General features: G+C 46.2%; 1 protein-coding gene across 2 annotated transcripts; it reads left to right on the plus strand.

Annotated features, from left to right (window-relative positions):
- The first annotated feature begins 512 nt into the window (after positions 1–512).
- On the plus strand, positions 513–40,331 carry LOC143958866 (Fc receptor-like protein 5). 2 transcript variants are annotated; one of them, XM_077467846.1, is made up of 6 exons: positions 513–679; positions 11,282–11,302; positions 17,765–18,019; positions 21,118–21,378; positions 29,016–29,285; positions 39,804–40,331. In XM_077467846.1, exons 1-6 carry the CDS (start codon positions 649–651, stop codon positions 39,893–39,895), a joined length of 930 nt encoding a protein of 309 aa, XP_077323972.1. In that variant the 5' UTR covers positions 513–648; the 3' UTR covers positions 39,896–40,331. The 2 variants fall into 2 exon arrangements, with proteins under 2 accessions (XP_077323972.1, XP_077323973.1); XM_077467847.1 differs by lacking the exon at positions 21,118–21,378.
- The last annotated feature ends 10,577 nt before the right edge of the window (positions 40,332–50,908 follow it).

Here is a 50,908-nt window from a genome sequence, read left to right on the forward strand (position 1 = left end):
GCCCCAAAGTTGGTTTCAAGGGGGAATGGTGCCCCATTTTTAAAGTCAGTGGGAGGAATAGTGTCCCATTGTTGGTGTCAAGAGCAGGAATTATGCCCTGCCGCTGGTGTCCAGTGAGATAAATGCCTTGTATCAGTGGGGAAAATAGTGCCCCAAGGGCCAGATAACGGCAAGCAGGGGTCCACACCTGGCCCATGGGCTGCAATTTGGAGACCACTTTATGAAAATATAAAGGGCTTTTAGGTAGCTAGGTAGCAGAAGGTCATCTCTGAACACACACACCATGAACCTTAAAAAGGATGGGCTAAAGAAGCAGGTGGAGAAGGACCAAGTTGGATATTTGAAGGCTGGAAATATGTTTCCTATTCTGACAAACCTGGACCCCTGCCCCAGCATGATGATGACAATTTTGGAATTTGACGTACATGTCAGGAATCCTTTGGGATTAGGTGGAATAGGAAACCGAAGTACTAGAACATGTATATGTGATTGCATATGAGTACAATCCCAAACCTTTCTTCACACATCGGAAGGCATTGTGATACAAGCTTGCCAGAGACAACCTCCTGCTTCCTTCATTACAAAGCAAAGGAAAATACAAGAATCTGTTATGGTTAGCTTCATTTCTGTCTACGTTTTTCAGGCAACATGAGTCCCAATTTATTTGTGCTCTTGCTCTGTAAGTATGGAATTTTCATTTATTTCTGCTTTATGAGATTTCCATCTTGTAGTATTACATATAATACATATTGACTTATATGATTATTAAGGGATGTCAACCATTGAACCATAACAGGTGTGCAGATCAAAATACTTTTCTCGGATTTTATTAACTGCATGCTTGTTAGCCAGTGGCTTAAAAAAATATTGAGGTCAGACATTTTTAGAAGTAGATCACCAATGGCAGGCTTCATATTTCTTTTAGTATCATTTTTTATTTTTTTATTTTTTTAATAGTAAGTACAGTAGACCTGTAAAACTGACATTATAAATGACACTAAATGTGATTTTAGCACCTTAATATTCAATGTTAAAGCATATGTCTAGCCAAATCTTTTTATTTTTGGAAGGAATGGTAAGGGATTATATAGTTGCATAGTTAGTGAGGTTGAATAAGGACACCAGTCCATCCAGTTCAACCTGAGTGAGTGCAATTGTCCCTATCCCTGTGAGTTGTGCGCTTGCATCGGTCCCTGCCCTCGGGGAGCCCACGGTCCAGGGTCCCCATTCATATACTGGGGCCAATTTTGGACAGGGGCCAATTCGCCTGCCTGTGTGTCTTTGGGGTGTGGGGGGGGGGGGGGGCGGGGTGCCTGGGGGGGCCCGCGTTGGTGTGGGGGGGGCGTGCGGGCTTCGGGCGGGTGGTGTCATGGTTGGGATTTGAACCAGTGACCCTTCTTGCTGCTAGGTGGGGGTGCTAACCACTACACCACTGTGCCACCCACCCCCATTATGACTTAACATGAGACCCTGAGTTTTTGTCTCTTTTTTGGGTTCAGTTTGGTTCAGAGACGTTTGTCATCCACGTCATATATAGAGGGAAAATTATATAGAGCCATCTATAGATATGAAACTGGAAACCTGAGCCACATCCCAAATTTACAGAGAAAAAAACACAAAAGGGGGTTGCCCCTGGAATTGTATGGGCTGAGGGAAAAGACCAGATAGAGGAGTAACAGGCGTATGTAAAAAAAAATATACAAAATGTATTAGGTGCAAAAAACATAGAAGAAGTATAGGTTCATACTAGACATGTGCGATTAGTTTCGTACGAATCTTAAATTCGTACGAATTTCCCTAAATTTGTACGTTCGGGAGGATCCGAAATACGAATTGCCGTGCGTCCGAATTTTGTACGAAATCCGAACTTTTGTTTACGAATTTCGGATCAGCCGTCGTCGACGACTCATTATGCTTATTATGAGGGGCTCCCACCATCCCTGTGCTATGCTGACTTCCTCCTGGGGCTGTACCCCTGCTGTGCTCATTATGAGGTGGCTTCCACCATTCCTGTGCTGTGCTAACATATACCGAGCACAGCAGGGGATAAAAATCAAACTTCCATGAGCAGCGACTGTCATATTGAGGTATACATACTCTATATTTTTGCCTTTAAATTCATCGTAAAGAACGTTCGTACAAGTTAACGAACCTAACGACAATTCGTATTTCGTACGAATTGAAATTGCATTTCGGACACGAATAACGAAGTACGAATTAATTCTAATACGAACCGTAACAGAACGAAACGAAACAAATTTATTGGCGGCGCCTATGTCTAGTTCCTACCCAACATTAGAGTATCGTAAAAAACAAATTACCGGTAGATAGTCATACTGTATACACAACATTAGAGTAGCCTAAATACAAAATTACCGGTAGATAGTCATACTGCATACACACATTATAGCTAGAATTCAGAAAACAAGGCTGGGAGGTAACAAACCTCTGGACTTTTAACAGTGTCAAGTATAGAGGTCAAAACACCAACGGTAGTATAAAAATACAAGAATTTTATTACAAAATCGTAAAAAATGTGAGAGGGAAAGAACAATAATACATCCGTAACAGAGGATAAATAGATTATTCAAACATGTGTATACAAAGCACTACCGTTCTCGACATGTTTCACTCGTTTGAGTTTCTTCAGGAGATTAATGGTATGACTCTTTTATATGCTGAAATAACAAAATAAAGTAAGAAACATCTCATGACTGCATATAAGATCATGTGTAGCCTACTCCGAGGGACAAAGTGCCACGCATGCTCAGATCAAATTCCTACATCAAAGCTATTGGCTACTAGCCTGAACGTAGTCCCGTCGTAACGAAATAACGTCATCACGTTCTGAAAGATCGGATTTTCCGACAACTTTGTCCGACCGTGTGTATGCAACCGTTTCAGACAAAATTTGGTTGTCAGAATGTCCGACCGTGTGTACAAGGGCTTACTCCTTCTTCCTGTATTATAGAGTGACTATCTTTGGTAAATCACAGTACAAATCAGCATTCACAAATTGGCAGGATTTGCATCCCAAAAATGTCCCATCGTACACTAGAGTACTTTAAAACATGACTGGGGAGCATGTACACAACCCCAGAGCACCGGTAATCGAAGAGTTTACTGCACTGGATGAAGTTTGGTATTTAGTGTAAAATAATAAAAACATAAGGCGCCTTTGCCGCAAAGACACCGGAACCCACGAGGATTGGCATAGATGGGGACGGGCCTGGCACGAAAAAGTATATTGCCTGCCAGTACAATAAGATATCCCTTTTCCCAGAGGAGTTGTGTACTCCTGGCTGTGTAGCACTTCATATATATATATATATATATATATATATATATATATAGACATTTCTTCAGTTTAAATTATTATTTTTGTCTGTGTATTTATTTATCATCAGTTCAGTATGTTACTTCAGCCATAGGATTCTCTATAGTCTGGATGCTTACCTTCTTTTGGAACAAGGGGTCTCCAAACTGACCCACATTGAGATTTTATCCGGCCCGCAGCTAGGGCCAGTGGCGCATCCTCAATGTCAGGAGAGCTCTAATGGGGACCCTGATGTAAGGGGGACTCTAATATGTAAGGGGGGCTCTGATGTGAAGGGGGCTTCTGATGTGATGGGGGGCTTCTGATGTGATGGGGGGCTTCTGATGTGATGGGTGGCTTCTGATGTGAAGGGAGGATTTCTAATGCAATGGGGGCCTTCTGATATGATAGGGGGCTTCTGATGTGACGGGAGGACTTCTGATGTGATGGGCGGCTTCTGATCTTATGGGGGGCTTCTGATGTAAAGGTAGGACTTCCAATGTGAAGGGAGAATGTCTGATGTTCTTTGGGGCTTCTGATGTGACGGGAGGACTTCTGATGTGATGGGCGGCTTCTGATCTTTTGGGGGGCTTCTGATGTAAAGGCAGGACTTCCAATGTGAAGGGAGAATGTCTAATGTTCTTTGGGGCTTCTGATGTGAAGAAAGAATATCTTATATGTTGGAGGGCTTCTGATGTGATGGCGGGTTCTGATATGAACTTAGGACTTTTGATGTGATGGGGGCTTCTGATATGAACTTAGGACTTCTGATGTGAAGGGAGAATATCTTATATATTGGGGGGCTTCTGATGCGATGGGGGGCTGCCGATGTGTAGGTAGGACATCTGATGTGAAGGGTGAATGTCTGATGTTTTGTGGGGCTTCTGACGTTAAGGGAGAATATTTTATATGTTGTGTGACTTCAGATGTGAAGGGGGCTTCTGATAGTAAGTTATTCCTTGGAGTGTGTTGATTTATTCATGTATAAAAACGGATTCATTTTTGGTACTGAAAAGTTTAGATCAGGGTTTCTCAACCAGGGTTCCGTGGAACCCTAGGGTTCCTCCAATGGTTGCTAGGGGTTCCTTGATCAATGACCAATTTACCGCTCTATTCAAAATCCACTGGACAAAGCGGATTTCCGCTCCCAGTAACCAGCCTCTTTGAGCAGCCAGGAGATCATGTGATTGCTGTGCGATCACATGATCACAATTTCAACAAAGCTGTTATGAATGAATTTCATTCATAACAGCTTTGTTTCCTGTAGTGATGATGTGATTGGCCCACAGCTATCACATGGTAACTGAGATAATCACAGCATCCTGTACCATGTGATAGCTGTGGGCCAATCACAGCACCCAATAGTAAATCACAGCTGTTATAAATGTAACCCATTCATGACAGTTCACATGATCATCACTGTAACAGCAAAGTGTAAAAATATAATAAGTTAATAAAAAATCCCTGATCACATTCCCCACAGTAGTACAGTGTCACTATGGTAATATATCAAAAACAATATATTTCCTCAGTTTAAGCAGATATATATTCTTCTACATATTTTTGTTTAAAAAAATCATAATAAGAGTATATTGATTGGTTTGTGCAAAAGTTATAGCGTCTACAAAATAGGGGATAGTTTTATGGCATTTTTATTTTTAATTTTGTTTTATTAGTAATGGTGGCGATCTGCAATTTATCGGAACTGTGACATTTTAATAGACACACTTTTGACATTATTTTGGGACCATTGTCATTTATACAGCAATCAGTGCTTTAAAAATGCACTGCTTACTGTGTAAATGACATTGGCAGTGAAGGGGTTAACCACTAGGGGGCGATGAAGGGGTTACGTTTGTCCTAGGGAGTGATTATAACTGGGGGGGTGGGCTACTAGTCACATGACAGTGATCACTGCTCCCGATGACAGGGAGCAGTGATCTCTTTCATATCACAAGACAGAACGGGGAAATGCCTTGTTTACATAGGCACTTCCCTGTTCTGAGGCTCCGTGACATGATTGCCGGGAGACCGGTGGACATCAAGTCCGCTGGTTCTGTGGGCACGGTCACGCTGTACGTGTCAACGCTTGCTATCCCCAGCCCTTAAAGGGGACATACGGGTAAGCCCATTTGCCCACCGCTGCCATTGTGCTGATGTATATCGGTGTGCGGCAGTTGGTAAGTGGTTAAAGGGAACGGCGCAAATAGCTGAACAATTGTGTGCCTGTTCAACTCTTTTGGGATGATCCATGCACTAGATAGGGGTAGTTGCCCCATTCATGCACTAGGCAGGGGTAGTTGTCCCATTCATGCACTAGGCAGGGGTAGTTGCCCCATTCATGCACTAGGCAGGGGTGGTTGCCCCCACGACCAGTAAAAATAATATATGGTGGGTTGGTAGAATGGAAATATTCGTCTATTCAGAGTGGGACCTACAGTCAGTGACACCTGTTGGGTTTTATATAGCTATCTGCTTCCTGTTCAGACCTGAGATCTCAGCTTCCGAAAGAGGGAAATTCTCCAACATTGACTTTGTTGTTCTGAGTTCTTAGTTTTCATTTGTTAAAGTTTAGGTTTAGGTAGGGACTATTCTACATTTTATACAGTTATAATGGCCAAGCTTGGACCAACGTAAGTATGCATCTCCCATTCCTAGCAGATCTCCATGGAAGCTCGATAACACTGTAGTAAGCACTGCTAATATAATGATTACTACCATTTTTTGGGTACTGTGGCTTCCTTGCTTCTTAGTAAACACATGAGGCCATTTGCTCACTCAACATGGGCACCATCCAGAGAACACTTTGCATTTTCTCAATGAATGTACAGCATTATCTAATTGGATGAGGTGGAGAGGTGGGGTGGTGTTGGTATGGTGGGGTGGGGGGGGGGTGTTGTCACAATCTCCACCTCACTTGATCAGAAAACATTTTGCATTCATTGAGGAAAAACTCTCTGAATGGTTCCCTTGCTGAACCAGTGAACTTGGGTGTTCAATATGCAGCAGGGCAGCCAACCAGCAAGGGACCTGGAAACCAGGGCAATCACTGTAGTAGCGGTGCCTACTACATTGATTTCCATCTTCCACAGGGATTTGCCAGGTATGGGAGATGCATACTTAATTTGGTCCAAGCTGAACCAATTCAACAATGCAAAAATTGTCCATACCCAAACTTCAGCTTTAAAGAGAGCTGTATGATAAGGAATATGTGTGAAGAAAAGAGACAAAGTGAGGACCCACTACAAACATTCAATGCAATTCTTTCTGCAGTTAACTATTGTTTTGGAAGGTAGAGGTGTCATGCTTGATCTGCCACAGCATTTCAATGGAACATACAGTATTTTGAGACTATGGCTTGGTCAGTATTGAATGGGGATTTGTTTTGTTTTTCTTTGAGCAAGCCTGTTGTTAAATAATTCCATGGCAACAAGTTTCGGAGCAAACACACTCCTTTTTCAATTTGGAAGAGCGATGGACAAGAGCCACAATTTATGTGAGAGTCACCGTGAGACCATATCGCCCAGTGGAACCACAAATTATATAAAAATACATCAAATACACACAGAAAGAACTTAGAATCTTAATTATTACTACCTCCCTACAAATTAGATTAAAAATTAATAAAAAACATTAAGTTATATAAATAATTATAGTTAGGATTTTGTGTGAGAGTCACTGTGGGACCACAAATTTTATAAGATCCGCGCTGTGTAATATGGCGACTCACATGGGAATCAACTGTGTCTTCACTTCTGGAACCACCATGGAATGCACTGGAAGTGGAGGCAACCTCACAGTGCAGGGCATGGCAACGAGTTTCTGAGCATTCACACTCCTTTTTTCAAGCCAGCTGAGCGAAGGACAAGGGCTGCAATTTATGTGAGAGTCACTGTGAGACCATAATGCCCAGCAGAATCACAAATTAGATAAAATACATCAAATACACACAGAAAGAGCTTAGAATCCTAACTATTACCGCTACATTAAGAAAAAGTTCAATTTAATGTAAGAAAATTAAGTTATATAAATAGTAATAGTTAGGATTCTAAGTCCTTTTTGTGTGTATTTGATGTAATTTTATATATTTTGTGATTCTGCTGGGCATTATGGTCTCACAGTGACTCTCACATAAATTGCAGCCCTTGTCCTTCGCTCAGCTGGTTTGAAAAAGGAGTGTGAATGCTCAGAAACTCGTTGCCACGCCCTGCACTGTGAGGTTGCCTCCACTTCCAGTGCATTCCACGGTGGTTCCAGAAGTGAAGACAGCGTTGATTCCCGCGTGAGTCGCCATATTACACAGCACCGACCTGGTGGCAGGGAGATGTTATGCATAGATGATCTTAAATGCTTTTATCATATGTGAGTGGCCCCATTGAGGGTTTTAATAGAGCTAGTCTTTGCTGCACTTAGAGGCGCTTTCCTTCTTCTTTCTTTGGCCATACAGAGCCCGCTTCTGGTCCCGGAGACCCTGTCCAAGTGAAAAGACTTAAATGAGTCTGAACGAGGCCAATATATACACCCCCGTGTGCCTACTTGTTTTTATAAAATGTATTTAATTATTGGTGCACTGCAACTTCTAAATGACACAGTTGCAAAGAAACATAAATGGAATAACAAAAAATAATACCTTAACAAAAAAAGTACGAAGGTTGGATGAAACTATTGGATGATACAGAGTATCGGAGATCATGGCTAATGTCAATACAACATACTCAAGTAAATTAGCCAAATATTTTTACAGAAGGGAAAACTTTAGAAGACTATTCTAGTAGCTACCAACCCCTCCTCCATCCTCTTTTCTGGGTCAATCTTCTATTCAAAAGTCCCTATCCTTGTCATATTCATCTAAATACCAAGAAAGAAAGGACTTCCTCTGTAGCAGAGATACATTGGCTAAACAGGAAATTATCATTCCTGGCACCTTATCAACAGTTATGCGCCTGATTACGATATCTTCCTTTCTAGCAAACCTAACTTGGTGTTTCTAGAGAAGTTTTCCTGTTTATTGAAAGCGTTATTTAGGGTTTTTCCACAATATCTGCCACTCTCCAACTCATGCCAAAGTAGTCTTTCCAAGTAGGCCATTTAAATATGTTTACTAATCCAACTGCTTTCCCAGTGGCAAGAGATCCATAAAAATAAATCTGTATTTTATACCCGTGTCTAATGACAAGTACATAGTATATGTAAATAAAGTTTACGTTGTGCTTCTCAATAGGTCCATATTGGACCTCAACAACATTTTGTTGTGAAGATATTTAGGACAGCAAGAAACAGAATCTCCAACCTGAAGGGGCAGGAGCATTTGACTCAAGAATACCTGACGCCAATAAACTTGTTTTGGAAAATGTTACTGCTTAGAGCAGTTATCATTAAATGGTGGACCGCGTTCATGATACGGACTGGACGGTGACCGCTGGAGCTGTAAGAGTTAGCTCTTCCTATTAACAAGTTGGTGATTGGTTGCCCTGCATTCTAGCAACCAATCACCTGCTGGCTAATTTAGTACACTTGGAAGTACACTGTATGTAGCGCACTACTCCCTTGGGAGCTGCAAAGTGAGTTCATTACCTTTGTGTTCCGTTCCTCCCATGCAAAGATCCACAAGCAGCAGACAGTCTTTATCTTTGAAAAGGCTTTATTTCTTGAGCTTGAATGGACGTTACATTAAAGCAGAGGATACGAGTTGCCTCTAATAATCTGGTTCCTGATTCTGTACTTTCCTTTGATGAACCAACCAGCATTACTCTGAATAATGCTGTGGGTTATGGATGTTAAAAGTCCCAGGCCTCACTGCCTACCCTGACTCCTGCGATCCGCCCAGTGTCAGTTCTGGAAAGTGTCCCTCACTAGGTCCTTGGACACAAGCGAGTTTGATGGATAAGCACCCCTGGGTTGCGCTCCCTTTGCTCTGTCCCATCGACGGTCCATGATTGCCACAGAAGGTCGATCCCAGCTTCCTCCATACGTTTTTCACCTACTTCCCCCTCCTCATGGTCTGGTACATCCCAGGCTGGGACGCCCGGTTTTCTCCTACAGATTACATAGCGTCTGTGTGGGTTCTCCAGCACTGAGGTCTCTGAACCCTGAGGCCTTCAAACTCCCTCCTGCTATCCAGCACTGGGGTCTCTGAACCCCCAGGCATTCAAGCCTGCTCCACGCTCTCTACATCGCTCCTGCTTGTCCTCCTCTCGAAAACTTTCAGGAAGCATGTGACCCCCAGCTTATATGCAACTCCTGCCCCTGCCAACACAAATTAATGATTGGTCCAGAGCTCTCCATACAAGCTGCCTGCCACTCCAGTCCCAAGTCCTGCCTCCTTTCCAGAATATTTCCACTGAAAGGTAAAGGGGGTCTCCCTGAGCCAGAGTGTAGGTGGCCACACACCCCTCTATTCTATCCCTCCCACCTCCCAAAATAAACAACCAGGCCTAAAAAGTGTAAGGTCCTGGTCAAATTTACCTATCACTACCTATAAAACCCTATCTAGCACCCACCTAAATGGGGTGGGCGCTACATGTAGATCTTAGGGGATGATCTGAAATGATGGGGAAGCTCTGCTGATTTCTATCATCCAATCATATGCAAGCACGCACCCCTCAGATCTACAGCAACTGCACTTCCAAGTAGTGCACAGTGGATTTGCCTTTAGTAAATAAACCCCTTAGTGTTCTGCATTTAATACATGGTGAGATGTTGTATGCATTGTGGCAATACCAAAGAAGACAGGGGGCATAGGACATAGCTGTGAAGGGGGGAAGGGTAATTTGAAAGGGGGCAGAGAATGTGGGTGGGGGGAGGTAATGTAAAGGGGTAGAGGTCATGGCTGTGGGGGGGGATTTGAATGGGGAGAAAAGGAGGTGACTGTGGGGGGGGGGGGGGGGGGGTTGTGAAGTTGTGAAGGGAGATTAGAAGAGATAGCTGTTGGGATTGTGAAGGGGGGTATAGGAAATGGCTGTGGGGGGATGGTGTAAAGAGGGATAGAGGACATAGCTGTGGAGGGGGGGGTGTAAAGGGGGGTAGAGAACATGACTGGGAGGATGTAAAGGGGAATAGAGGACATAGCTGTGGGGGGGGGGGGTTGTAAAGGGTGGTAGAGAACATGGCTGCTGGGATGTAAAGGGGGATAGAGGACATAGCTGTCGGGGGGGGGGGGTTGTAAAGGGTGGTAGAGTACATGGCTGCGGGGATGTAAAGGGGGATATAGGACATAACTGTGGGGGGGGGTGTGAAGGGGGGTAGAGAACATGACTGGGAGGATGTAAAGAGGGATGGAGAACATAGCTTTGGGGGGGGTTGTAAAGGGGGGTAGAGAACATGGCTGCTGGGATGTAAAGGGGGATAGAGGACATAGCTGTCGGGGGGGGTTGTAAAGGGTGGTAGAGTACATGGCTGTGGGGATGTAAAGGGGGATATAGGACATAACTGTGGGGGGGGGGGGGTGTGAAGGGGGTAGAGGAAATGGCTGTGGGGGGTGTTGAGGGGGGATGTAAAGGGGGGTGGAGGACATGTCTGTGGTGGGGGGGTGTGTGAGTGAAGGGGGGTAGATGACATGGCTGTGGAGGGGGGGTGTAGGGGGGCAGAGAATATGGCTGTGAATGTAGGGGGGGGTGTGATGTGAAGGGGGGTTCAGAACACTCTGGGCTTCGGCAAAATGGCAGGAACAATGCTGGAGGCACAGAATATTTTTGGTAGCATAATTATTGATGTGGAATGTATGTTCCTTGCTAAAGAACATTATTTTTTATTAAGTTGTTATGGGTAAAGTTCCACTTTAAGTATATATACATATTAATAGATTCAAGCCTACTAGCACGTATATATATCACACATATCCTATTTTGAAAACCATTGCTGAAGTTCATCAAATTATCTGTTGGAATGAATTCAGTCTAGTACTCTGAAGATATTATATTATATTCCATAACATTTGTACTAATACCCTGCTTATCTGTTTTCTAGTGGCTGCTGTAGGAAAAAGAGGTAAGTGAACATTATTTTTTAGCCTAAAGAAGAGGGCAGCGTCCCTCAAAAGCTTGCATTACAATATGTTTAAGTAGCCAATAAATCATATCACCCTAAAGCCAAACTTTTACTTTTGTTAAAAAAAAAAAAATACTTTTTTTTATTGAAGGCAGGATTGTCAGTCTTATTTTATAATCATGATTTTCACATAAATCTAGTACAAATCAAATAGTATTTTTATTCTTTATGACCTGCAACTCTTTATTTATGTTAAAGATAAACTGTAAGGGGTTTGGGTCCATTTTAACTTTGTACATTTTTACACTGATGTTATATTTATTTATTTATTTAATTTATTTATTTGCTATTGTTTTTTTTTTTTTTTTTTTAATTTTTTTTTTTTATTATTATTTTTTTGTTTGTTTTTTAAACGACATATGCCTCACAGAGTATTCTAATTATTGTAAATGTAAGTGGTTTACCTCTCTCTAATTAATTAAATTAATTAAATTCACACAGACTATACACACTATATTGTCAAAAGTATTGGGACACCTGCCTTTACACGCACATGAACTTTAATGGCCTCCCAGTCTTAGTCCGTAGGGTTCAATATTGTAGTTGGCCCACCCTTTGGAGCTATACCAGATTCACCTCTTCTGGGAAAGCTGTCCACCAGGTTTAGGAGTGTGTCTATGGGAATGTTTCCATAAGCTCATTTGTGAGGTCAGACGCTGTTGTTGGACAAGAAAGGCCTGGCCCACAGTCTCCGCTCTAATTCATCCCAAAGGTGTTCTATGGGGTTGAGGTCAGGACTCATCGCTTATCCATGACTTTGAGGACCTTGCTTTGTGCACTGGTCCAAATAATTTCGGTGGAGGGGGGATTATGGTGTTGGGGATTGTTTTTCAGGGGTTGGGCTTGGCTCCTTAGTTCCAGTGAAGGGAACTCTTAAGGCATCAATATTACAAGACATTTTGGACAATTTCATGCTCCCACCTTTGTGGGAACAGTTTGGGGATGGCCCCCTCCTATTACAACAAGCAAGGTCCATAAATACATGGATGAGGGAGTTTGGTGTGAAGGAACTTGACTGGCCCGCACAGAGTCCTCATCTCAACCAGATAGAACACCTTTGGGATGAATTAGAGCAGAGACTGCGAGCCAGACCTTTTTCGTCCACATCAATGCCTGACCTCACAAATGCACTTCTGGAAGAATTGGCAAACATTCCCATAGACACACTCCTAAACCTCGTGGACAGCCTTCCCAGAAGAGTTAGAGAAAACGGAGGGCCAACTCAATATTGAACCCTACGGACTAAGACTGGAATGCCATTAAAGTTCATGTGCGTGTAAAAGCAAGTGTCCCAATACATTTGACAATATAGTGTATGTGGACACACATACATGTGGCTGTATTGTAATCTAAAGGGAAGCCAAGTGCCTGGTGGTGGCTGTCCAATACTCTTTAAAAACTGTTGGTGATATATTGGGATTATTTTTACTGGCCTATAGAAACTGGAAGAATTGGCTGGGTAGGAGGAAGGTTGCCATTTACTCCATGGGCTGGTACCAATAAGTCATATTGAGCTGCTGGGATCTACAATTATCAACATCAAATATCCACCTGCTCGCCATTCAGACCGGCAATCGCAATATTTGGCAAAGAAAACTCTTCCAGCAACGACCTCCTTCGTGGCTCTGATATGCCATGTGAACGGGTGGAAAGAGTCGCAAAGGAAGCTGAGGGTAGAAGCTGTCAAGAGGTGTCACAATAAACCATGTATATTAGAAACACCAACCCTTCACCGTGCCCACCAATCAGTGCAATACCATAGCAAACTTTGGTGGTGCGGCTTCTTGAATAGGTTGCTCATGAATGCCCCCTTATGGGCTCTGGCATCTGTTTGAAAGTCTATTTATGTAATAAATTATGGACACACATAGTTTCTTTAGTATTTGTTCTATATGTACTCAAGGTAGTAGTTACTACTACGGTATAACTGTGGCTCAGCCACCTATTTCTTACTACCCTCCCCCCAGTCGTCCGTGCTAATGAGCCCTAAAAACCTTGTGGGCTTGCAGGTTTCTTTGCACTCTTCAGTGTTATCAGCTTTGCCCCGGTTACCTCTGGTGAACTACAAAACACCCCCACTATGTTACCAACAATAGGATGGGGGAAGATAAGTTGTAGTCCTCCCCCAGTTCACTGTCTAATGCCGCGTACACAAGATCGGACTTTCCGACGGGAAATGTTCGATGTGAGCTTGTTGTCAGAAAGTCCGACCGTGTGTACGCTGCATCGAACATTTGCTGTCGGAATTTCCGCACACAAATGTCCGAGAGCAGGTTCTCAAATTTTCCGACAACAAAACTCATTGTCGGAAAAGTCCGATTGTGTGTACACAAGTCCGTCGCACAAAATTTCATGCATGCTCTGAATCAAGTAGAAGGAGCCGCACTGACTATTGAACTTCCTTTTTCTCGGCTCGTCGTACGTCTTGTAGGTCACCACGTTCTTGACGTTCAGAATTTTTGGCCAACATTTGTATGACTGTGTGTATACAAGACAAGTTTGAGCCAACATCCTTCGGAAAAAAATCCACGGTTTTGTTGTAGGAAAATCGCATCGTGTGTAGGGGGCATTAGGGTGGCAACACTACCCCTCCAAAGATACAGAACAAGGAGGTAGAGTTGTCAGCCTAGGACAGTGGGTGGGTTTCCAGCAGGAACCCCTACTGAAAAGAAAGTGAAAAATCAGCCTCTTCTAAGGACTGGTAAGCTTCAATATATTACATGTGTGTTCTTGGGTTTAGATACACTTTAATCCATCCCTAATTTCAAGTTACTTATCTACAGTTTGGACACTGGGGGGGAACAGGAAACACAAAGTTCAGGAGAGGTCAGGAAGAACGCCCCTCACAATTGTTGGCCATTGGGAGGAATGCCCTTTACATTGGTGGTCAGTGGGAAGAATGCTCCTTACATTGGTGGTCAGTGGGAAGAATTATCCTTACGTTGAGGGTCAGAGGGAAGAATGTCCCTTAAATTGGTGGTTAGTAGGAAAAATGGTCCCTACATTGGTGGTAAGTGGGAGGAATGCCCCTTACATTGGTGATCAGTGGAAAGAATGTTCTTTACATTGGTGATTAGTGAGAAGAATGTTCTTTACATTGGTGATTAGTGAGAAGAATGTTCCTTACATTGAGGGTCAGTGGGAAGAATGTCCCTTAAATTGGTGGTCAGTAGGAAAAATGGTCCCTACATTGGTGATCAGTGGGAAGAATGCTCCTTACATTGGTGGTAAGTGGGACGAATGTTCCTTACGTTGGTGGTCAGTGGGAAGAATACTCCTTACATTGGTGGTCAGTGGGAAGAATACTCCTTACATTGGTAGTCAGTGGAAAAAATGCCCCTTACATTGGTCCTATAAATAAAAGCCTATGTGGCTAAAACAGCCGGTCAGGAGAATATTAATGGAACTAAGGAACACAACAGAAAAACATTACAGATAGGCAACAGCAAATACAGTGCCTTGAAAAAGTATTTATACCTGTTAAAATTTTCCACATTTTGTCATGTTACAACCAAAAAAAGTAAATGTATTTTATTGGGATTTTATGTGATAGACCAACACAAAGTGGCACATAATTGTGAAGTGGAAGGAAAATTATAAATGTTTTTTGAATTTTTTTACAAATAAATATCTGAAAATTGTGGCATGCAGATATATTCAGCCCCCCGGAGTCAATACTTTGTAGAACCCCCTTTCACTGCAATTACAGCTCCAAGTCTTTTTTGGCGATGTCTCTACCAGCTTTGCACATCTAGAGAGGGACATTTTTGCCCATTCTTCTTTTCAAAATCTCTCAAGCTCTGTCAGATTGGATGGAGAGCGTCTGTGAACAGCAATTTTCAAGTCTTGCCACAGATTCTCAATTAGATTTAGATCTGGTCTTTGACTGGGCCATTCTAACACATGAATATGCTTTGAGCTAAACCATTCCATTGTAGATCTGGCTGTATGTTGAAGGCCGTTGTCCTGCTGGAAGGTGAACCTCCGCCCCGGTCTCAAGTCTTTCTTCTAAGATTGCCCTGTATTTGGCTCCATACATCTTCCCATCAACTCTGACCAGCTTCCCTGTCCCTGCTGAAGAAACGCATCCCCACCACATGATGCTGCCACCGCCATGTTTCACAGTGGGGATGGTGTGTTCAGGGCGATGTGCAGTGTTGGCTTTCCACCACACATAGCATTTTGCTTTTAAGACAAAAAGTAAAATTTTGGTCACGCCAAAATTCTTGACCAGAGCACCTTCTTCCACATGTTTGCTGTGTCCCCCACATGGCTTCTCGCAAACTGCAAACAGGACTTCTTATGGCTTTCTTTCAACAATGTCTTTCTTCTTGCTACTCTTCCATAAAGGCCAGATTTATGGAGTGCAGGACTAATATGTGGCCATACTCTTTCCATTTTTGGATGATGGATTGAACAGAGCTCCGTGAGATGTTCAAAGCTTGAGATATTTTTTTATAACCTAACCCTGCTTTAAACTTCTCCATAACTTTATCCGTGACCTGTTGTGTTCCTTGGCCTTTACGATTCTGTTTGTTCATTAAGGCCCCTTGGATACGGACGCCTCTCTCTTGCAAATTCTGCTTGCTCAGCGGGGGGGGGGGGAAATCGCTCTGCTGATCCCTGCTGAGCGGGCGGATGACAGGTCCCTGCTGTGCAGAGTGGACATGAACACAGCGCCGCTCTCCTCTATGGAAAACTCGGGTGGAAAGGTTTCATTTGTTTTCATCTGATCTGATCCACCAGACGGATGGAAAACAGGACCACCATTCGTCTGGATTTTGCTAGCATTGTCGGATCGGATGGCAGCGGGTGTCAGTGGACATGTGTCCGCTGATATCCGACGCTCCATAGAGGAGACTGCAAGGTCTGATCCCGTCCGTCTGCAAAAATGACAGGCAGACCTCATCGGAAAGCCTGTGTGAAAGGATCCTAATGCCGTATACACACGACCGAATTGTCCAGCGGACTTAGTCCGCCGGACCGCATTACCCCGGGCAATTCGATCGTGTGTGGGCTCCAGCTGACTTTTTCATCATAAAGTCCGGCGGACTTAGAAAGTAGTTTTGACTCAAAATTTGTCCGCCGGACTTGGCTTTCAGCGGACAATCCATTCGTCAGTGTGCTAGTCCGGCGGACTAAGAATGACGCATGCTCAGAAGCAAGTGCGAGAAGGAAGCTATTGGCTACTGGCTATTGAACTTCCTTTTTCTAGTCCCGTCCTACGTGCTGTACGTCATCACGTTAGAAATCGCCGGACTTTCGGAGTGTCCGTGTGTGGCCAAATCCGTTCATTAGAAAGTTTGGCGGATTGTTTGCCGGATTGTTTGCCGGACTAAGTTCGCCGGACAGCAAAGGTCCGACGGAACGAGTCTGTCGGACAATTCGATCGTGTGTGGGCTCCATCGGACCTTTGCTTGCCAAAAATCCGGCGAACTTTACAAATAGAACATGTTTTACATTTCTCCACCGGAAATCCGCCGGACCAAGAAATCCGTTCGTGTGTATGCTAGTCCGATGGACAAAAACCGACGCTAGGGAAGCTATTGGCTACTGGCTATGAACTTCCTTATTCTAGTCCAGTCGTACGTCATCACGTTCGAATCCGTCTGACTTTGGTGTGATTGTGTGTGGCCAAGTCCGTTCATTCGGAAAGTCCGTCGGAACTCCACCGAAAGTCCGTCGGAAAGACCGTCGGACCTAGTCCCTCGAAAAGTCCGGTCGTGTGTACGCAGCATAACAAACCTCTGAGGGCTTCACAGAACAGTTGTATTTATACTGAAATTAAATTACACACAAGTGGACTTTATTTACTAATCAGGTGACTTCTGAAGGCGATTGGTTCCACTAGATTTTAGTTAGGGGTATCAGAGTGAAGGGGGCTCAATACAAATACATGCCACACTTTACAGATATTTATTTGTAAAAAAAAAAAAAAATTAAGACCATTTATGATTTTCCTTCCACTTCACAATTATGTGCCACTTTGTGTTGGTCTATCACATAAAATCCCAATAAAATAAATTTACATTATTGGTTGTAACATGACATAATGTGGATAATTTCAAGGGGTGTGAATACTTTTGCAAGGCACTGTATATCTAAGGAATGACTAGGCTGGGGGTTAGGTGGGTATTTTGCTTCCAAGACAGTAAAAAGCTGCATGTTGGGCTGGTGATCCTCTCCCATTCAGACATCACTCTGGAACCTGCAGTCAGGGGCAGCCTCATGGGTGGTGTATTGCTTTCTGCTCCCCGTTCAGACCCTGCCATCAAAGGGCCATTTGGTTGTGTTGGCCTCCCTGGTCAAATGTTTCCAGATCTCTATTGTTTATATCTGCTTAAAAACATTTTACTGCAATGTCGTCTTGATAAATGACCCATCTGATGTGCTGTTTTGTAGGATCTGCAGCAAGGCCTGTGTTGAAATTCAACCCAAACTATGGTACGATCTTCAAAGGAGAGAAAATTAAAATGACCTGTGATTCCCAGCCTAAGGAGAAGGAATACGCCTGGTTCTTTAACAATGGGAAGATTGGAGGGAATAAAGGGAATATATACGAAATTCCAAGTGCTAACGTCATGCAGAGCGGAAATTACCACTGTCAGACCCCAGATGGTAGCAAAAGTGAGATGGTCACACTGAATGTGACTGAAGGTGAGCTAATCCAACAAGCCAATGACTTACTGTACTAGTTGTCACTAACATACTGCTATGTCGCAGAGATACATCTTCAGGGGCGGAGGAAACCCTGAGCTCCGCCTGAGCAGAGGGTAACAAGGTTTACCCCCGTTTCTTGTCTCAGGGACAGCTGTGCAAGGCCAACCATAGCCAAAAGCCATAAAAACTGGTGAGTTCAGGCAGTGGCAGAAAGCGAGAGAGCACAGTCTGCACCGCTTCTCTCCTCACTGCTCCGTGCACTGGGCTGACAGGAGTAGTGCTGCTGCTGTCACTACTCTTGTCAGCCTTGAAACAGAAGGAAGGCACCTCCATCCCTACAGTAAACCACTGCACCCAGGACAGCCGCCCCTCCCGTCCACCCCTTGTCCCGGCCCTAAGTTTAGGCCATGCTGGCTACACCACTCATGATGAAAGTCTGGAGCCACCTGAAAAGTCACTATTTCATGTTGTCGGCCAGTACTACAGAAGTGCTACTTGGTGGTTATATATTGTCGCTGATAACTTTAATCTGTTGTTGACCGATAGAATATGCTGCTGTATGATATTACTTTTTTTTTTTTAATCAGGTAATTTTTATTACCCAGATATTTAAAAGACAATAGGCAATCAAACAATAACAAAAAAGTATAAAAGGAAAAATACCTAATAACAAAAAACAAAAAACAAAAAACACTCAAATGAAGTACCGGTACCTCAAGTACATGTATTAAGAACATATTAAAATAAGTGTGTAGAGGATTTGTACATTACTCAGAGATCGTGCAGTACGCTAAAGAAATTCAATATGCAATGAACAACATAGCTTCACCGCTAACAATACCATAGACAATCCTTTTTTATTAGATGAAGTCACCATTGTGACTTTTACCAACCATTCACCCGGCCATAACACATACCCCAGGCTTCCCTCCCTGCTACCGGCTTTCCCTGTGTCTCCTCTCCTCGTGTCTCCACCACCCAGTGGCCAACGTTGCTTTTCCTCTGGCTTTCCTCAGTGCAACCGGCTTCCCCTGCATCTTCTCGCCTTGCATCCCCTCCCTCCTTCTTCCCAGTGGCCAGCGTAGCCTCTCCTCTGGCCGGCTTCCCCTGAGTCTCCTCTCCTCGTGTCTCCTCCCAGCGGCCAGAGTAGTTTCTCCTCTGGCTTCCCTCTGGGCGACCGGCTTCCCCTGCGTCTCCTCCCTCCTTCTCCCAGTGTCCAGCGTAGCGTCTCCTCTGGCTTCCCTCCAGGAGACCTGTTTCCCCTGAGTCTCCTCTCCTCGTGTCTCCTTCCAGCGGCCAGAGTAGCTTCTCCTCTGGCTTCCCTCCGGGCGACCGGCTTCCCCTGCATCTCCTCCCTCCTCCTCCCAGTGTCCAGCGTAGCGTCTCCTCTGGCTTCCCTCCAGGAGACCTGTTTCCCCTGAGTCTCCTCTCCTCGTGTCTCCTCCCAGTGGCCAGAGTAGTTTCTCCTCTGACTTCCCTCTGGGCGACCGGCTTCCCCTGCGTCTCCTTCCTCCTTCTCCCAGTGTCCAGCGTAGCTTCTCCTCTGGCTTCCCTCCAGGAGACCTGTTTCCCCTGAGTCTCCTCTCCTTGTGTCTCCTTCCAGCGGCCAGAGTAGTTTCTCCTCTGGCTTCCCTCTGGGCGACCGGCTTTCCCTGCGTCTCCTCCCTCCTTCTCCCAGTGTCCAGTGTAGCTTCTCCTCTGGCTTCCCTCCAGGAGACCTGTTTCCCCTGAGTCTCCTCTCCTCGTGTCTCCTTCCAGCGGCCAGAGTAGCTTCTCCTCTGGCTTCCCTCCGGGCGACCGGCTTCCCCTGCGTCTCCTCCCTCAGATAGGCCATCAGTACATCAGGAATGATCATTTTTCAGATACAGTATCTATACCAAATATATGCCGTAGTTTGTGGACTCTATAACTTTTCGACAGACTAAGTATTCAATATTCATTCGCTATTGTTGCACAACTGGGTGGACTTCGGGCGGAGTGCTCTGTGCCCCGAGCCCACCCTATTTTGAAGCCTATTAAAGCCTGGCTCTAATCACGTGCTGCTACAAAAAAAAAAACACCCCCCCTATTGGAATCCATGCATCCAACACCCTGCATGTAGATTAGGGGCAGGGATGAGGGGGGCGGCACCTGTTACGCCCCTTATGGACGGGCCACCACTGTTTGAATCCAAACACCAGGATCACATTTTTTAGAAATTTCTCGGGCACCTCCTAAGCTTGTAAGTTAACTCTTCTCTCCATAATGTGATGGATGTGATTGGTTATCATATAAAAGTCGACGTATGCATAACACTACATTGTAGTGTTATACATACATTGACTTTTTAATGATAACATTCAATAAATCATTTTACCATAAAATAGTTTTTTTGTTCCTATATCTAGTTGCCTTCAAAGTCCCAATCCTCTTCGGGGGCCTCTTTTTACTTTCCAAAAAGGGGTCATTTAGGGGGAATTTGTACTGTTATGGCATTTTCGGGCCTCAAGAAATGAGATAGGCCATCGGTACATCAGGAATGACCCATTTTCAGATACAGTATCTATACCAAATATATACCGTAGTTTGTGGACTCTATAACTTTTCGAAAGACTAAGTAATAAACTGATTTGGGTTATTTTCACCAAAGAAATGTAGCAGAATTCAGTTTGGCTTAAACTTATGAAGATTATTTATTCGCAAAATTTTATAATTATATAATTTTTTTATAGTTTATTTATCAAAAAAAATAAAATAAAAAGTGGTGATTAAATACCGCCGAATGAAAGCTCTATTGTGTTAAAAAAACTCATAAGGGTACAGTGTTGGATGACCGCCCAATTGTCATTCAAAGTGTGGCGGCGCTGAAAGCAGAATATTGACCTGGGCAGGAAGGGGGTAAAAGTGCCCGGTATTGAAGCGGTTAAAATAGCAACTTTTTGTAGATTGATCCTAGGTCACCACATCCTATAATGGCCGATGAGAGAGGAGCAGAACAGTATGGTGAAATAGATAACCAGCGCTGGGCTTGGGCCGAGTGGGCCTGTCTATCTGGCACTGGTCACTTTTGAGTTACTCTTGCTCTAATACACATCTGATATGATTCTGTATTTCAGGCCAGTTGATCCTGCAGACAGCACCCTATATTCACGAAGGTGATCGCTTGATTCTGAAATGTCACCACAATCCTGGAATTACTGGATCACAGAGTAAATTTTACAAAAATAAAGCTGAATTAATTAATTTGAATAGTGATCCTCTGTTTATGGTGTCAGACATTACCATGAATGCATCTGGTTTGTACAGCTGTATAAAAGAGTTATCTTGGGGTTCCTGGAGCTCTCAGTCCACAGCGTATGCCACCATAAAAGTCAAAGGTAAGGTCTGAATGCTGAATTTGGGATGAGCGGGTCTTTATCTCTTGCAGTTCTCCTATTTATGTCCAGAGCTCTAACGATTTGGTCTGTATTAAGCTTTGTGGTGGGATAGCGCTGTCACTGGCAGTGGCAGGGATGTGAAAGAAAAAAAAAACTGGGAACAATGGAAATTCCAACATCTACATTGTGAGATATACAAACAGTTAAAAGATAAATAGAAGAAAGAAAAAAGAAAACATCCAATAAACATATACATCAAGTGATCGAATAACAGTAATAATAAACATCCAAGGTAGTCTCCTACGATAGTGTCCTATGGTCCTAAAAATCATGTGCTCCACCGTCTGTGATGCTCTCCATCACCAGGGGAGGGCTGGCAGCCTTAGGCCTGGGGGGGGCAAGTCCAGTCAAGTGGTCCATTGAGCCACCGAATCAGCACACCGTCCATGCCCACCTGTTTTTTCAATGCAGCCTCACTAGTGGCCATTAGCTCAGCCTCATCAGTGCCCATCAATGCAGCCTGATCAATGCTGCCTGATCAGTGCCCATCAATGCAGCCTCACCATTGTCCATAAATGCAGCCTAACTAGTGCCCATTAGCTCAGCCTGATCAGTGCCCATCAATGCAGCCTGATCAATGCTGCCTGATCAGTGCCCATCAATGCAGCCTCACCATTGTCCATAAATGCAGCCTAACTAGTGTCTACCCAATGCAGCCTGATCACTGGGGCAGGGCAAACGCAGCGTATAGGGGGGGAGATGGGATGTGGGAGTCAGCTGGGGGTGTCAGGGTCTCTAACCTGGCATCTCAGCTCAGCAGGTCCTTGCATGCCATGTCCTCCTGGGGGGGTGATTCTCCTGGTCCTGGGGTAAAGTTGCTGCTGAGCCAGCCATGAGTCTCGACTCCCTGGCGCTCCCCACATCCAAGACTACAGTTTTAGTCTCCTCTGTGTTTGGGCGCAGACTACAACTCCCAGAAAGCAAAAGCGGCCGGCCGTGGCAGCCGTACCCCCAGCCCGGCTTCCTAGAGAAGGAAAAAAATGTCAGTGGGCTGCAGCCACCTTCAACATAAGTTAGGGCGGCCTGGAAATTGTCTCCCTGCCTCCCTGCCCAGCCTGCCCCTGTCCATCACTATAAGAAGAACCATCAAATTTAAAGTAATAGTAAAGCCTTGTGTCAATGTTCTGGTTTTCTTGAAGGCACTGATGATGTAGCTCCGACCAAATGAATGCCTCCTGAGAAGGCAACATCACCAGTGCCTTTAGGGAGATCTCCTACGTAATCGGTAAAACCTTGCAGTATTGTTGTATTGAGCGTTACGTGAGCGTATAACCGCATACTGCTCATCTTGTGCCTGTGCCTTATGATGTTACATTCATTTGTTTAAAAAAAAAAAGCCTTCCCCCGTGATCTTGCTTTTTTTTTTTTTAATACGGACAAATGTAGAATCATATGGGACATGTGCAAGATGAGCCGCAGGATGCCATGCGCTCCATACGACCGTATTGCAAGCCGATCCTGGAAAGAACTGTTAACATGGAGGTGTGGAAGCATGGCACGGGCAGTTAGAGAGGCACAATAATAAGGATGAAAGGAGGAGAGGTAGACATTTTGGACAATTTCATGCTCCCAACTTTGTGGGAATAGTTTGGGGATGGCTCCTTCCTGTTCCAACATGACTGCGCACCAATGTACAAAACAAAGTCCATAAAGACCTGGATGAGCGAGTTTGGGGGTGGAGGAACTTCACTGGCCTACACAGAGTCCTGGCTTCAACCCGATAGAACACCTTTAAGATGAATTAGAGCGGAAACTGTGAGCCAGGCTTTCTTGTCTAACATCAGTGCCGGACCTCACAAATGCTCTTCTGGAAGAATGGTCAAACATTCCCATAGACACACTCCTAAACCTTGTGGACGGCCTTCCCAGAAGAGTTGAAGCTGTTATAGCTGCAAGGGGTGGGTCAATATTGATACCCTACAGACTAAAACGGGGATGCCATTAAAGGTCATGTGTGTAAAGGCAGGTGTCCGAATACTTTGACAATATAGCGTAGATAGATAGATGGATAGATAGATAGATAGATAGATAGATAGATAGATAGATAGATAGATAGATAGATAGATAGATAGATAGATAGATAGATAGGATAGACAGGCTGCAGCATTATGAAGAAAGCCTCTGGGTCTATGTTAGCCCTTGTACACACGGTCGGACATTCTGTCAACCAAATCCGTTGGATTTTGTCCGACGGATTTTGTCCGAAACTGTTGCATACACACAGTCGGACAAAGTTGTCGGAAAATCCGATTGTACATACTGTGATGACGTTATTTCGTTACGACGGGACTATGTTCAGGCTAGTAGCCAATAGCTTTGGTCTAGGAATTTGATCTGAGCATGTGTGGCACTTTGTCCGTCGGAGTAGGCTACACATGATCGGAGTACGTCCTATCAGAGCATTTTGTCGGAAAATTTTACGGACAAGTTGGAAAACTTGGTCCGTCAGATACTCCGACGGAAACAGTCCGATGGAGACCATACACAGTCGGAATATCCGACAAAGCGGTCCGATAGGACACATTCCGTCGGAAACTCCGACCGTGTGTACAAGGGCTAACAGTAGAAGGGGTCCCAGAACCCGCCAACACACACATCTAGTGTAAATGGGTCCCTAAGTCCTGAAAGGACCTGGTGAAGCTGCACAGTCTACAAAAAAGGTTCCATCTACCCCTTCCTTTAATCAATTGTAATGTTCAATTCTTTCTCTATTCTTGTCTTTGGACATAGTAGGGTAACATATTGCTTGTTCTTTCAAACCTTGACAAGCCATCTGTTGCTTCCATAAAGCTTGAAATTTGCAGCCCTTTTGGGATTCCAGTCCCGTTCCCTGAAATGAGTAGGAAATTGGCCATTAAGGATGAATGACTCACATGATAGTTCCTGCAATTTGAGAGCTCCTTGTTTGTTTCCATGCAAACTATTTTTCCTTCAGCCGCTCCATGACTGATGCCAAAAGTCTTTCTTATGTTTCTGCAATAGGGTGTTAGCAGCTGGCACACAGTGTGGGACACACTCCGACACTTGGCCAATTGAATAGTGGTCATGGTAATACTTGGGAACAGGATAGAACTAATATACAGTAGATAGGAAACACCGGGAGGGTTTGTACATACAAGCTTCACTATGTGAAAAAAGAAATTTGTAACAGAACATTTGCAAAGTCATCAAGCTTCATGTTGAAGTCTTTAAAGCCAACTTCAGCTCCAGTATTGGGAAGTTGAACACAGCTCTTAATGGTAGAGCTGACTGTCCTTCAAACAAACTGCTAGCAGACTTCATTAGGCTTTTAACAGGCTTTGAGTAATGCTGAAGTTTACTGATGCATACTGAAGCCTGCTAGCAGTTTGTTAAAAGCAGTGGCACCATTCTTACCACTACTCCTCCCACTGACACCAGGGCAGCATGGGCGGCACAGTGGTGTGGTGGGTAGCACTCTCGCCTAGCAGTACAGAAGGGTCGCTGTTTCGAATCCCAACCAAAACTCTACCTCTGGTTTCTTCCCACACTCCAAAGATATGATGGTCACTGAGCAATGACAGGTCACTGGGCACTGATTGGTAGCACTGGTGGGCACTGTTGAGACTGGCTTCAATTGGCTTCTGTCCAAAATTAGCCCTAGTATAGGAATGGAGACCACCTTGGATTGTGGACTCCTTGAGGGTAGGGACCGATGTGAGTGTGCAATGTACAGGGATAGGGACAATTGAGACACTCACTCTGGATGGACTGGTGTCTTTGTTCAAACTTACTAACTATCTATGTACGGTTACTATCTACCAGCAATGGGGCTCCATTTTAATACCAATGATGGGGCACTATTCCTCCAACTAGTACCAATAATGGAACGCTATCCCTACCACTGACACCAATGATGGGGCACTATTCCTCCCACTGATACCAATGATGGGGCACTATTCCTTACACTGATACCAATAATGGGGCACTATTCCTCACACTGATACTAATGATGGGGCGCTATTTATTCCACTGATACCAACGATGGCACACTATTCTTCCCACTGATACCAATGGTGGGGCACTATTCCTACCATTGACACCAATGATGGAATATTATTCCTCCCACTGACATCAGCAATGCGGAATTATTCATCCCACTTACACCAATGATGGGGCACTATTCCCTCCTTTTATGCCAACGATGGGGCATTATTTCCCCCATTGACACCAACAGCGGAACACTATCCTTCCCACTGATGCCAATGATGGGGCATGATTCCTCCCACTGATACTAATGATGTAGCTCTATTCATCCCACTGATGCCAATAATGGGACACTATTCCCACTACCGATACTAATGACAGGTCACTGGGCACTGATTGGTAGCACTGGTGGGCACTGTTGAGACTGCACTGGTAATCCCTGATCACTGATGTCCCTTCAACACAAGCCGGTTGTTGGCTCTTTTTTTCTCTCTCCTCAGCATGAGGAAAGAAAAGCTGACAAACGGCTTGTGTTTACTTCTGTGATCAGCTGTCATTGGACACAGCTGATTGTGTGGTAAAGGGCTGCTGTGATTGGCCCTTTACCCCGATCTGTGATCAGCTAAGTCCAAAGGATTTAGTGATCACAGAGCACACCGCAGGGGGCAGCGCGATTGACCACAATATACACCCTACCGGCAAATTAATCCCACGCTATAGCTTTCTTTCGGCTAAGGGAAGGGGAGGGGTTACAGGCTACGTTCACCTTTTCCACAGAACAACCTTATGCAGATATTAAAAATCATTGCAGCTGTGTAAAATATTCATTATTTTATGGTCACAGCTGTAGGCCATTTTATGCTAGTAAAATGCACATATGTGAAAAACAAAAAAAATATGAAAATAGTCCCAACAAAGTATAAGCAATCTTGAACATCCAGTGACAGAAATTTCTTGCTGTGTGATATTGATAAAGTTTATTCCTTCACCAAGACACGCACCTCCGTGGATGGCGTGCGTTCCACTGGCCGTGTACCAGAGGGACCAGAAGTGGCATGAGATAATGTGACCAGGTACTGCCGCCGACCTACGTTTCGTCGGTTACGCCTTCGGACGTAACCGACGAAACGTACGTCGGCGGCGGTACCTGGTCACGTTACCCCACGGCACTTCCGGTCCCTCTGGTTGCTGTACACGGCCAGTGGAACGCACGCCATCCACTGAGGTGGAAGCAAAGTGATTCAGACAAGCCAGCAGCCCCAGTGCCGATCGTGTGTGGGCCAATCCGATCGTGTGTGGGATAATCCGATCCTTTTTCGTAAAAAAAAAAAAATCAGACGTACCTAGAAATAGAACATGTTTCAAATCTGTCCGACTGACTCAATTCCTATCGGGAAAACTGTTTGTCTGTGTGCTGGTCCGACGGACCAATACGACGCAAGGGCAGCTATTGGCCACTGGCTATTGATCTTTCTATTTTAGTCCCGTCTTACGTCATCACGTTCAAAATGAACGGACTTTCAAATGAACTTAGTCTGTTCGTGTGCAGTCAAGTTTGTTCATTCGCAAAGTCCATCGTTACTCCGCCGAATGTCCGTCGGGGTGACCGTCGAACCTAGTCTGCCGGAAAGTCCGGACCTGTGTATGCGGCATAACAGGTTTTCTTATAAGATTGCCCTGTATTTGGCCCCATCCATCTTTCCATCAACTCTGACCAGCTTCCCTGTCCCTGCTGAAGAAAAGCATCCCCACAACATGATCCTGCCACCACCATGTTTCACAGTGGGGATGATGTGTTCAGGGTGAAGTTCAGTGTTAGTTTTCCGCCACGCATATCGTATTGCTTTTAGGCCAAAAAATGTAATTTTTGTCTCAATTGACCAGGGCACCTTCTTCCACATGTTTGCTGTGTCCCCCACATGGCTTCTCACAAACTGCAAACAGGACTTCTTATGGCTTTCCTCTAACCATGTCTTTTTTTTGTGGAGAGCACGACTAATAGTTGTCCTGTGGACAGATTCTCCCACCTGAGCTGTGGATCTCTGCAGCTCCTCCAGAGTTACCATGGGCCTCTTGGCTGCTTCTCCGATGAATGCTCTCCTTGCCCGGCTGGTCAGTTTAGGTGGACGGCCATGTCTTGGTAGGTTTGTAGTTGTGCCATACTCTTTCCATGATGGATTGAACAGTGCTCCATGAGATATTCAAAGCTTGGGATACTTTGTTATAACCTAACCCTGCTTTAAACTTCTCCACAAATTTTTTCCCTGACATGTCTGGTGTGTTCCTTGGCCTTCATCATGCTGTTTGTTCTCTAACACACCTCTGACAGCTTCACAGAACAGCTGTATTTATACTGAGATTACATTACATACAGGTGGACTCTATTTACTTTTTAGGTGACTTCTGAAGGCAATTAGTTTCACTAGATTGTAGTTAGGGGTATCAGAGTAAAGGGGGGGCTGAATACAAATGAATGCCACACTTTTCAAATATTTATTTGTAATAAAAATTGAAAGCAATTTATAATTTTCCTTCCACTTCACAATTATGTGGCACTTTGTGTTGGTCTATCACATAAAATCCAAAGAAAATACATGAATGTTTTTGATTGTAACATGAAAAAATGTGGGAAATTACAAGGGGTATGAATACTATTTCAAGGCACTGCATATATATTGTACATGTATAATGGAGATGCTAAAAGTGGTTGTAAACCTCAGGCATGTAATAGGAACAAAGCATATCCCTCTACAGTATAGTGTTTACTTGCCTCAGAGCACTAAGTGCCATTTCTATATGCAGCCCCATTCCTCTGCTATCAGCACGAGTCACTTCTGACAAGTTTTCATGACACCAAGAGAAAAAAAGGTGACGGGGAGGGATCTCCAGCACACAGAATACGATTGACAGCCTCAGCACTGCTCCTGTGTGTTGTGTGTAAGGGGGTGTGTCCAGGGGTGGACTGACAACTAATGGGGCCCCCGGGCAATAGGAGATTATGGGGCCCCCAGGCAATCCGAGTTTATGGGGCCACAGAGTATACACATACTTGTACACACAGTATACACAGACATGTTTCTATTGGCTGAGAAGGTACTGGAGAGGTGGGGCAGCTATAATCTTGGGATTTTTAGACCAAAGTATGTTGGTAAGGGACATTTCAGAGACAGATGTAAAAAAAAACACAGATTTTTACATACTGTCCCTGGTTTTACTGAGGCTGGCAACCCTGATGGGGCCCCCTAGTGGCCCGGGGCCCTCGGGCAGTGCCCGAGTGGCCCAATGGTCAGTCCACCCCTGGGTGTGTCCCTTCCCTCCAATCAGCTCCCCTCACTGAGCTCTGCAGAGTGTAACTTCACCTCTCCACACCCTTTTTCCTGACAGCTCAGATAAGCTTTATAAATCCTGCAGCTAAACAGGTACAACTTATGTAGGGGGATTTGTTTCATCTCTGTGTGTCACTTGAGGTCAGTCACTTTACTGGGTATGTGGAAGGTTTTACAACCACTTTAATGTAAATAACTGTATCAGTCTGTGTTTCAAAACCCTGCCCAGCCATTCCTGCTCATGGCTCTGTTTTTTTCCTTCATAGAAGAACGACCATTTACCTTGTGACATTTGTGTTTTTACAGAACTGTTCACAGTCCCTGTAATCAGCGTGACCCCAAATCCAGCAAAAGCAGGTTATAACGTGACTCTAAAATGTCAGGCAACTGCCTCGAAATACAAACTGAAAACAGAACTGTTGTATGGGTTCTACAAAGATGGACAGATCATTCAGAGATTCAGCTTGGCTAATCAAAGCACAATTCCCGCCGGAAAACATTCTGGGAAATATTACTGTGCTGCGACACCTAAAACGAGCACTGTGACAAAGAAAAGCCAAGAAATAAATCTAAAAAGTAAGTATATATCAAGAGCTGGGAGATAGTATAAAGCAGGGGTGTCAAACTCCAATTTTATCGAGTGCTGCATTAGCAGTATAGTTGCCTACAAAGAGCCGTTCATGCAGAATTCGGGATTATGCTACACACAGAGTGCAGGGTTCAGGAGTGCGTTACGCACAGAGTGTAGAGATCAGGACTGCACTACGTACAGAGTGTAAGGTTCAGGGGTGCACTATGTACAGAGCAAAGTTCCAGCAGAGTGTAGGGTTCAGAGGTACGCTATCTAGAGAGTGCAGTTCCAGTGGTGCCCTATACAGATTGCAGGGTTTAGGAGTGCATTACATACACAGTGCAGAGATCAGGATTACACTACATATAGAGTGTAGGGTTCAGGGGTGAGCTATGTACAGAGCACAGTTCCAGCAGTACCTTATATACAGAGTGCAGGGTTCAGGATTACACTATGTACAGAGTTTAGGGTCCAGGGGTGCGTTATGTACAGAGTGTAGGGTTCAGGATTACACTATGTACAGAGTGTAGGGTTGAGGGGTGCGCTATGTACAAAGTGAAGTTCCAGTGGTGCCCTATACAGATTGCAGGGTTTAGGAGTGCATTACATACACAGTGCAGAGATCAGGATTACACTACGTATAGAGTGTAGGGTTCAGGGGTGCGCTATGTACAGAGCACAGTTCCAGCATTGCTTTATACACAGAGTGCAGGGTTCAGGATTACGCTATGTACAGAGTGCAGGGTTCAGGAGTGCGTTACATACAGAGTGCGGGGTTCAGGATTACGCTATGTACAGAGTGTAGGGTTCAGGGGTACGCTTTCTAGGGAGTGCAGTTTCAGTGGTTCCCTATACAGAGTGCAGGGTTCAGGAGTGCATTACGTACACAGTGCAGAGTTCAGGATTACACTATGTACAGAGTGTAGGGTTGAGGGGTGCACTATGCACAGATTGCAGGGTTCAGGATTACGCTATGTACAGAGTGTAGGATTCAGGGGGGCTCTAGGTACAGAGTGCAGTTCCAGTGGTGCCCTATGCACAGAGTGCAGGGTTCAGGAGTGTGTTACGTACACAGTGCAGGGTTCAAGGATGTGCTGTGTACAGGCTTCAAGAGTGTGCTGTGCACAGAGTACAGCGTTTAGGGGTGCCCTATGCACAGTGTGCAACCTTAACCCCTGTGTTTACAAGTGACAGCACGGAGTGAGAGCTGGAGGTCTTGGAATGGAGTTCTTCCATGTTTAGGGGGCAAGACTGTGTGCAAGGACCACAAGACAAGGCCTGGCGGGCCTGTCCTATAACCCAGAGCCAGCTTATTGCAGGCTATAGTCCACTATCATTTGACGTCACAGAGCTGCTCCAGGGTCTGGAAGGATACCGCAGATGTAATCAAATACCCCTCAAAAGAAAGCTCTATTTGTGGGAAAAAAGAATGCCAATTTTGTTTGGGTACACCGTTGCATGACCGCGCAATTGCCAGTTAAAGCGACGCAGTGCCGTATTGCAAAAAAATGGCCTGGTCATTAAGGGGGCAAATCCTTCCCGGGGCTGATGTGGTTAAAGTAAACTAGTCATCCACTCGTTTCCCAATAGAACAGGCTTGTCCATGAACCTGATGCCATTTGGATGTAGGAGGGGGGCTATGATGGCTTCTTCGAGATGTAAGGTGGGACTCTTTAAAAGACAGATTTTTTTGTTGCCCTTAAAATATTTGTAAAATTCACCAAATGGCTCTCATACTTGAAAAGTTTGGAGACCCCTGCTCTAGGGTGAAAAGGTTAGGAACGTGTGGTCCATACACTCAGCACATGTAAAAAAAAATAGTTACTGCATAGTGATACAAGACATTACTCTAGCACAGTAATTCTCAACCAGGGTTCCGTGAAACCCTAGGGTTCCTTCAGAGGTTCCGAGCACCATTCTTTGGTTCCACCTCCTACCCACCTCCGAGCACCATTCTTTGGTTCCATCTCCTACCCACCTCCGAGCACCATTGCTTGGTTCTACTCCTTACCTACCTCCGGGTACCATTCCTTGGTTCCACTCCCTACCCTTCTCCAAGCACCATTTTTTTGGTTCCACCTCCGAGCACCATTCTTTGGTTCCACCTCCTACCCACCTCTGAGCACCATTGCTTGGTTCTAATTCCTACCTATCTCCGAGTACCATTCCTTGGTTCCACCTCCTACCCACCTCCGAGCACCATTCTTTGGTTCCACCTCCTACCCACCTCTGAGCACCATTGCTTGGTTCTAATTCCTACCTATCTCCGAGTACCATTCCTTGGTTCCACTCCCTACCCTCCTCCGAGCACCATTCCTTGGTTCCACTCCCTACCCTCCTCCGAGCACCATTCCTTAGTTCCACCTCCTACCCACCTCTGAGCACCATTCTTTGGTTCTAATTCCTACCTATCTCCGAGTACCATTCCTTGGTTCCACCCCCTACCCACCTCCTAGCACCATTCTTTGGTTCCACCTCCTACCCACCTCTGAGCACCATTTCTTGGTTCTACTCCCTACCTACCTCCGAGTACCATTCCTTGGTTCTACTCTCTACCCACCTCTGAGCACCATTCCTTGGTTCCACCTCCTACTCACCTCTCTGTAATGGATACAGAACTAAGTATCAATTTGTGGTGCTAAGTAATTTGTATGTAATTTGTTAATGAAAGGAAGTAAAATAGATCCCCTGTAGCCAGCAACAATGGAGCATCCCCAGCAACAATAGACTCTGAACAGCTAGCAACAATAGACCTCTCCCTCAACAGTAACAGAAACCATGGTCTCCCAGTAGCATAAGAGCCCTCCAGCAACAATAGACCCCCCCACCAGCGACAACTGACCTCCCCATCAACAAAAGACTCTCCCCTGTAAAAATAGATCCCCTCCAGCAACAATAGATCCCCCAGCAGCCAGCATCAATAGACCCTCCAGTAAACCCCAGCCCCACTTGCCATTACATACATTCAGAGCTGGAGGTGCCGGAACTGGGTTCCCCCCACGTTCCTGCTGAAAAAAAGCCCTGCATACATCCCAGGAGTCTTCAGGAAGTATTTCTCAGTGGAAGGGAAAACTCCGCTTGTTTGGAACCCCCCCACCTCCACTGCCACATTTGCCACTTCTTTTGGGGGGGGGGGGCTGGTTTTGACAGGTACCCGCTCCCACTTACGGCTCAGATCGCCGCAACAAACTGACCCGAAAGTTCAGACCCCCCCTCCTTCACCCTGGAGTCTTCTTGGACACATCACCGGTCCCAGAAGACTATGGGACCATTCAAAAGGCGTGTCGTGACTTGCACGTGAGGGCGCTAGGGGGGAGCGGCAGGAGGGGGGTGGCACCTCTCCCGCCGCCGATAATGCTGATCTTGCGGCGAATCTGCCGCGGAGACCACCATTATCGTAAACAGACCCGCCGGCTCTAAAGATGGATACCACAGTTGTGGCAGCAGCTGCCGCCGTTACCAAGATATTCATCTTCAAACTGCTGACGTATATCTACATGAGTCGGTCGGTAAGTGCTAATTTTAGCAATAAAGGGAGTGTATATAGATAAATATAGTATGTTGACATGTGTGATCCTGTTTTGATGTTACATTTTGAAAAAAAAGCTGGGCGCCAGCAGTAGGAAGGTGGAGGCCATGTTGGTACACCCTGCACTGCTCAGTGCTAAGCCTTTAAGCTTTACAAATGAAACATGCAAACAGCATCATGGCTGTGAGTATCTCCCAACATTTTGAGGCATAGGACACACCCCCTGCCACACCCCCTTAAAGGAGAATTAACAAAAAAAAAAAGGTTAATTAAATCCACAAGGACTTTTCTTTACCACTACTATTCCTTTATATTGGCTTTTAAAATGTACAAATGCAGCAATTTAGAAATCAGATGAAAGGTTTAGCTCTGGGAAACACTTTTAGAAAGAAAAAAAAAGCGTTTTATATAACAACTATATGGATCAGACGAAAATGAGGGACAAATGAGGGGGAAGAGGGACATTGCTCCAAATCAGGGACAGTTGGGAGCTATGAATATACTATATTTATTTATATACACTCACTTCATTGCTAAAATTATTGTTAAAGCGAAGTTCCACCCAAAAGTGGAACTTCCGCTTTAAGCACTCCTCGCCCCCTCACATGCCACATTTGGCAAGTCATTTTTTTTTGGGGGGGTGCCTAGTTTTGAGTGGTACTTCCTGTTCCACTTCCTGCTTTTCTGACTTCAGGCAGCCTAGGCGACTCCTCCTCTGCTCCTAGGCGGCCCAGAAGATTGCCTGTACACTCGGAGAGCGCAGCACGACTCGCGCATGCGCAGCAACGACTCACGCATGCGCAGTGCGCCCCCCCGGCTATGAAGCCGTAAGCTGTCACGGACCGGGTGCCAACAGTTTCTATGGCGGCGGCGCGGAGAGGAGGGGGGGGAAGAAGCGAGGCTTCGGGCGGCAGCATCGATGTGTTTATTAAAAGTCAGCAGCTACACTTTTTGTAGCTGCTGACTTTTAATAAACTAAAAAAAAGCCTGGAACTCCGCTTTAAATTCAAGACGTAGCTGGGTGTAGTAAGATGTCCGCTGACATTTTTTTTTTTATCATTAAGATTTTTTATTAAATTTTATCAACAGTACAGAAAATAAGACAAGGAAGTAAAAAACAAAAAAATATATACAGTAACAGTAAGCACACATGTTCGTACACACCATTTTCATTTGGATTTATCAAAGTACACTTATCAGGTAATTATGAACTCTTATATTTGGCTGTCCATATACTCCAGATTTTATCGAATTTGTCATATTTTAGCCCTTGTACACACGGCCGGACATTCCGACAACAAAATCCATCAGCTTTTGTCCGACGGATTTTGTCCGAAACTGGTGTTGCATACACACAGTTGGACAAAGTTGTTGGAAAATCCGATCGTACGTAACGTGATAACGTTATTTAGCTACGACGGGACTACGTTCAGGCTAGTAGCCAATAGCTTTGGTCTAGGAATTTGATCTGAGCATGCGTGGCACATTGTCCGATCGTAATTCTCTACAAACGATCGGACAAAGTCCGATCGGACCATGTTGTCGGAAAATTTTTATATCCAGCTCTCAAACTTTGTTGGTCGGACATTCCGACGGAAAAAGGCCGATGGAGCCCACACACGGTCGAGTTATCCGACAACACGGTCCAATCGGACATTTTCCGTCGGAATGTCCGACCGTGTGTACAAGGGCTTAGAGAGTTGATGGCTAGTATGCGTTCAAAGGAGTAGCATTGCTGGACTAATCTGGTTACATCAGTAATGTTTGCAGTTGGGGCATTTTTCCAGGTGCGAAGTACTAGGGAGCGTGAAACTAATGCCGCGTACGCACGACTGGACTTTTCGACGGACTTGGTCCGGCGGACAATGCGACGGACTTTGCAGCTGAGGTCCGCCTGACTTTCAAACGAACGGACTTGGCCACACACGATCACTCACAAAAGTCAGACGGATTCTAACGTGATGACGTAGAATAAGGAAGTTCATAGCCAGTAGCCAATAGCTGCCCTAGCATCGGTTTTAGTCCGTCGGACTAGCACACAGACGAGCAGATTTTTTCGACTGGACTCGAGTCCGTCGGAAAGATTTGAAACATGTTTTATTTTTAGGTCTGCCAGACTTTTGGGAAGAAAAGGTCCGCTAGAGCCCAGGTCGTATGTACGTGGCATAAGAGGATATGTGATACAACTGACCTCATCTCATATGGAATGTTTTCTATTCCTATGTGGAGTATTGCTAGTGCGGGATTACAGGTTGTAATTATGCCAGTGATTGAGGATATCAACTGGAATACTTGGTTCCAGAAGCTAGTTAAGCATGGGCATTCCCAGAACATATGTAGGTGGTGGCCCCGGTGGGCACAATTCCGCCAATATAAGTGTTTCGGAAGAATTTTGTCAGTCTGCAGGGGGTGTATTGCCATCTGTTTGACACCCTAAAGCCCCGTACACACGAGCGGAATTTCCGTTGGAAAAATCTTGGACGTTTTTTTCTGATGGAATTCCACTCAAGCTTGGCTTGCATACACACGGTCATACAACAGTTCTCTGAACTTTCGACCCCCAAGAACTCGGTGACGTACAACACTACAACGAGCCGAGAAAACGAAGTTCAAAGCTTCCGAGCATGCGTCAAATTGTTTCCGAGCATGTGTAGGAATTTTGCACGTCGGAATTGCTACAGACGATCTGAACTTTTTTCCAACCGAAAAATAGAGAACCTGCTCTCAATCTTTTGTTGGCAGGAATTCCGCCAGCAAAAGTTCGGTGGAGCATTACACATGGTCGCATTTTCCGACCAAACGCTCTCATCTCTCTTTTAATGGCGGAATTTCCAGTCGTGTGTACAGGGCATAAGCAGTCATTTCCCAATGGCTTACACAATGGGATGATTTTTGGATTGTATGAACGCTTTCTGCCACTGGTCGTCTGTGATTGTGATGTCTAAATCTGTTTCCCATCTCCTCGTGTTCATAGTTTTCCTGAAGGCTCTTTTGTCCTGTAGGACAGTGATCATCAACTCTGTCCTCAGGGCCCACTAACAGGCCAGATTTTATGTATTACCTTGGGGAAGATGCAGACTAGAATACTGCAATCACTGAGCAGCAAATGATATCATCACCTGTGATGTATTTCAGTTATCTTGCAAACCTGGCCTGTTAGTGGGCCTTGAGGACAGGGTTGAGGACCACTTCTGTAGGAGGTCGTAAAATACTGATATACCCTTACATTTTGGCTTTTCTAGTGTGAGGTATTTCCAGGCTTATCTTGGTATCTTAATTGTCGGAATGGCATTGGCTTTTAGGAAGTGTGTAATCCTGATACATGTGAAGAGCATGTGGTTTGGTAGTTTATATGTGGTCATTAGGTCTTCAAACGGTAGGGGTTTGGCATTTTTGATTAGGTCCTGTACAAACCGGATCCCGTGTTTTGGGAATAGTTTCAAAGATAACATTTTTGCCTCTAATAGGCTTAAGGGAAATTGGTAATTGTTTATAGGGCACTTTTTGTGGTTTTGGTTGAGGAGAAATCTCCATGCTTGTAGAGATGCCTGAATAGTAGGAGGGATATTTCTAGAGTCCCATGGAATCCAGATGTCACCCATTAGGAGAGCTGTGAGGTCGGATGTCGGAGGAAAGGCCCTTTCAATTTCAACCCAGAGTGGGGTATTAGTGTCTGTAAGCCAGCATTTAACTTGGTCTAGTCTAGTTGCCTACATGTAATTGAGGATGTCTACTAGTCCCGCTCCTCCAATGGAGATAAGGCCCTTTCAGTTTCAACCCAGAGTGGGGTATTAGTGTCTGTAAGCCAACATTTGACTTGGTCTAGTCTAGTTGCCTACATGTAATTGAGGATGTCTACTAGCCCCACTCCTCCAACGGAGATAAGGCCCTTTCAGTTTCAACCCAGAGTGGGGTATTAGTGTCTGTAAGCCAACATTTGACTTGGTCTAGTCTAGTTGCCTACATGTAATCGAGGATGTCTACTAGCCCCGCTCCTCCAACGGAGATAAGGCCCTTTCAATTTCAACCCAGAGTGGGGTATTAGTGTCTGTAAGCCAACATTTGACTTGGTCTAGTCTAGTTGCCTACATGTAATCGATGATGTCTACTAGCCCTGCTCCTCCAACGGAGATAAGGCCCTTTCAATTTCAACCCAGAGTGGGGTATTAGTGTCTGTAAGTCAACATTTGACTTGGTCTAGTATAGTTGCCTACATGTAATCGTGGATGTCTACTAGCCCCGCTCCTCCAACTTGTTTTTGTGGAATCAGGTTATTTGGTGAGCATCTTGCCTTCTTTGCACCCCATATGAATGTCCACATTAGAGTGGACATGGATTTGAGAAAGTGTGGTGGGAAGGAGATTGGAAGTGCTCTAAATATGTATACGATTTGCGGTAAGATCGACATCTTAACCGCTTAAGGACCGCCTCCTGCACATATACGTCAGCAGAATGGCACGGCTGGGCACAAGCACATACCTGTACGTTGCTCTTTAAGTGCCCAGCCGTGGGTTGCGAGTCCAACCCCGTCCCGAGCTCCGTGACCGTGGCTGTGGGACCGCTGGTGTCCCGCGATCAGGTCACAGAGCTGAAGAACGAGGAGAGGTCTGTGTAAACAAACCTCTCCTCGTGCTTCCTACTGAGCCTGTCACTGATCGTCTGTTCCCTGTTATAGGGAAAGACGATCAGTAACGTCAGATGCCAAGCCATACCACCCTACAGTTAAAAAAAAACACACACACACTTAACCCCTACACTGCCCCCTAGTGGTTAACTCCTTCACTGCCAGTGTCATTTACACAGGAATCAGTGCATTTAAGTAGCACTGATTGCTGTATAAATGACAATGGTCCCAAAAATGTGTCAAAATTGTCCAATGTGTCCGCCATAATGTCGCAGTCACAATAAAAAAATCGCTGATCGCCGCCATTACTAGTAAAAAAAATATATTAATAAAAATGCTATAAAACTATCCCCTATTTTGTAAACGCTATAACTTTTGCGCAAACCAATCAATAATCGCTAATTGCGTTTTTTTTTTTTACCAAAAATATGTAGAAGAATACGTATTGGCCTAAACTGAGGAAAACATTTTTTTTATATATTTTTGGGGGATATTTATTATAGCAAAAAGTAAAAAAAATAGAATTTTTTTCAAAATTGTTGCTCTATTTTTGTTTATAGTGCAAAAAATAAAAACCGCAGGGGTGATCAAATACCACCAAAAGAAAGCTCTATTTGTGGGAAAAAAAGGACGCCAATTTTGTTTGGGAGCCATGTAGCACAACCGCGCAATTGTCAGTTAAAGCGACGCAGTGCCGAATCGCAAAAACGGGCCTGGTCCTTTGGCTGCAAATTGGTCCGGGGCTTAAGTGGTTAAATGATGCTAGTCTGCCCATCCAGGTTGTCCACTGCCTTCTTCTGACTGCAGGTGCTCTGTCAGAGGAGCAAATCTGGTATCGGCAGAATGCATGAACAGCTGACAGCACGTCCCTTCCGTTACCTAATCTGATGGGTCGCCGATTCTGATGGAACACCGGTGTTTTTCCCCCCGAAGCCGATTGAAGAATCGGCTTGGGCGAGGACATCGTGGGATCCCTGGACAGGTAAGTGTCCTCATATTAAAAGTCAGCAGCTACAGCATTTGTAGCTGCTGACTTTGAAAAAATAAATTCTGAGGGAGCCTGGAGCTTCTCTTTAAGCACACCCTCCAGATTGAGCTAAGGGCAGATGGATTCCAGGATCTAAATGCTACATAAATCATATGCCCTTACTCAAGATGGGCAAAAATGCTAGGGGGATATTTTTTAATGTGATTTATCCTCAGAAAAATAAAGCCTGGAGACATGGATGGATGGATGGATGGGGGTTGCATTGATTAATAAAAATGAATTACCGTATATACTCGAGTATAGGCCGACCCGAATATAAGCCGAGGTCCCCAATTTACCCCCAAAAAACTGGAAAAAATTATTGACTCGTGTATAAGCCGAGGGTGAGACATGCCTGTCCATCCCTGTGTGTCGTCCATCCCTGTGTGTGTCCATGCATCCGTGTGTGTGTGTGTCCATGCATCCGTGTGTGTGTGTGTGTCCATGCATCCGTGTGTGTGTGTGTCCATGCATCCGTGTGTGTGTGTGTCCATCCATCCCTGTGTGTGTGCATGCATCCGTGTGTGTGTGTGTGTGTGTGTGTGTGTGTGTGTCCATGCATCCGTGTGTGTCCATCCATCCCTGTGTGTGCATGCATCCGTGTGTGTGTGTGTGTGTGTGTGTGTGTGTGTGTGTGTGTGTGTGTGTCCGTGCAGCCTACCTGTGTCCAGCCTGCCTGTGTCCGTCCAGCCTGTGTCCGTCCAGCCTGTGTCCGTCCCGGCCTGCGTCCCGTCCCGGCCTGCGTCCCGTCCCGGCCTGCGTCCCGTCCCGGCCTGCGTCCCGTCCCGGCCTGCGTCCCGGCCTGCGTCCCGTCCCGGCCTGCGTCCCGGCCCGTCCCGCAGCTCTTCGTCGGTGGCCATTCTAGGATTCAAAAGCCGCGCCTCCGTCGGTGATAGGCGGAACACTCAATTTCCCACTGACTGCTGGGAAATTGAGTGTTCCGCCTATCGGATGTCCGTGATAGGCGGAACACTCAATTTCCCAGCAGTCAGTGGTCCGCCTATCATGGACGTCCGCTCATCCTCATACTACGGACGAGGATGAGAGGACGTCCGTGATAGGCGGAACACAGACTGCTGGGAAATTCAGTGTTCCGCCTATCACAGGCGAAGGCGGAGACGGAGGCGCGGCCTTTGAATCCTAGAATGGCCGCTGTCTGTCTGCTCGACACGCTGATCGGGCAGACAGACAGCGATGACTCGAGTATAAGCCGAGGGGGGCACTTTCAGCCTCAAAAAAGAGGCTGAAAATCTCGGCTTATACTCGAGTATATACGGTAAGCAACATTTTTGGTTTAAGTTCCTTCTAAATGTATGAATATTCTTTTTCCTTTTTTTTTTCAGATTCCAAGGCAGCGCTAACACAGAACATTGTTGGGCTGGCACTATATGAGTGTATATTGATAATGTCTTTCATGTTCATTTTTATCACATAACTCTATTAACAAAAAAAAAACATTAAAAAAGACATTTATAAAACACCTAATTATATATATATAATTTTTTTTATTTTATTTTTTTAAGTAGAGCTTTTTATAAATAACATTTTGCCATATATATGTTTTTTAACTGCATGAATTAGTTGTACTAAAGTGATTACGGCCTAAACCATTGTTTTAATGATTTTTTTTTGTGATAGTTTTCCTTTATATTTCTGTAAGTGAAGATTCCACCTCTCCATAAATGCCGATGCCTTATTACCTACTGGATCGCCTTGACTGTTGGATCTGCTGAGTATAGGTCGATGACATCATCATAGATCGCTCATCCTCCAATTTTCCTCCCATATTGCTGCTGCCTTTCCTTATTGTGTATTCTGTAAATTTTACATTTGTACTACAATTAAAGACCTCCGGGCAAATATAAAAACCAGACTGGAATGTGCATATTATTATTATTATTACTACTATTACACAGCTCCAACAGTTTACACAGTGCTTTACAAAAGAAAAGTGAGACAATACAGTTACAATACAATAAAATATAAGAGGGTTAAGAGGGCCCTGCTCAGAAGAGCTTACAATCTAATAGGGCGGGGCAGGTCGTACAAAAGGTTGTAACTGTTGGGAATGAGCTTAAGCCATAAGCCCTTGTACACACGGTCGGACATTCCGACAACCAAATCCGTCGGGTTTTGTCCAACGGATTTTGTCCGAAACTGTTGCATACACACGGCCGGACAAAGTTGTCGGAAAATCCGACGTGATGACGTTATTTCGTTACGACGGGAATACGTTCAGGCTAGTAGCCAATAGCTTTGGTGTAGGAATTTTATCTGAGCATGCATGGCACTTTGTCTGATCGGAATTCTCTACACATGATCGGAGTATGTCCGATCGGAGCATTTTGTCGGAAAATTTTACCAACAAGTTGGAAAACTTGGTCTGTCGGATACTCCGACGGAAACAGTCCGATGGAGACCACACACAGTCAGAATATCTGACAAAATGGTCCGATAGGACACATTCCGTCGGAATCTCCGACCGTGTGTACAAGGGCTTAAAGATTAATTGGAGGTGTGTTATGCCGCGTACACACGATCAAACAATCGGGTGGAAAAGTCCGGCAAACTCAAGTCCGCCGGACAATCCCCCCATGTGTAGCCTCAGGCGACAGCGGCGACAGAAGACCAGGCCACCGCCTGTAAAAGAGCTAGAAGAAGGCGCGGTGGCCCGGCAGAAGAACCGAAGAGGGGGACAATACCCCAGAAGTCAGAAGAAGAGGGCGGAGGCGAGGAAGAAAGCCGGGCTCCTCCGCTAGTAAAAGAGCTAGCAGAAGATAGCGGAGGAGTCCGGCGAGAAGACCCCTGAAGACAGAAGACCCCCGGAGCTGTGCAATAAACTATTTTAACCCTTGTGTGTTGTGTTTTTTTTACTTTATTTTACAGGTGAATGGGTAGGGGTACATTGTACCCCATACTCATTCACATAGGGTGGGAGGCCGGTATCCGGGGGCCCCCTTATTAAAGGGGGCTCCCGGATTCCGATAAGCCCCCCGCCCGCAGACCCCGACAACCTACGGCCAGGGTTGTTGGGAAGAGGCCCTTGTCCTCATCAACATGGCCGCGCTCGCCCCTTCCCCAAGGCACCCCCCCATGTTGAGGGCACGCGGCCTGGTACGGCTCAGGAGGGGGGGTGCTCGCTCGTCCCCCCCTTTCCTGGCCGGCCGGGTAGCGTGCTCGGACAAGGGTCTGTTGTGGACCAGGGGGGGACCCCCACGCCGTTTTTTTCAACGTTGGGGTTCCCCTTTAAGTCGATACCAGGTGGCGGGGCCAGCGGCGCATCCTTCGCGGGCCCCGCCTACCTGGAGACGGGCTCAAAATGAGCGGACTTTCCTCCGTGTGTGTGGGCGAGTCCGTTCTTTTCAAAAGTACGGCGGATAGTCCAGCGGACTTAGTATGCCGTATTAGTCGGCTGAAAAAGTGCCGTGTGTGGGCAAGTAGCCTGTTCGGAAAGTCCGGCGGACAGTCCGGCGGGAAGTCCGCTGGACTAAGTCCGCCGGATAGTCCGCTACGTGTACGCGGCATTAGGCTTCCCTGAAGACACGAGTTTTCAGGGATTGTCTGAAGGCAGCCAAGGTAGGAGACTATTATTATACAGGATAGCCGGACAGATTGAGGTACAGAGTTCCAAAGGATGGGAGAGGCTCTGGAGAAGTCCTGGAGATGAGCATGGGAAGAGGAGACAAGGGAGCTTGAGATTAGGAGGTATTGAGAGTAGGAGGTCTTGAGAAGAGCGGAGAGGACGGTTTGGGTGATATCTGGAGACAAGATTAGTGATGTAGCTCGGGGCAGAGTTGTGAATGGCTTTGTATGTTGTGGTTAGTATTTTGAACTTCGCTGGGCAATAGGGATTGGAGGAGAGGGTTGGCAAACACTGAGCGGTTGGTAAGGTGGATAAGTCTGGCAGCAGCATTCATGATAGACTGAAGATGGGCGTCCGCAGAACTTTTTCCAAGGGGGGGCATCATTTTAAGGCCACTCTTGCTCCGCCCCTTTTTGACAATCTCATGAAAATCTTTACACTGGTAATACATATGTGTTATATAACAGATAATTCATCTTCACTTTGTATTGGAAGTTACTCTGGCGGCTGTGTTCCATGCCCATATAGCCTAGAGAATGTACATCTTTTTACATTGCAATACATCTGTTGTGGCCATATTTTGATCTCATACTGTCACTGTATAGGCTGTTTTTATCAAGATAAAAATATGCCAACAACAGATGTATTGCAATGTAAAAAGATGTACATTCTCTAGGCTATATGGGCATGGTACGCAGCCACCTGAGTAACCTTGCGGACACCCATGCTTTCAAAAACCAGCCCTGGAAACAATTTCATACCAGCCTCACAGCATTATTATACCAGCCCCAGGGCCGCTGATAGGCCAGTACGACTGGCCCTGTTGTACTGGGCCCCGGCCAGCAGGGGGGCCCGGGCAACCTGAACAGAGACCTAATTAATGTTAAAAAAAATAATAATCCCCCAGCCACCTTGACTGAACACTATCTGTCTGCATACACCAAACCAACTGAACACTAGCCGTTCTTTTTACATTTTTTTTTTTTATGCCGATAGCTCAATATGCAGGGGGAGGGACTATTTTTTCTATTTCGGACACGGAAGAATGTCCTCTCCGCACCCGCTCCTCATGCTGGCTCAAGTTCCGGCCAGCGCGTCCTCTATATTGCCTTCCCTGGCGCGGAGTGATTCCTCCCCTTCTGCTCTGTTCTTCACTCGGACAGAGAAAAAGCAGAGAGACGAGCGGCGGTGGCGGAAGAAAAAAAAGAAAGGGCTTGATCTGGCATCTGACTCGCACTCCAGTCCAGACAGCAACCAGCAACAGGATGAAGGAGGAAGTGACTCCTGGGGCCCAGCTAACACAGAACACAGGTGTGTGCTTGCTTGGGGGGGTGGATTCAAGATCTACTACTACTGCAGCAGCATCTTTACATTATGCCATTGGCAACATGGGTGTCACTGTCTGCAGGTAGCACATGCGTTATGGGCAATAACGCATGCGGCATGGGTGGCACCGTTACAGCAGAATATGGCATTGGCGTCATGGGTGGCACGGTCTCTGCAGGCAGCACATGCATTATGGGCCATAACACATGTGCTGCCTGCAGAGACAGTGCCGCCCATGCCGCCAATGCCATAATCTGCTGCAGACAGTGCCACCCATGACGCTAATGCCATAACGCATGTGCTGCCTGCAGAGACAGTGCCACCCATGCCATTATGCCATTGGCAGCATGAGTGGCACTGTCTACAACACAATATGGCATGGGTGGCACTGTCTGCAGCACATTATGGCATTAGTGGCATGGGTGGCACTGTCTGCAGGTATCATGTGCTGCCTGCAGAGACCGTGCCACCCATGCCGCCAATGCCGTAATGTGCTGCAGACAGTGTCACCCATGCCGCCAATGCCATATTGTGCTGCAGACAGTGCCACCCATGCTGCGCATGCCATATTGTGTGGTAGACAGTGCCACCCATGCCGCAAATGCCGCAATGTGTAGCAGACAGTGTCACCCATGCCGCCAAAGCCATATTGTGCTGCAGACAGTGCCACCCATGCTGCCAATGGCACTTTGCCATCGGCGGCATGGGTGGCATTGTCTGAAGCACAATATGGCATTGATGGGCAGCATGGCATTGGTGCCACTGTCTGCAGCACAATATGGCATCTGGGGAAGGGCCAGGGATGGGGCTAAAGGAGGGACCAAGGGTGGAGCTAAAGGGGGGCCCCGTCAGGTAGGCTGTAGGGGGCCCCATGATTTCTATCAGCGGCCCTGACCAGCCCAACAGCATAACGTCATTATTTTCTCTGTTCATGAAAGGGAAAACCATACATTTTACCAGTTAATAGTGGTAAGTGATCAATCATCAAGGGGGACCCCAGGAACTCAGAACGTGGGGGGGACCACCTTCTACAGAAAGAATACTCGAAGGTAAGGGGGGTGGGTTACTAATATAAGGAGGAAACTAGGGGTGCACTGAATGGGTTTTTTGGTGCCGAAACCGATACCGAAAATGAAAAATACACTAGGCCGAAAACCGAAACCGATACCGAAACAACAGTCTCTGACCATCTCCTGTATTATGTCTGCAGTCTCTGACCATCTCCTGTATTATGTCTGCAGTCTCTGACCATCTCCTGTACCATGCCTGCAGTCTCTGACCATCTCCTGTACCATGCCTGCAGTCTCTGACCATCTCCTGTATTATGTCTGCAGTCTCTGACCATCTCCTGCACCATGCCTGCAGTCTCTGACCATCTCCTGCACCATGCCTGCAGTCTCTGACCATCTCCTGCACCATGCCTGCAGTCTCTGACCATCTCCTGTACCATATCCCCAGTCTCGGACCATCTCCTGTACCATGCCTGCAGTCTCTGACCATCTCCTGTACCATGCCTGCAGTCTCTGACCATCTCCTGTACCATGCCTGCAGTCTCTGACCATCTCCTGTACCATGCCTGCAGTCTCTGACCATCTCCTGTATTATGTCTGCAGTCTCTGACCATCTCCTGTATTATGTCTGCAGTCTCTGACCATCTCCTGTATTATGTCTGCAGTCTCTGACCATCTCCTGCACCATGCCTGCAGTCTCTGACCATCTCCTGTACCATGCCTGCAGTCTCTGACCATCTCCTGTACCATGCCTGCAGTCTCTGACCACCTCCTGTACCATGCCTGCAGTCTCTGACCACCTCCTGTACCATGCCTGCAGTCTCTGACCATCTCCTGTACCATGCCTGCAGTCTCTGACCATCTCCTGTATTATGTCTGCAGTCTCTGACCATCTCCTGCACCATGCCTGCAGTCTCTGACCATCTCCTGCACCATGCCTGCAGTCTCTGACCATCTCCTGCACCATGCCTGCAGTCTCTGACCATCTCCTGCACCATGCCTGCAGTCTCTGACCATCTCCTGCACCATGCCTGCAGTCTCTGACCATCTCCTGCACCATGCCTACAGTCTCTGACCATCTCCTGCACCATGCCTGCAGTCTCTGACCATCTCCTGTACCATGCCTGCAGTCTCTGACCATCTCCTGTACCATGCCAGCAGTCTCTGACCACCTCCTGTACCATGCCTGCAGTCTCTGACCATCTCCTGCACCATGCCTGCAGTCTCTGACCATATCCTGTACCATGCCTGCAGTCTCTGACCACCTCCTGTACCATGCCTGCAGTCTCTGACCATCTCCTGCACCATGCCTGCAGTCTCTGACCATCTGCTGTATGAAAATATTTTTTAAAAACAGTCATTTTCGGTATCGGTGCTGTTTCGGTATCGGTTTCGGTTTTCGGCCTAGTGTATTTTTCATTTTCGGTATCGGTTTCGGCACCAAAAAACCCATTCAGTGCACCCCTAGTTTCCTCCTTATATTAGTAACCCACCCCCCTTACCTTCGAGTATTCTTTCTGTAGAAGGTGGTCCCCCCCACGTTCTGAGTTCCTGGGGTCCCCCTTGATGATTGATCACTTACCACTATTAACTGGTAAAATGTATGGTTTTCCCTTTCATGAACAGAGAAAATAATGACGTTATGCTGTTGGGCTGGTATAATAATGCTGTGAGGCTGGTATGAAATTGTTTCCAGGGCTGGTTTTTGAAAGCATGGGTGTCCGCAAGGTTACTCAGGTGGCTGCGTACCATGCCCATATAGCCTAGAGAATGTACATCTTTTTACATTGCAATACATCTGTTGTTGGCATATTTTTATCTTGATAAAAACAGCCTATACAGTGACAGTATGAGATCAAAATATGGCCACAACAGATGTATTGCAATGTAAAAAGATGTACATTCTCTAGGCTATATGGGCATGGAACACAGCCGCCAGAGTAACTTCCAATACAAAGTGAAGATGAATTATCTGTTATATAACACATATGTATTACCAGTGTAAAGATTTTCATGAGATTGTCAAAAAGGGGCGGAGCAAGAGTGGCCTTAAAATGATGCCCCCCCTTGGAAAAAGTTCTGCGGACGCCCATCTTCAGTCTATCATGAATGCTGCTGCCAGACTTATCCACCTTACCAACCGCTCAGTGTTTGCCAACCCTCTCCTCCAATCCCTATTGCCCAGCGAAGTTCAAAATACTAACCACAACATACAAAGCCATTCACAACTCTGCCCCGAGCTACATCACTAATCTTGTCTCCAGATATCACCCAAACCGTCCTCTCCGCTCTTCTCAAGACCTCCTACTCTCAATACCTCCTAATCTCAAGCTCCCTTGTCTCCTCTTCCCATGCTCATCTCCAGGACTTCTCCAGAGCCTCTCCCATCCTTTGGAACTCTGTACCTCAATCTGTCCGGCTATCCTGTATAATAATAGTCTCCTACCTTGGCTGCCTTCAGACAATCCCTGAAAACTCGTGTCTTCAGGGAAGCCTAATGCCGCGTACACGTAGCGGACTATCCGGCGGACTTAGTCCAGCGGACTTCCCGCCGGACTGTCCGCCGGACTTTCCGAACAGGCATGGTACAGGAGGTGGTCAGAGACTGCAGGCATGGTACAGGAGATGGTCAGAGACTGCAGGCATGGTACAGGAGATGGTCAGAGACTGCAGGCATGGTGCAGGAGATGGTCAGAGACTGCAGGCATGGTGCAGGAGATGGTCAGAGACTGCAGGCATGGTGCAGGAGATGGTCAGAGACTGCAGGCATGGTGCAGGAGATGGTCAGAGACTGCAGGCATGGTGCAGGAGATGGTCAGAGACTGCAGGCATGGTGCAGGAGATGGTCAGAGACTGCAGACATAATACAGGAGATGGTCAGAGACTGCAGGCATGGTACAGGAGATGGTCAGAGACTGCAGGCATGGTACAGGAGGTGGTCAGAGACTGCAGGCATGGTACAGGAGATGGTCAGAGACTGCAGGCATGGTACAGGAGATGGTCAGAGACTGCAGGCATGGTGCAGGAGATGGTCAGAGACTGCAGGCATGGTGCAGGAGATGGTCAGAGACTGCAGGCATGGTGCAGGAGATGGTCAGAGACTGCAGGCATGGTGCAGGAGATGGTCAGAGACTGCAGGCATGGTGCAGGAGATGGTCAGAGACTGCAGACATAATACAGGAGATGGTCAGAGACTGCAGGCATGGTACAGGAGATGGTCAGAGACTGCAGGCATGGTACAGGAGGTGGTCAGAGACTGCAGGCATGGTACAGGAGATGGTCAGAGACTGCAGGCATGGTACAGGAGATGGTCAGAGACTGCAGGCATGGTGCAGGAGATGGTCAGAGACTGCAGGCATGGTGCAGGAGATGGTCAGAGACTGCAGGCATGGTGCAGGAGATGGTCAGAGACTGCAGACATAATACAGGAGATGGTCAGAGACTGCAGGCATGGTACAGGAGATGGTCAGAGACTGCAGGCATGGTACAGGAGATGGTCAGAGACTGCAGACATAATACAGGAGATGGTCAGAGACTGCAGACATAATACAGGAGATGGTCAGAGACTGCAGACATAATACAGGAGATGGTCAGAGACTGCAGGCATGGTACAGGAGATGGTCAGAGACTGCAGGCATGGTGCAGGAGATGGTCAGAGACTGCAGACATAATACAGGAGATGGTCAGAGACTGCAGGCATGGTACAGGAGATGGTCAGAGACTGCAGGCATGGTACAGGAGATGGTCAGAGACTGCAGACATAATACAGGAGATGGTCAGAGACTGCAGACATAATACAGGAGATGGTCAGAGACTGCAGACATAATACAGGAGATGGTCAGAGACTGCAGGCATGGTACAGGAGATGGTCAGAGACTGCAGGCATGGTACAGGAGATGGTCAGAGACTGCAGGCATGGTACAGGAGATGGTCAGAGACTGCAGGCATGGTACAGGAGATGGTCCGAGACTGGGGATATGGTACAGGAGATGGTCAGAGACTGCAGGCATGGTGCAGGAGATGGTCAGAGACTGCAGGCATGGTGCAGGAGATGGTCAGAGACTGCAGGCATGGTGCAGGAGATGGTCAGAGACTGCAGACATAATACAGGAGATGGTCAGAGACTGCAGGCATGGTACAGGAGATGGTCAGAGACTGCAGGCATGGTACAGGAGATGGTCAGAGACTGCAGACATAATACAGGAGATGGTCAGAGACTGCAGACATAATACAGGAGATGGTCAGAGACTGCAGACATAATACAGGAGATGGTCAGAGACTGCAGGCATGGTACAGGAGATGGTCAGAGACTGCAGGCATGGTACAGGAGATGGTCAGAGACTGCAGGCATGGTACAGGAGATGGTCAGAGACTGCAGGCATGGTACAGGAGATGGTCTGAGACTGGGGATATGGTACAGGAGATGGTCAGAGACTGCAGGCATGGTGCAGGAGATGGTCAGAGACTGCAGGCATGGTGCAGGAGATGGTCAGAGACTGCAGGCATGGTGCAGGAGACGGTCAGAGACTGCAGGCATGGTGCAGGAGATGGTCAGAGACTGCAGGCATGGTGCAGGAGATGGTCAGAGACTGCAGACATAATACAGGAGATGGTCAGAGACTGCAGGCATGGTACAGGAGATGGTCAGAGACTGCAGGCATGGTACAGGAGATGGTCAGAGACTGCAGACATAATACAGGAGATGGTCAGAGACTGCAGACATAATACAGGAGATGGTCAGAGACTGCAGGCATGGTACAGGAGATGGTCAGAGACTGCAGGCATGGTACAGGAGATGGTCAGAGACTGCAGGCATGGTACAGGAGATGGTCAGAGACTGCAGGCATGGTACAGGAGATGGTCCGAGACTGGGGATATGGTACAGGAGCTGGTCAGAGACTGCAGGCATGGTGCAGGAGATCAAAGCAGCCTCACCAGTTCCCCTCAGATGCAGCCTGCCTGATAAAAATACATGCACAGTGTTTTCCATGTATTCCAATGGCTGTAGTTCACACGATGCAGTCAGTTTCCGGTGCGGAAACTGACTGCATGGTGTGAACTATAGCCATTGGAAGACATGGAAAACACTGTGCATGCATTTTGTGCAAAAAAAAAAAAAAAGCACACGGAACTGCATCTGGTGTGAACTGGCCCCAAGCAAGCTACCTGGTTCCGTTCCAACAGACTTCTATTGGGAATGATCATATCGTTACCTCTACTAGCAATAACTTAACCCTTCCCCATTCTATCACATGGAGATAAAAACCTAGCTGGGTCAAAATCAAGATTATTATAATTGTTTTATATGGTCAATAAAGTGAGTACAGCCTTTGTCCTGTGACCTGGTGTTATATAGACATTCAAGTGGCCAGAGGTAGATAGTCTCAGAGGCAAACAAATTACTTTTGGATGCAGCAGCACTGTGGGCACAAAAAACTTGATTTAGCTGCGGACAAAACTCTGCAATGCTTGCCCTGGGCACACTCTTTCCCCCTTATGCAGCTTGCCAGTGTCTAAATGCAGCCTCACCCATGCCCGGATCTGTGCGGTGATCTCCGTGTGTCACGGAGCTGTGCATTGAATTGCCCGGGCGGCTGCAGTAACAATGTCCCGCCTCCTGTAATCACGTCACGCTGATTCAATGTCCCGCCATTGGATCAGTGCAGGGCCGCTGATAGAAATCATGGGGCCCCATACAGCCTACCTGACGGGGCCCCATTGACCCCGCCCACAACCCATCCTGGCTCCGCCCATAACCCCACCCCTGCCTCCACGCTGTCAGGGCAGGAGGCAGGAGCTGGAACATTTAACATTTACAGCGCCCCACCAATCATAACTGCATCTGAATGGGAGAGATGTCAGTGTTTTGACATCTGTGCCCATTCAGTTTGTGTCTTCATACGGAGCTTTCAATCAGGTCTGCATGAAAAAGGACCTAATTGCAAAGCTTGGGTGAAAGGTTATGAAAGGAGATTGGTTTGGGGGTGGTAAAAATGCAGCTTGGCTATGTATTTTTACTGTCCCTTCCCCCATCACATGTGTAAAAGTAGCATCTCACTATGTGCTCATGGTCATTATCATTATGATGATCAGGGCACAGTAGGTGCTGTATGGCTCTGTCAGTGTAACATGACTGTGTGATGCTGACTTTGTTATGGCTGTGCTGAGTTATAGTCTGTAACACACAGTACAGTCATATATCAGGAAAGTCAGCACCACACAGTCATGTTACACTGACAGAGCCATACAGCACCTACTGTGCCCTGATCATCATAATGATAATAACCATGAGCACACAGAGTCTAGGGACTGCGTGTGTGTGCAGGGGACTGCTTGCCTGTGCACCACTGCCATTGTCCAGATTACTCCTGCTGCTCTGTCTGTCTCAGCCGTCCCAGTGATAAGTCCCTCAAGCTGCAGCACTTACTGGATGAAGGGAGCCGTATAACAGTAATATCCATCCGCCGGAGAGGCATACAGTGAGCAGGAAGAACTTTAGTTTGTGCAGGTATACTGAGAGCAGCATGCG

This window comes from Lithobates pipiens, unplaced genomic scaffold (genome assembly GCF_037356315.1).
Source record: "Lithobates pipiens isolate NorthernLeopardFrog02 unplaced genomic scaffold, aLitPip1_a1.2 Scaffold_62, whole genome shotgun sequence".
NCBI lineage: Eukaryota > Metazoa > Chordata > Amphibia > Anura > Ranidae > Lithobates > Lithobates pipiens.

Excerpts from the sequence above, each read along its gene's own strand:
- LOC143958866 (XM_077467846.1), top strand. The coding sequence starts at position 649 with ATGAGTCCCAATTTATTTGTGCTCTTGCTCT. Across the intron at positions 680-11,281 it reads TTTATTTGTGCTCTTGCTCT|TGGCTGCTGTAGGAAAAAGA; the intron begins GTAAGTATGGAA and ends TCTGTTTTCTAG. Across the intron at positions 29,286-39,803 it reads CCAAGAAATAAATCTAAAAA|ATTCCAAGGCAGCGCTAACA; the intron begins GTAAGTATATAT and ends TTTTTTTTTCAG.